Source organism: Pomacea canaliculata, linkage group LG9 (assembly GCF_003073045.1).
Source record: "Pomacea canaliculata isolate SZHN2017 linkage group LG9, ASM307304v1, whole genome shotgun sequence".
Taxonomy (NCBI): Eukaryota; Metazoa; Mollusca; class Gastropoda; order Architaenioglossa; family Ampullariidae; genus Pomacea; species Pomacea canaliculata.
In genome coordinates this window covers 3165892-3237980 of record NC_037598.1, presented here as the reverse complement: position 1 = coordinate 3237980, position 72089 = coordinate 3165892, and the positions used below count along the sequence as shown (strand labels likewise).

At 40.1% G+C, this 72089-nt stretch overlaps 2 protein-coding genes and 1 long non-coding RNA gene across 8 annotated transcripts; 2 read left to right on the top strand and 1 right to left on the bottom strand.

The window, feature by feature from the left end:
- The first annotated feature begins 20302 nt into the window (after positions 1-20302).
- On the top strand, positions 20303-32517 carry LOC112572086. 6 transcript variants are annotated; one of them, XR_003100944.1, is made up of 6 exons: positions 20312-20458; positions 21449-21584; positions 21787-21933; positions 22031-22121; positions 23772-23910; positions 27408-32517. It is a non-coding gene; the product is annotated as an uncharacterized LOC112572086 (long non-coding RNA). The 6 variants fall into 6 exon arrangements; XR_003100942.1 differs by having other exon boundaries at positions 20303-20458; positions 21449-21933; positions 22013-22121; XR_003100946.1 differs by lacking the exon at positions 21787-21933 and having other exon boundaries at positions 22006-22121.
- Positions 32518-39574: 7057 nt separating this feature from the next.
- On the bottom strand, positions 39575-43121 carry LOC112571735 (potassium voltage-gated channel subfamily A member 2-like). Its single transcript, XM_025250979.1, has one exon. It carries the CDS (start codon positions 41559-41561, stop codon positions 39957-39959), a length of 1605 nt encoding a protein of 534 aa, XP_025106764.1. The 5' UTR covers positions 41562-43121; the 3' UTR covers positions 39575-39956.
- A 700-nt stretch (positions 43122-43821) lies between these two features.
- Positions 43822-64473, top strand: LOC112571736 (inositol-pentakisphosphate 2-kinase-like). The gene is made up of 14 exons (XM_025250980.1): positions 43822-44067; positions 47439-47510; positions 48031-48129; positions 48514-48580; positions 51758-51894; positions 53525-53617; positions 54560-54618; positions 55118-55190; positions 55641-55732; positions 60230-60372; positions 60537-60675; positions 60926-61028; positions 62619-62692; positions 63189-64473. The coding sequence occupies exons 1-14, from the start codon at positions 43930-43932 to the stop codon at positions 63481-63483; spliced, it is 1584 nt and encodes a 527-aa protein (XP_025106765.1). The 5' UTR covers positions 43822-43929; the 3' UTR covers positions 63484-64473.
- The last annotated feature ends 7616 nt before the right edge of the window (positions 64474-72089 follow it).

Here is a 72089-nt window from a genome sequence, read left to right as displayed (position 1 = left end):
TCACTCACTCACTCACTCACTCAGACTTTTTTATTTGTCACTGTCAGATTTGAACACACCACCTTTCAGTCTTCAGACCTCGTCGTTAGCCACCAGGCTATACAGCCGTTAGCAAACAACGTGTCTAAACTTCGTGAAGAAGTCAAGTTCGCCGTTTACAACAATGAACATATCCGCTGAACCGAGACGCACACGCACCAGAAGCGGTGACGTCATCGACAACGAGGCTGCTGTTAACGAAGATGACTAGTGCACGACCGACCACAAACACCCTGCTACTGTCCCCCTAGGTACCTCCAACTGCCAGGAACACACACGTCATACTCAATGGAGTGAACAAGATCGGAGTGACAGACGGCAACAACCTACCCGATCCTCTCCCCTCCAGACATCATTGTACGCGTGGTCAGAGTTGCCTGCCCAGTCAATGGAGGAACATCGAAAATGGACTACAGTACCCTACAAAGAACACCAACAAGAAATAAGTGACAAGATGGCCGGCCTCCACAGTTCATGACAATTGCTATCCCATAATGTCAAGGATTTGTGTGGACGGCAAGACACAAGCAAGGCAAGGGAGAGAATAAGTTCCCACTGACCAGTGACTACGCGACACGAGGTGTCCGTGCTAACGGTCACCAGGACACAGCACGGGACTCACCGTGAAAATATTTCACATTTCAACTGCGACATCGACGGTTTGCTCGTGAAAACACGATCCTGGTTTGTACAAAGCATTAACGTGTTTGTTATTGTGTCTTACAGACATTGCTTGACGTCAGCAGTACACTGCAATGTTTTCTCTGACTTCCAACGATACTTCAGTCTGCTTCGACACTTACATCGCAAGGAAGAGCTGCCGGCCGATATCCTTGTTTTAGTAAAAATGTATTTAATAAGTTTTTGCATAGACTGCAGTGTACGGTTGACAATTTGATTTTTATTGCAATTTGACACCGAGTTTAACGAGACAAGTTCTGGACTTAAACCCACAGATGAAACGCAGGGTTCGGAGACAGACAGAGATCGATCCTCGGCCCAGAACCGGATCCGCTGGGTGGTATGGTTGCGGCAACTAGGAGGACAAAGAAGACTAAAAAAGATAAGTGGGTTTGTGTGTGTGTGTGTGTGTGCTGCTTCCACCATTTTGTAAGTCTAGAATCATGTTGAAGCACAGTTACATCTGGTCTTACAGGTCTACCCACAGAGACGTTAATATTCGAATACCACTTCTACCTACACAGCGTTCTCATGGCAACTACTATTTCTACCTACGCATCTGGTTTTGTAACATCATTTCTCATCTCCATCTCTTCCTAGAAGCACATTTTCCCGAGTTCCTCGACCATCTCACCGGAACATGGAGATGAAGCTGAGTTTGTAAGGTGGCCAGTGACAAATCACTGTCATGTGACCCAGTTTCATGCACACCAACGATGACTCGCACCAGTTCTGTCCATTTTTCACGGTTCCTCAAAGCCCTATGGGAGTTAATCACACCAGCGCTGTTCACACTTTCCATGTATCCTCTCCTGTATCTTTCCTCTTCTTCGGTCTCTCTTCTCCACTTTCCTTATTGTTTGGGCATCGTGGTGTTGATTCCCTCTCCGATTTAAAACAAATGATATCAAGATGGTTCGCCTCTTCGAAAGTTAGACGTTTGCGATTTCTTTGTGGCTGTCGAACCTTTGCAGTCAGATGTTCCGAAATGTTTGTAAAGGAGACATGCAGGACATATAAGTCACAGGGCAGAGACATTCATTTTGTCCTTTTCAGTTCGGAAAAGAATTACCTGCAGCTGATATAAATTGCATCAAGCCTTATGAAACTGATATAAAGCCTTGTGGTTACTACTTCATAGCAGCTCTCACTTCCACGTTCGCTTGGCCCAGTGACAAGAAAAAGCTCTTCTAGGAGCCTAGAGCCAGTAAACCACTCACAGTTAGCCCACTCAATGTATCATCATCGTTATTTCCTAAGATAGCAGTGTCATAATCCTCTTACCGGCAGAGGTATACACGAGTGAGCAGGTAGATAAGCCGCGCGTCGTGCCAAGCACTAAATCTCAGGTCACAAGAGTGGCAAGTGACAGAGGCTCAAGGGGAGATGCGGAGACAAAGAGGGGTCTGAGTTTACCGAGACCTCCAACTGACTGGCCTCGCTTGCCCCCGGAGAGACAGGCCACTGTGTGTGTGTGTGGGTGCGTGCGTGGATGAGAGAGAGAGAGGGTGTGTGTGTTCTAGCGAGTGAGCGTTCTCTCTCTCTTTCAAGTCTTACTGGAGGGGTGCACGCATGTGTGTGTAAGAAAGAGCAAGATCACATTAAAAGAAATCCGTGATGACGCCCAATAAATAAATAACTAAATCATTATTCACCTTTCGATTTGTAACCGCATACAATTCTAGAATGTGGAAAGGGATGGACTGCGGGTCAGCATTCATATGAAGACTGTTTTTCTACTCTCACCATCATGAAAAGTGATCACTTGGTAGGATTTTCGAAACAAGTGAGATCACATCAGAGTTTGAAAAATATCAGTCTCATCAAAATAACCGACCTGAGGTCACTTGTAGGCGGCCATCTGGATGCACATCAAACACATGAACAGATGGCTGGCTTTATGCTTACAAACACTACCTGATGGAACATTACATGTGGAAACACAGTGGCTAGTCAAGCAGCTAGTCTATCATGCCTTTGGCTTGAGTTTGTACTGAGCAACGCAAGCACTCGTAACCAAGCTAGCTATGTGCTAGCATAATGCTAGGCATGGCCAGGGTGAACAGATAAACATGAATAAATGAGCGAAGTAGTTTACTGGCATGGACTCCTGTAGCCTACTGGCCGAAGTGGCTCATCATGTCTAGAGTACGTCCCGTGGAAAGCGGAATCAAAGCTTTCCCTCCGCCACATTTACATCTGTAAGCTTTAAATAGCTCCTTATAAATCAGGTAGCCACTTTTATTTTTACTGAAAAGAATGAGCAGGATGGAGAGTGGGGGTGGGGTGGGGAAGCAGAATCCTATCCACAGGCCACAAACCAGTGACCATATGCAGTAACTTCCAGAACACGGAGTCTACCCTTATTCTAAGGGGTGACTAATACATTTACTTTTGCATTATCCTAACATAAAAAATTCCATTTAAAATGAAAGAAAAACTGGATAAAAAATAAAAATACGTTAAATGAACAATGTCAGTGACACTAACTCAGATGAAGTGATGATCCAGACATTTTAGAGTTGGCTAATATCGATGCAGTCTTGGCTTGCATCACATTAGAATGCTAAATTTTTATTGCCCGAGGGTAGTCACGTGACCGTGGTGACGGGCCTGGCGACCTACCCGGTCGTAAAATATGCGGCGTTCAATCGGAGCGCCAGTTGAGAACGTGAAGAAATGGGTGATTTACCAGTCGACACACCACGTGACCTATCAGACGCGCGCGCAGCAATCAGCGGAAGGGGGTAGGGGTTCGGTTACCAATTAGGTCGGGGAGTGCCGGCGATTAGCTGCCGAGCCTTGCACCTTGGCCCAGTGGCCGCGGGCGGACCGCAAGTCAAACAAGTGTGCCGCGCGAGGACCGCGCCAGTGCACGTGCGACGCGTGGCGACACGGTGCGCCTAATGAGGCGGTCAGCCTCGTGCCGCGAGGGGGCGCCCGTGCACCAGACCTGACGTCGGGCTGTTGTGCGGCGTCGAAAGTTGCAGCAGTTCGTCGAACGCCGCCGACCTCGGGTCCGAGTCCCCCGATGTACCACTCCCGTGCACCCACCCAGCCTCAAACATCCTCAATAGCCTCCCCTGGCAAAAGAGAAGTGGTGCGCGGGAAAATGACACGCCGGAAGTGGCATGAAAGTGATGGCGCCTTCACACACCACTTGGCAATCATTGACTAGGTTACCGCAGCTTATTCTTCCATTGTCGGAGGAAACCAGCGAGCAGTTTGCCCTCGCCCCCCGCTTCTGTCAGACTGTACAGCGGGACCCACATCTGTGCGCGCGCGTGCGAGAGAGAAAGAGAAAAAGAGAAAAGGATAATCTTTAAGGAGTGAATAAAACTTACATTTGAGAAACACTCCAAGAAAAGACAAACGTATAGTTCAGAATAAACGCAAAAATAAAAACGGTATCTTGAGAGAATGTCGATGCCAGATATCAGATATCAGATATAAATTATAGCAAATTGTATTGAAACAGATTTTTCAATGGTGTGAAGAGACACGCTGGGTCATTAGTGTCAAAGTGTCAAATGATACAGTAATTATTTAACACCTACATACAGCAAGGTACACGACAGTAAACCCAGACATTATTGTGACTGTCTGTGGTAAAGTTTGTTTTAAATATACATTATTTTTTCATAAAATAAGTAAACTATAAGCTAAACTATATCGTCCTCGTCATGTTGTCATTTTAAAATTTGGATTGACATGTAGATGTTAAATTGTTACATATTTTTAAAAAGTTGATTTTGTCAGAGCTTTCTAGCATCAATGTTGTTAAATTACAATAGATAAGTTGATGTGTTTGGCAAAAAATATGTCGGACTTCTCTATTATATTTTATGTGAGATATGTTTGCCACATTCCACAGCTGGTCCATGCACAAAAAACAATTCCAAATTTCCGAACCCACAGTCCGAACACTTTCACTGTCACAACACATCTTATGTTCCTTCCGACCATTCAATTCCCCTCCCCCTAAAAAAAATCTCCAGTTGAAAATGACACCAAGTCTCCACTTGAATATAACACAAAGTTTCCACTTCTAGGTAACACAAATATGTCCACTTGAAAGTAACACAAGTTTTCACTGACACCGATGCTCTTCTGAAGTTATTTCTAATTCAGCTCTGGTTGGTGAGCCGAGGCGGATACGATGAATAAGCGAAGATCAAACAACAAAAGTGAGAAAAAAAAACCCCACAAAAACCTGGAGAAAAAAAGTCTTTAGCTAAATGGCAAGTTCAAAACTTAACTAACATTCTTCAAACATTAAACACACGCTCACCGAACAATCAACAAAGATACACACTCACCTCAACAGATACAAATCTGGTCAGGATGTGCCCAGTCCAGTCAAGGCTAACTTCCGATTCTGTTCAGGACTTGTTAAATAACACAATTCTGTTCAGGACTTGTTAAATAACACAAATCTGGTCAGGATGTGCACAGTCCGGTCAGGACTACAACACCAAGTCGGTTCAAGACTTGTTGCAAACAAAACGTCCGGACACACTGATGACACCGAGGAGAGTGTTACTTCTCCCCGCCCCCGTCAAGGAAAAACTCACACAGCAACATCCCAAACACTCAAACACTCTTTCCTTTGTTCTTCGAACAAAACAACCTATCAACACCAGTTGATTAAAAAAAAACAACAACAAAAAAACAAAGCCCGGCCGGCCATCCCTGTGTGGCGCGCACTCAGACAGTAATTGCTGTCTTTCAACCTCCCCCTTCCAGTTACTTTTTCCCTGTCTCCTTCCTAGCTAAAAAAAAAAAAATTAAAAAATATAGCGCAGCAGGTTTGTGACATACCTCAATCTCATTTATTATTACTTTCTTTGTTTAAACGTCTGGTCAAACAGATTTCTCAAATCATGAAGTGGAGTCATATCTGGCGTCCTGTCGGTAGAGGTTGTTGCTACTAATCCACTGAAAGACTTTGCAACTTACATATCTTGTATTATTTTAATTTTAACATAATGATTATTTAAAATTGGAACTTTTGTAGTTAAAAATAATTTTTGTGCATCAACACTCTTGGCCAAACAGACAACAACAACAACAACAAAAAAAAAGGAAAAAAAGAAAACAATGTCTAAACTTTTGACATAAAGGCACGAGAGTGATTAGTGTTCATGGAGTGGTGAAATACTAATTAAGGATGAATGAAACGGTCAGCTGATATTCAGTCTGCATCAAACCTTTAAATGTCATGTCAACATCATCTTGTGTGATAATGTCTGTGGACTGCCACTTGTTTGGCAGTAACAAGTTGGTTATTTAACTAATAAGCTTTGTCCGTCAATGGAGAAGCAGCCAGAGACATTGGTGTGGAAGGAATGTGCCATGTCGCATTATGTAAAAAATACTGTCATGTTTGAAATGAGTGTAATGGCGAAGCCTGCAAGGAAAAATAACTTTGGTACACAGGAAATGGCCAAAAGCAGCTTTACATGTACGATCATCGAAACACAAATCATTTCCGGTCAGTAGGTCGCGCACGATTCTCGACTGGGTGTGGGAGCCCCTCACAGGGTGCAAACGTACCCACTCTTTGGTTTGAGATCATAAAGCATTCTTGTAGTGACGATCATATAATAAATCGTGCTCGAAAGGCAAGTTAATGGATGAGTTTCTCATGACAATGGCCAACATGCAAATTTCTCTGTTAGGATCAAGTTAATTATACATCTTCAGAGGTTTTCTCTCAGTGATTCTTTAATTGTGTGGAGGACAAGACCACTCTACCACGCCTAGCTGGATGTTCAGTCTACATTTAACTGACTGATGACATTTGTCACACAAGGAATCAAAAGAAGAGCATGAAGACCAAGGTTCGTAACCGCCAGGCTGGCAGCTTTCTTGTCCTCGGCAATATTACCAAACGGTTGTTGCTCGGCAAGAAACACATTTTTCACTCTTGACTGTAGAACAGCGCCTCCACCGTCCACAAGCGTTGAAGTGGAAACATAACAAGATTACTGTAAGCGTGGTAAATTTAATTGCTTCCGTCGTGCAGATTTTTGAGTAATCGTTTGGAACAAAACTGATTACATCCGGGGCTGCGATTCCGTCGTCCACTCCGTCTGCCTGAGGAGGCCATGTTGTGCTGCTGGACGAACATGTCGTGTGGTGGTAGAGAGAAAACAACACCCAAATGCCAAGTAGATGTACAAAGGCCGAAGTGACAAGCCGCGGCTCACAGGCTTATCCTAGTCACAATATCTGCTTCCTTGGAGTAATTCTTTTTTTAAAAGGAGTTGCACATTTTGATAATTTCAAACCTAAAATGTATTCCTGGCAATAAAACCGTCGTTTGGCCTCGTCGAGCATTTATGAAAATTCAAAACTGTTCAACAAAATGTCGTTCCACTGTCATTTATTTATAATTTTACAAATCTTCAAACTCTGCGTGTGACTGTAATTGTAAGAATGAGTAAGCTGTGTCTCACCTACAGTTTTCAGGAAGTTGCAGTGACCATTTAAATAGTCATCCTTTTTTTTTTACATTATGTAACAAAATTATTTGATCACACACATAATTACCTCAGAAAACCGAATAATAATAATAATTGTTGGCAATAATTATCTCTTCTAGCGCAGAAGAGCAAACAAGTGAGCGAGTGAATGAGCGATGATATGTAAAACCTTTCCGTGAAAGATGTAGGACTCGAGGTAATGTTGTATTGCTAACCTCTGAATGACAAGCATGACAGTCCTAACCCCATCGTCGTTTTTATCATCATCACCTTTCTGGTCATCCTACATTATTTTGTAATATATTATGTCCAGACTGTCAGAATTCTCTCGCTTAATCGTGACGTGACAACAACATCATCAACTTTCCCGTAACATGTAACAAGGATTTACTGTTATTTATTCAACAAGATTTTTTTAAAGTTAGCTTAAAAGTCAGTTTGTTACGTCTGACACGATAAATACCTTTATTGCAAACAAAATCAACTTACAGGGTGTAATACTTTCAGTATATTATTCCTTGCTAAGCTCGGGGCCCGAGCTCGGGTGAGTGCAAGACCAAGGTGGGTAGGCACCCAGCACATTTCAGCAACATGGCTGTCCTGACAGTTCCTATATTTCCGGATGGGTGACGTCACCGACGCAGGAGTCACGCGACGGGGAGTCTGCTAAGGGGGTAGGGTGGACAGGCAAGGGGGAAATGATTCACGACCAGCGGGACAACTTTGTCGTGCCTAGAATGTGAGTCGCCACCCAGACTCTTGCCTGTTCTGGGCATTAATGCAAAGTTACCTGTTGTCTAGCAAGCGAACACGCACGCACGCAGATCCTTACAAATGAATTTCCATCGCTACTTTTCTTGTTCAGAAAAGTCATGTCATGTAAATTTTTCATGGTTATGACAATATTTATTTACTGTGTGCTGCACTCGTCAACAAGAGTTATGCATTAAAGCAAGAGTTGTTGTTGTTGGGGTGGGGTGTGTTTGGGGGAAAGCGGGAGGAACAAACAGAGGAAAGAAAACTTCACTGTCTCAGACAGGCGGGAATCGAACACTGGTTCTGCGCGGTAATTAGGCTACTCTACACCGACTGGTAAGATATTCAGTGTCTGAGCGTTAGTCCCTGATAAACGCGTGCTCACGATGACTAACAATGAGACGCCTGCACCCTAACATTACCTCTAATACTCCACGGCAACCCCATCCTCCACAGTGGATCTCCATACGACTGGTGCGAGGCAGGGCAAAGATTACCAACAGACTTGCTTTGGCTTCATTGCACTTGGAATTTTGAGCTCAGAGGTTTGTAACTTGTGTCAGAAAGTTGTTGCTTCTCTCCTCGACTGTCATCAGGACTGCGAGTGCTTGAACTTCGTGCTGTCCACGAGTCGTCAGGACACATTTTTATCTCCTTCTGGCAGTCGTTGTTGCCCAGTACAAGTTCCATGTTGTAGCCAAAGCTGGCTAGTTTGACGAAGATCGGAGCTTCTTAGTTTTTCTACTAAGTTTTTAAGTTAAAAAAATTCTGCCAAGTTTACGGACTGCTTTCGTAAGCAGTGGCGTAGGAAGATGTTCGGCTTTGGGGGGGGGGGGGGCACACTCCCTGCTGACAGTGAACGGCGTTCGCACTCGCACATTACGTAAAAAAGGATGGGGGGGGGGGTAGAGCACGCACGTACACAGTGGTAGCATCACAACACGCTGCTTTATTGTTAAAAGGCAAAGCAGCATTAAATAAGAAAAAACAAATTAAAGAATGACTCCCCGGCTAACGCATTCACAAGAAATGTGATAAACGTTATAATCATATAAATCATATTAATCAAGGTTGGCAAGTCAGTGTGCCAAAAAAAATGCGTCTTCGGTGATTTCTATTAATGAAGTCCATTGCAATCTCGTCCAGATTAAACAGATCAACCCTCTCTTTAAATACATGCATAATGAGACAGTTATTCAAGCGCGTTTGTGTCATGGAACTTCTCAGGTATGTTTTTGTTCGTTTTAAGGCAGAAAAACTGCGTTCTGCAGTTGCCGTGGTAACTGGGATAGTAAGATACAGTTTCAAAAGCTTATCGATCTCGCTTAACATCTTTCTCACTAACCCTTCCGGCCAAGAGCAATCCCCCCGTCTCCCATGTTACCTACTGGTCAGCTCTTCCAGTACCTCTATTACAAAATACACTACCGAACATTTTACCTAAAGAAGAAAACACCAAACCCCCGTGACAGCAACGATCAACATTCCAGCTCTGCACATATACACCAGCGCGCACACACCTATGCACACATGCACAGGCCACGCAGTCACACTCGGTCACACACCGTGGGTGACAGCGAGTGGGTGGGGGATGTTTTATGTTGGTCAAACGAAAACCGCCAAAGAAAAGGCGTCGCATTATGGGGGAGGGGGGAGGGAGACGACACTCGATGTACCGATGTACTGTCCGGCTGCTTTCTTCGCTCAGGCTTCAACACAGCCTGCAATTAGCATGGCAAACAAGACCAACGGACTGTCCCCGATCTGATCGTCAGAGGTGTTAGAGCCTCCACTTGCCTCAGGGCCCGCTTTTGTGACGGTGATGACCGTCTCCTCTCTACGTTCCCCTACCTTTCTTCAGTTCTTTGCTCTTTGTGAGGAATTACGTCTCAAATATTGGGGGGGCAAAAGGATATTCCTGCCCCCCCCCCCTCTGTATTTTCCTTGGGGGGGCGGCTGCCCCCGCTGCCCCCCTGGTTCCTACGCCACTGCACTACCACAACAATAGGCTACTTTACAGCAGCCGTCGTGGCGGGAGGTTAGCAACTGTACGAGTGATTGATCCGTTTGTGGGCCTTGAGTGACTTTCCTCCCAACATGACCCAGCAATGGGCCCTCCTCATAAACTGAGTGCACACGCAGTCCACATACACAGGGGTAGTCTGCGTGCACTACAATACAGATATAGATACACAAGACTAGTGCGCGTGCACTACAATACAGATATAGATACACAAGACTAGTGCGTGTGCACTACAATACAGATATAGATACACAAGACTAGTGCGTGTGCACTACAATACAGATATAGATACACAAGACTCGTGCGTGTGCACTACAATACAGATATAGATACACAAGACTGGTGCGTGTGCACTACAATACAGATATAGATACACAAGACTAGTGCGTGTGCACTACAATACAGATATAGATACACAAGACTAGTGCGCGTGCACTACAATACAGATATAGATACACAAGACTAGTGCGTGTGCACTACAATACAGATATAGATACACAAGACTCGTGCGCGTGCACTACAATACAGATATAGATACACAAGACTAGTGCGCGTGCACTACAATACAGATATAGATACACAAGACTCGTGCGCGTGCACTACAATACAGATATAGATACACAAGACAGTGCGCGTGCACTACAATACAGATATAGATACACAAGACTCGTGCGCGTGCACTACAATACAGATATAGATACACAAGACTTGCGTGTGCACTACAATACAGATATAGATACACAAGACTAGTGCGTGTGCACTACAATACAGATATAGATACACAAGACTCGTGCGCGTGCACTACAATACAGATATAGATACACAAGACTGGTGCGTGTGCACTACAATACAGATATAGATACACAAGACTCGTGCGTGTGCACTACAATACAGATATAGATACACAAGACTCGTGCGTGTGCACTACAATACAGATATAGATACACAAGACTCGTGCGTGTGCACTACAATACAGATATAGATACACAAGACTAGTGCGCGTGCACTACAATACAGATATAGATACACAAGACTGGTGCGTGTGCACTACAATACAGATATAGATACACAAGACTCGTGCGTGTGCACTACAATACAGATATAGATACACAAGACTAGTGCGTGTGCACTACAATACAGATATAGATACACAAGACTAGTGCGCGTGCACTACAATACAGATATAGATACACAAGACTCGTGCGTGTGCACTACAATACAGATATAGATACACAAGACTAGTGCGTGTGCACTACAATACAGATATAGATACACAAGACTCGTGCGTGTGCACTACAATGCAGATGTACAGCTGATTAGCTGCACCACAAGTGGACAGCACACCACAGGTTGAGGTGGAAGGCCAGGTAATGTTGATGTGTGTCGTACCAACACCGGTCAAGCTGTCCGGCATTCCATCAACAGAATTAGCGCCCCTTACTTTAGCCAGTTCTTCGCCATGTTACTCTGTGTAAACATTTTATATTGCAAATACTATACAGTCAAACACTAGGGACAGTCAAAGACTAGGGACAGTCAAGCACTAGGGACAGTCAAAGACTCTGGACAGTCAATCACTATGGAGATTTAACACTATGGTCAGTCAAACACTAGGGACAGTCAAACACTATGGACAGTCAAATACTATGGAGATTTAACACTATGGACAGTCAAACACTATGGACAGTCAATCACTATGGACAGTCAAACACTATGGACAGTCAAATACTATGGAGATTTAACACTATGGACAGTCAAACACTATGGACAGTCAAAGACTCTGGACAGTCAAAGACTATGGACAGTCAATCACTATGGAGATTTAACACTATGGTCAGTCAAACACTATGGACAGTCAAACACTATGGACAGTCAAAGACTATAATGGACAGTCAAAGACTCTGGACAGTCAATCACTATGGACAATCAAAGACTATAATGGACAATCAAAGACTATAATGGACAATCAAAGACTCTGAACAGTCGAGAGTGCAGAAACAAGAGAGGAGACCGCCTGAAATGAAAGCTACCAACCATCCTGTCACTTTCTCGGGTATCCTTCTGTAGCTCATTCCTTGTCCTGTTCGCTCCTTTTTCGCTTCTGACTTATTTGGTCATGGAGTGTTTGACAAAACGTTTGATGGTTGAACACATAACAGATACCGAAAGGCAAAGCTGGAAACAAGGGAACAAAAGTTCGTGAAGGCAAGGAATGAGGAGAGACAAGCACCGTCAGCTTTAGAACGTCGGTATGGCAGCTGGACAAGGAGAGAACAGCCATTAACAGGTTTTCCATTTCAAATCACGTGTCACGACGTCATCGTAGTATCAGTTCTACGATCGCTTCTCGCTTCTCTTCAAACACCTTCAGTACTACCTGTAACTTGCAATTAAGGCCAAGGATAGTACGAAGTACACACCCACACACACACACAAACAAACACAAACACACACATCGTGTACTACTGACCATGCTGTTGCTGTCGTTAACTCCGGCTGATGACAGCCCAGCGGTGAAGAACAGAGACTGCACGGTCAAAGGTTACGTCTCCTGGGCGACGGAGAGAGAGATGTGAGTGCCGCACGTCCCTGTGGTACAGGAGTTGGGCCAAGGTTCGACCAGCCACCAGGCGGAGCCACTGCATCCCGTGAGCGCCAGTACCGCCTCATTCGCTAGGGGGCGCTCCTCACCACCAGCGCCGCCAGCCAAACGAAGACGTGCGCGGTGCCAGGGGAACAAACTCCGCGCGTGACGCCAAGCCAAGGATACACCTGGAGTGGGGAGTGAGGGTGGGGTGGTGGGGAACAACAACAACAACGACAACAACGCGCGATTGTGTATTTGTTGCAAAGTATGGCGTTGGTAGGTCTGAAGATATTAAGTTTGGCGACATCAACAGATGGAGAACTCACATCAAGCGTTTCTCAGACACTGAGCACTGCTCACTTCTCTCGCTGCCAGCTTCTAGTGACGTCACTAATGGCTGCGGCTGGTAGCTGATGGCCGAGGTCCTTACGCTTTATTTGTCATTTGTCATTGCTTAGTCTGCAGAGTTATCCGCGTGTAAGAAAGCTGGAACTGTAGTGATCTTGTAATCATGCGGAAACAGATGTCACGTGATATCACGTTCTGTCAACTGAAGACCGTTGACATCCTATTCTGTCAGTCGCAGAACGTTGCTCTATATACAAGCACTAAACCTTTTTAAAATCCAAATGCAGAATGTGCCTGGCTAATGAGTGAAGGTGTACACACGACACTAGTGAATGTTTGCTTAATGAGTACAGGTGTCTGCAGGTGTGTGCACAAAACGATTGAATGTTTCGCTAATGAGTGAAGGCATCTATCTGCACGATACAATTGAATATTTTGTATCAAGCAATTTGTCTGTCCTAGCTGGTGAAAGCAGACACCTACCGACACCTACAGGATAGTTGCCGCTGTCAGGGTGTCGACGGACATTTTTAGTGTGAGTGGTCTGACAACAGCGTAGGACAAGGCCAAGCTCCGACATTGTCCGTGAATGGTCAAGGAGAAGTCGCCGTCTGCCCTTTTGTTGCCTGCTGTTTGCTGAGTCCTCTGTCACCGTGATGGTCACGTGGTAACTGCCCACACGTCCTGTCTAACGGTACTCCTGCCAACACACATGCGACTTCACCTTCACCTTGTCCATCTACACAGAGAAAACCCTCGCAATATTCTTTGAAAGTTCAGCTGCCGTGGTCCGTGAACCGTCAACTGTCTTGATGTATGTCACATACAAATTGTGTGATTTATCATCTCATTGTCGTCTTTCTTATTTCGGGGTTAGTGAGGTCCTGGGGTCTTTCTTTTGGGTAAGTGAAGTGTTAGAGACCTCACCTGTCTTGGAATGAGGTGCTACAGGCCTGGCCCACCTTGGCTCAGTATTTGTGAGTGCAGTCCACGCGCAGACATTTTACTTTTTCCTGGGATGGTATGCATTCAACGAGCAAGGGAATTATTGTTGTTGTTGTTGTCTTTGTTGTTGTTGTTGTTGTTGTTGTTGTTGTTGTTGTTGTTGTTGTTGTTGTTGTTGTTGTGACGAGAGTTCTTAATTCTGTGTCCTTGCTATCAAATCCGTCTTTGTGTTAGTGTGGCTGAAACGAAAGATTAACCACAACAAGGGACTTGATCCGACTACATCCCCGAGAAGGAGCGTCCTACCCAACAGTCCGGGTGCGTGCACCGCACTGCGATCAGGACGTCACGTGGCGACCCTTCATTGTCAAACTGCTGTGAATACCCTCAGTCCCGAGAGGTGGCAACGGGAGGATGGCAATTCAGAGGATGTCGGTTACCTGCTGATGAGGTTTAGGCTTGGTCAAAGGACAGGCAATTAAGTCTCCCCCCTGTAGCCAGCAGTCAACTCAAGAATTAAATGATTTGTTCCTTTGTTCTTGCTTATGCTCTGCAACAGTAGAAATGTGATTGAAAGATTGAACTATGAAAGATGCCTTTCTCTGTGTGCGGATGGTCTTGACTTGTATGGAAGGAGCGTGACAAGTGACTGAATTCTTGGATTGTAGAAAGCTTTGTGAAGTTCATCTTTATAACAAATTTTCGAGAGAGTCCTCAGAGGAAAGACTGTCTTGTGAGAGAGAAAGAACATGCAAATGTCAGGTTGTGTGCGTGATTAAGGCAAGCCGCGTGTGACACTGTACTGTAGAGGTGACACAGAAACAGTGTACTCAGTATACATGTACACAGTACTTCAGTCAAACACAGTGTGACACTGTATTGTAGATACACTCAGTGTACACAGTACTCCACAGTCAAACACAGTGTGACACTGTATTGTAGAAACACTCAGTGTACACAGTACTTCAGTCATACACAGTGTGACACTGTATTGTAGAAACACTCAGTGTACACAGTACTTCAGTCAAACACAGTGTGACACTGTATTGTAGATACACTCAGTGTACACAGTACTTCAGTCAAACACAGTGTGACACTGTATTGTAGAAACACTCAGTGTACACAGTACTTCAGTCATACACAGTGTGACACTGTATTGTAGAAACACTCAGTGTACACAGTACTTCAGTCATACACAGTGTGACACTGTATTGTAGATACACTCAGTGTACACAGTACTTCAGTCAAACACAGTGTGACACTGTATTGTAGATACACTCAGTGTACACAGTACTTCAGTCAAACACAGTGTGACACTGTATTGTAGAAACACTCAGTGTACACAGTACTTCAGTCATACACAGTGTGACACTGTATTGTAGAAACACTCAGTGTACACAGTACTTCAGTCATACACAGTGTGACACTGTATTGTAGATAAGGCCGTCCAGAGCGAAATTGTTGTTATTGTCCGTTGTCTGAAATCGTTCCAACAGTCACTAAAGGAAAAAAGGCTCTCATCCCTCTCTCCCCTCAACCAACAGGACACTGCAGGATATTATACAACCACCTGTACCAGCATATTATGGACAGCCTTCTGTACCAATGCAATATATATGACAACCAGTAACAATATGATCTGTACAACCACCTGCAGCAGTATGATATACATGTATAGAACAGCAAGTACCAGTATAATCTGTACAACCATCTGCACCAATATATGTACAACCGCATATACCAGTATAATCTGTACAACAGCCAGTCTCTGATGCCGATATAACTATCCAGTTAGACCCAATAACCACAAGCCTCCTTGAATGCTTTGATATTTTACTTCCTGCCATCACAAATGTTGTAAATGTCAGCTTGTCATCAGGTGTTCTCCCATCTTTGTTTAAAAATGTCCTGGTGAAGCCACTTCTTAGGAAGTCCACGCCTGATGTCAATGAGTTGAACAGTTATCGCCCAGTTTCCAACTTTTTTTTTTCCAAGATCATAGAGAAAGGATACAACTCTGGGCCTACCTACAAGAGCACCAGCTCATCCCCCTGTTCAGTCAGCATAGAGACCTTTTCACAGAACTGAAACTACTTTTAAAGTGACCACCGACATATTATCTCTCCCTTGACAGTGGGCTCTAACTCTACTGGACCTGTCAGAGACATTTGACACCATGGACCACTCTCTGCTCCTTCATAGACTACACACCCTGTAGGGCAGCGGTTCTCAACCTGTGGGTCGCGACCCCCTGGGGGGTCGCGACGTGCCTACAAGGGGGTCGCGAAGGTGGTCATTTTTAAAAAAAAGTTTCTTATACTGGTATTAGTGAAATTAGTTTACATTGTGTAACCGAGTGGTGCGGGGGCTCAAACTCCAAATCTCTTCTTCCTATTCAAGTACACTGTCTCGGCATGCAGTGACTTCTCACTTCCAAAACTCAAAACACAATCTCCCTCTCAACAATTAAGCCTCCAATCTCCCTCCTCTCGCCTTTTGCCCTCTTTCTCCCCCAATCTCTCATCGCTGACTCCCCTATATTACACCACCATATTACAAACAACTGACAAGATGAATGCTTTCGTCCGAAAAATTTCGTTGTGGACGCAAAAGATACTCCAATAAAATATTTTTGATGTTTCCGTGCTTGTGTAAGTGCAAGGCTGACAACTTGAATCTTGATCAGGTGAAGAATGTAATTATTGCCCATCTAAACGGACTGCAAGAAAGGTTTCAGCATTATTCGCTGAAATTGATGTGACTAAATACGATTGGATTCGTAATCCATTTCTGGCTGATCCTAGCACAAGCGGGTTGTCCACGCAAGAAGAAGAGCAGCTCATCGACCTTTCGAGTGACCAATCCCTGAAAATGGTCTTCCAAACAACACCAGTGCCAACATTCTGGATTAGCATCAACGGTGAATATCCTCTCCTTTCTGAGAAAGCAGTGAAAGTTCTTCTGCCATTTTCAACTTCATATATGTGTGAGCAAGGATTTTCAGCATTGGCAGCACTGAAGTCGAAATACAGAAATCGTGTGGACGCAGAGGCTGAGCTGCGAATAGCAGTGGGTACGAACATCGCACACAGGTTCGCTTCTCTATGCAACAGCAAGCAGACTCAACCTTCTCATTAATCAAAGTGAGTGTCTAATAAAACTAATAAAATAATATTTATTAGCACCGCAGAATTTGCTTTAGTAAAATTTCATTAACAGTTATACTTCTTGCAGATACGAACTTTGTTCTTCCGTTGTTGAATTGCATTGATTTCCTCGACGCGGCGTTCGAGGTTAGCTAAAGCTGCCCCCCCCCCCCCCCCCCCGCTCTTCCACCGACCTAGCCGGCTAAGAGGGGTCGCGGACGTAACGGTGTTCGTCAGGGGGGTCGCCACATGTAAAAGGTTGAGAACCGCTGCTGTAGGGGATTCCTGGACCTGCACTAGCGGGGTTCAACTCCTGTCTCACTGACAGGACGCAGACTGTGTTTGTTGATGGTTAAACATCTCGCCCTGCTCCACTTTCTTGTGGTGTCCCTCAAGGCTCAGTACTCGGCACTGTTCTGTTTATTCTGTATGTGAAGTCACTTTCATCTTGCATCCAGTCTCACAACGTTTCTCATCAGTCACATGCTGATGACACGCAGCTATACAGCTCCATTCCACCGTCTGTCTCACTCTGCTACCAGCACCATAGAAGTCTGTATTCATGAAGTCTTTAGACGGTGACAAACTTCAACTAAACAATGAAACAATGGAAACCCTCCTGTATTCGAGAAGAAGAAATCCATCTTCACCCATTTGTCCACCAAGTCACATCAAGATGTCACACCAAGTCACACCTACATCACCTTTGCGTCCTCCATCAGGAACTTAGCATTCATTGTCACTACAGACATGACTCTTGCTAAATAAGTGACAGCTATCTGTCAGTCTGTCTATTATGATAGACAAGTTACAGCTGTCAGTCTATTACGGTAGACAAGCTACAGTTGTCTGTCATTCTATCTACACGCGCTACCAACACTCTTGTCTGTGCGCTTTACAAATTTTGCATTGTTTATTATTATAATCTGTCCAACTGCCTGTGTAGCGAGACAAATGTTCCAACCCAGAATCTCGTTCCAAGCGAGGTGTGCGTCTTGTTGTCAGGACAGAACCGAACTCTCAGCGACAGCCAATGGTCTGTGCATACTACACAATTAAATTTAACAGTTGAGAAATACAAGAAACTTTTAGGTTGAAATTATTACAGCTTTGCAAAGAGATGTAGATAGTGGACTATTTTCCTTTGATATCACTGCGCGAGTAGGTGTGTGATCGTCTGCTAAAGAGTAACTACAAGTCAAAGTGAAATAAAAATAACATGAAAAAGCTAAACACATACAATTCACGATTTATTTTTGGTTTTGATTTTAAAAAAATACTACGAAAATGTCTGCTAAATCATTCAGCAACACTAGTTTGACTAGAAGACCCAGCGTCTGCATTCCTCGCTTGGAATAAGATTCTGGGTTGGAACATTTGTCTGCACCAATATAATCGGTACAACCTTTTATACCAGTATATGTACAACCTTTTATACAGCATAATCTGTACAAGTAGTATAGTCTATCCATCCCCATGTACCACTATGATCTGTACAACCTTCAGTACCAGTATGATATATGTAACCTGAACCACAATAATTACAAGTTTTGATGTTTGTATCGCTCTTCTGGCTGAAGTTTTGCTGGACATATATTTCTGTACACTTAAAGGCCACAGGAAATGGCTTGCGTGTCACAGGTATTGACAGATATTTAATAGATAATGATAGATATTTGCTATGTACATCACAGCATCTTATGCGGAGCTGTTTATGACAGTTTAATAGCCGCAAATCCTGGGGCACAATCTAGTAAAATCTCAGCCACCATATTACTAAATAAAAATATCCGCTTGACAATACACAGCAGAAAACGAATTACACAAGGGTGTGCATGTACAACGGATTCAGGATTTCTTTAAAAGACATTGTCGTCATTATTCTCTAGTTTGAAAGTTCGTATGTAAATACGCAGATGTTTGGCTAATATGAAGCTGATATCACTGCTCGGGCATTCTTTTGGCCTGGGGCAGGTCGATTCAACTTTCGGTGTTGGGACATTGTATAGTCTATGTTCATCGCGGGGTCGTTTCGACTCAGGGTCTCCTTCCGCGCTCATTGTAGTCCCTATCAGCGCTCACCAGTCGATCGTGCTTAATGTGACCAGACGTTCCGCTTTAGGCGGGACAGTCCCCCTTTTGACCTCTTGTCCCGCCTGCTCATCGGGTGGGACGCCCAATGTCCCGCTTTCTGGCTTTCTAGCAAGTCTATCAAATGTCCTTGTTGTCTTTAAAAATCACATTTTTCGGCGTTCTTTGACGGTGACGACACCATCATCGGTACGTGTCCCGCTTTCGCCCCCGAAACGTCTGGTCACCTTAATCGTGCTTCATTACCAACCTTTGCAGAAGTCACGTGTTTATAAGCATATAGTTATATATCTTGTGACCGACTGTGTGTGGTTTATTGCGATTTTTTGCAGAAATCACGTTAAAATGTAAACACTCGTTTAAAAAAGTGTCTTTGACTATCACGGTGCATGGGACGTCCGGTGGTATAGTGATTAAAACACTCACTTTACTTGTCACCACTGCAGTGAGAAACTCAGGGTTCGTATCTCGTCTCGGGACGGTCTCTGTACGTGACACCTATCCGAAGGGCTAGGCGTCGGGGGTTTTCTCCGGGTACCCCTGTTTCCTCCAGGAAATCGCCTCAAGGTGGAAGCACTTTTCTTCTATACTAACCAACCAACTAGAGTACTAGACGGTACAGGATTGCTTTTATCTAGACCAGGGGTGGGCAATTAATTTTTCCAAGGGGCCGCATGAGAAATTGGGATGGTTTTAGGGGGCTGGACTAATATAGTTAACTCAGTTTTACCCAATACTGTATATATAGTATATATATATACTGGCGGGCGGGCCAGCGGGCGAGTAAAGCACGACAAAGGCAGTATAAACATGACCAATGAATAAGAAAACAGCAAAAAAAGCAATATTATGTTATTTTTAATTCAACATTTCAATACCTGAATTGAATTCATAAATGTTTAACGTCATTGTTCCTGGTAGTTCTTAGCTACGACCCCTCGATCTCAGTTACGACCTGATTTTGGTGGGTTTGAGGGAATTTAGTCACTATAATAGTACAATGCTTTCCCGTCAGATAACAGGTTGTATACGTTACTAGAAATTGTACTCTAGAGTCTGCGATGTGTCCATCGATTATTTTTGTTTTAAACAGTACAGTATGCAGAGAAATCTGTAAGAATAATAACTTGGATGATTTGGTTTCCGACGGCTCACACAAACCGTGAACAAACCGCCGCTCAGGGGAGATAATAATGAACTCTCCTTACTTCCGTTTTCCATAGTAGCTTCCCCTGCCCGGTAACTATGGCGGATTTGTAGGCGTTACAGGATGGTTGTAAACGGGGCTTCTTCTTTTTTTTTTTTTAATTACGCTTCAGTTCTCATAGCGTATTGAATCTTCTCCATAGATTAGGTGAGTTTAAATTTTGAATTTTTTTTCATTATCTTTAAGATAATCTTATGATAAAGTGAAATTCATAAAATTCCACAGCGCCATAGTGATCAAAGTTCGTGTTGCTATGTTTTAAAGTAGGGCTGTAGCTTTCTTTTCCCCCATAGGTAGACCTCACATCTTGTTACAAAAGTCGGATAATTTTCACTCACAGTTTTAAAGATTACGCTGTTTTAGGTGATTTACTTTGAGAAAAACGGTTAATACTGATCGATTTTTGATTTAAAATAACTTTTAGACACAATCATTTTGACATTGTCTTCTTGAGTAATGTTGGCACGCGTGACCACGTGTGATTTTAGATGCGTCCACTCTAAGTAAATGTTTACGTTATTATTTGAAGTTGAACAGTTATTTTCGCCCAGCAGAGACGTTGCTGGAGTTACACATATCACGTGCGTGATGGAAGATAATGTTAAATCGTACGTAAATCTCCAAATTTAGTGGTACACGCGAGGGCGACAGGCGTAGTGTCATTTTGCAGCGTGTTCAGTACATGTGGCGTGGGAGCGGCGCTATAGTATCAGGCCACTTACTGACGCTTTCTTTTAGCATACGGGCAGGCACAACAATGTCATTTACCCCAAAACAAAGAATGAAAGTTGGAATGTCACAGTGTGACCGGACTATGTTTACCACTGAAACAAAATACAGACTATAAATAATGAATTTACACAGAATAAAGAGCATATGTTATCGATGCAGCTTTTGGTTAGTGAATTATAGCTTCTGTGAATCTTAATATATCTTGTATTGTATTTTATTATGTAGTGCAAAGTGTAATGTATAAATTAATATTATGCCATGCAGTGTTGTGAAATATATTAACGTATAATCATACAAATATGTTGTGTCATACAGTCATACAAATATGCTGTTATACAATTATACTTTGATTCCTAGTAATACAAGTATGATACATGTGTATAGATTTTGTTCTTTTTGTTTTAGATTGCTCCAGCTGCCAGTCCTAGTTACCGGAGTGGTCAAGTGTCACTCTGCTTTTTCACATTCCTTGGCCAGCTACATTGTGGAATCTGCTTGTCAGTACCACTTATCCAACAGGGAGTTTTCCTTTAGGAAACTGGTTAGTTGCAGACACCAACTTGAATGATGACCTTGTAATGATGATGCCTTCTTGTTTCTGGTGTTTTCAGTTCTAATTTGCAAAGTCAGTGTGCAGACTTTTTTGAGTGAGGTACAGGGTCAGCTAATTTTTCTTTACTTGGTAATCTTTATCTTGATGTCTTGTTTGGAGCTGCCTAAAAAATCTTCCACTAATTTCCAAGATGTGTTGTACCTGAACGGCACCCCAGTGTCCAGCCTGTGATTGTGTTACTTTTATCATCTGAAAAACTGCAGCCATGCTGCTAACCATCACTCTGCACTGCATGTGGCTAACCATGTCGGCTGCTGTCTCTGGATGTGGGGACATGGTGAGTTGGATGAGTATGTTTCAGAAAATTGCGGTCTTGGTTAATGGTGTAATGTCATGTCACCTGTATCAGATTGCAGTATTGGTTATTGCTGTAGGGTGGGGACAACACCATTTGCCTGCCTCAAGTTTCATGACTTGGGTGCTGAAAAACTGGAGCAGAGTACAGGGACAGGAACACTGGCGCAGGTTTATGATGCATGTTTTTTCTTGGTTATGCCAACTGTTTTATATCCATTTTTTTTTTTATTACAAATTTTGAACAAGAGAACAAATTTCTTACTTTACGATTGCATTATCAATTATTACAAGCATGAAAGCATTTAAAGATAGGGTAAGTTACATTTAAATAATGTATCTATTTTTCTTGACAAATAATAAATTAGTTGTTGAATTCACTGTCATGAACTTGTTTTCTGTGTATAGTGGTGACTTGACGGGATCGTTATTTGGTGCCCTTTTTTAATTTACTGTTGTAACTTCTGGTCGTGACAATTTAGCTTTCTTACTTGATTATTAGCATTTTTGGTTTTATAGGTGTTTGTGTTGGTTGCTTTATATTTAGGGAAAAGGATGATCAGTGGATCTAGGCTTACATATTACCAGTGATGATTGAGATGATTAGCTCTGGTCTTAAAAATTCTTATCCTTATTGTCCAACATAAATTATTAGATACTGTACCAAGTGTTGCAGTGTCTCAGAAGTTTTTGTAGCCAATGCAGAATGAAGTTTCTCAAAGTTAAAAAAAAAATTACCTGTGGTCAATGATGTTGCAAGAATGATTGGTTAAACTGGCCATTGTATCCACTGAGTATGGCTTGGCAGCTGCATAGTATTGGGCGGAACTAATAACACAGCAAAATAGAAGCAAATGAGGTCTGAGTTTGTACATAACCATTAGTCACTACCCTTCATCCCACACAGGGAATTGAGGAGAGTAACTTGGCAACAAAACATTGACCCTAAGCACTGTGGACTTTGATATAGACATCCTGGCTGGAAATATCAAGGAGGCCAAGAAGTGCTAAGGAGGTAGAGGAAGAAGAAGCAGCCTTGGGTCACAAATTTTATCCTAGATCTCTGTGATCAAAGGAGGGCCTTGAGAAGTGAAAGAATAAGAAGCCCTGAAGTGGCTTCCAAATACAAAGCAACCCCAGAAGGTTTGCTATCAAGTACACCAAGAACCTAAAAGTGGAACAGAATAGACATCATTTCCATGATGACTATAGTTCATTAGTAAATCCTGTTAATTCTGGAACTAGAAATAAACAATACATATAATTTCCAAGCTGTCATTAGTGCTATAGTAGCATACTATGTGCAGAATAAACCAGCTTTACCCATCTTGACAGATTAGGGAATGCAATTTAAAATTTTGATCATCTGCCTTTGGGGCCTATTTATAAGGTAGCTGTCCTTCATTGCTTTTTAACTGTCATTTTGGCCTTTGCCTTTCTCTGTATCCAAGAGAGGATACGTGTTTACATGTCTGTATAACAAAAATGTGTGTGTGTTTGTATAATATGCCCTGTGCATTTACAGTTGTGTATACTCATTTTTGCTGACCTGCATATATTAACATATTTAATTTATTTAAATTTGATGCGTGCTTATGACTCTTTGTCAGATTTTATTAGCTCTTGCTAATATAAATGGCCAGTCTTTGTTTTATATAGGATTTTTATCTGAACAGGTGAATGTTTATTGATCCAGTCTTATGAATTTATCTGTAAGTGTCGCTGTCTGTGTAACTGGTAAATTCTGTTTGATATCATCTGTTGTTGTCAGTGTGGTTGGTAAATTCTGTTTGATAGCATCTATTGCTGTCTGTCCTGCAGACATCTGATGAAGTCAACAGAGCGTGTAGTGAGATAAAAGAAGAGTCACAGCGCACAAAATTAGAGATCCACCACGCAGACTTCAGCCTCTTTGACAATATCATGAACTCAATGGAGGAACTCAAGGCGCTACCAGGGGGTAGGTAGATGTGGCATCATTGCATCTCTTGGATGACTGATGAGGAATGCATATGTAAGTAGAAATGACGTCATTGCGCCTCTTGGGTGACTGATAAAGTGTGCATGTGTAGGTAGATACAGTTGAATCAGCAAAGGAGAAGCACACATATTATCTGGATAAGTGTTGCTTTGTCATGATGGATTCATTTAAAGTTCTGTTTGTTTTCAGTAATGTTAAAGACCAACCTGAACGGTTTGGGTTTTTTCCCCAGATATCAGTAGATATAGGCGATATAAAACTAACCTGTAAATTTCAGCCTCCAAAACCCATCCGTTAATTGTCTGCTATGATTTGCATCAACGAGCGCCGCTAACAGTGTACTACGTTTTGTTGGTACATCATTCACAACATGGTTGACTATTTCAGTGTGTGGTTTGATGTTTCCAAAGCACTCTTGGCAAGCGAATAGCTAGTATAAAGCAGTGTTGGGAAAATGCTAGCTGTCCTCGTGTACTACAAACATGCTTTATATTGAGGCAGTTATCTTGATTAAGAGGCAAGCTCAGACCTACATATATTGGGATATCTCAAAGTGATCACCTCCCTTTCAAGCATCTTGTACAGTATATTGCCAGAATGTTGTTATTTAAGAAAATATGTAACATTGTGTTTGTGTTTAGTCCTTGTTACTCCTCAAGGAGCATAGGGCCGCAACACCTCACTAACAGACCTGGTTTTGGGCAGCCCCCTTCTTTTGGCCCCATATTGTTCCATTGTCCTTTGCCTCGCTTTCTGCTGTTCTTTTCCAAGTCTTCTTTGGTCTCCCAACTCTCCTCTTCCCCTGAGGGTTCCAGTCTTGTGCCTGCTTGGCCATGGTGTTAGCTGGTTTGCACAGGGTGTGTCTTATCCAGCCCTATTTGCTATTTTTGATATCTTGGCTAGTGGCATTCTGGTTGGTTCTTTTCCTCAGGCTTCTGTTGGAGATCTTTTCAGGCCATCATAGATGCTTGCTTTACAGGCTGTTTCACTGACATCCTCCTGCATCATTCTAAAGTAAAGATTATTGTAGGACTGCACCAACGCTTCATATGCCTAGATTATTATTTACATGCTTATAAAATAGAGGTATTACAGAGCACAATGGTCTACTGACAGCAGATAATGCTATAGTGTACAAACTAGTGTAATAATGCTCATCAGATGGAGGCCCGGTGTAATATAACTTGAACAAATAATTTTTGAAAAGTGTTTCTGATATGTTTAGAGGAGGCAAATGAGTACAATTCAGGCTTGGACAAGTATCTGTGTGAAGCATGCTGGCAGGAGTGTCCAGCCTTTCATGCTGCTCATTTCTTTTCTTTTGCCATGCTGTATCTGACCTCAGATCAGAGTGTGCTGCACCAAGATGTGCAAGGACTACCGGTTGGCAATATCCTTGCCAAGGTCTTTGAGTGGCTTTCAGGCTATTTTTATCACAGTTTTTTGTTTTTTGCCCTCCAACTGTACACTTGCACAGCTTTCCATAGAACAGCTTTACATGCAGGCATATCAAATAAATTCACAGCCAAATTAGCTTGTGCAGTTTGTGCACAATGTAGATGTAGAATACAGGGCTTCTGTGTCTGGGATCTTATCCTTCCATCAGATGTGAAGCAGACAAACCAGGCAGTTCATAAGGAACTGGTAGAGCTGCCTGGCGTGTCTGGTGTAGATGTGGAAAATGCGGACACCTCAGGGCTTCTGTGGTGGGGATCTTATCTTTTCATCAGATGTGAAGCAGACAGGCGGGGCAGCTCATAAGAAACTGTTACATACTGTCAACAGACATCCACGCTAGATTGAAACACCAACAAACGAATGACTAGTGAATATAGTATTAGGGGGGAAAAAATCAAAAGTGCTTAGCTCTACATAAAAACACATAACAATAATCCCCCCTCTCTGCAGTAAGAGTCTTTGATTAAAAGTTTACATGACAAATCTGGTTCTAAAGCTTTTGCTGTCAGAAGCAAGATACACAGTTTTTCGCATTTGCCGCTCTTCTTGAAGTTAGGATGCCAGCCCATATCGAACACTGGAGGAGGACAGAGTAGAGTTTCAACCTAGTGGTGAGGTTCAGACTACTGTGTGCCCAAATGTTTTTGAAAACTCTGGTGATCTCATCAATATTTGTTGTGTTTGAGAGAGTGCTGCCCTGCAGCCCAGTTAGGTGAAGCATTCATTCGCTGCATTTGTTGGTAAGGCTTGCAGGGGACAGGCTTTGAGAGACTTTGATTTTTGTAGTTGTGATGATCAGATGGAAATTGTCAAATGCCTCTGACAAACATCTCAGACTGTCTTTCACTTTCTATTGGCATTAAAAGCACAATCATCAACAAAGTAGGTCCCTGATTGTATAAACCTTAATTCTGGTCGCTTTTAATAGCCTTAGTAGATTAAACCGTTTTCCATCTCTTCTTCATCCAATTGCCATCCCCACCCTCCCAAAAAAAGTCATGAAAGGCATCTGTCATTATGACAGAAAAGACCATGCTGCAATGGGGTGAGCAACCCTGCTTGACAGCTGGTAACAACAAAAGCTTTGGATTCCTCTTTGTTATTAAGGACTATGATCATCATATCATCTCGTCAGTAAACCTGCCAAATGAATCTAGGCACTCAGATTTCTTCATTTTCATCCAAAGGCCGTCCCTTTTGGTTGTGTCAAAGGCCTTAGTGAGATCCCATATCTGTTCTTGGCACTTTTCCTGGAGTTGCTAAGCAGCAATGATTGTCTCTGTGGTGCTGTGCATTGGCTTTTAGAGAGACTGTCATGCCTAAGATGCTGAAGGAAGCAGTTATGGAGGAATTGGGTCCAGTGTACACTTACATGTACTTAGATGCACACAAAAGAAAACCTCAGCTATTTGATTACAGTAGATATATGCAGACTATTGACAAAAACAAGAGCATTGGTGTTGTCAAAGGTTGTATAAAGATTTTCAGCAGTCATGCAGGCAACTTAGACCATAATTAAAATCATGGGCTGCAAACCTTTTCTCCTCAGCCCTCACCCAAACCAGTCCTGTTGTGCATTTCCACCACAGGTATATTCCTGGTCAGAGGATAGTGTGCGTAGCATGAGATATTCACCACAGATTTTTTTTGGGCCAGATGAAAATAATTGTGAAAATCTGTTAGGTGATTTTGTGTTTCTCAACTCTTTCTCTGGGTCAAATCCATTCTTTGCTGCTGTAGAGTAAAACGTCAGCTATTAACATACCTGTATAAAGGTGTCTGATGATATAACTATATGAAGCCAAGTAGTCATATGAGGTGCTAGCCTTTGTGTGAAACTGATAATAGATATATGGTGCCCAGAGGTGTTGTTTGTACCTGTTAACAGGGTGCTGATAATGACAGTGCCTCGTATTTAATAGCTGAAGGAATAGTTGATACGTGTTGAAGGGTGCAGTGGTTGGTAAGGTGTGTGCATGTGAAGATGCTGCTAATAGTGACATTACCTTGTATTTCAGAGTTGAAGGAATCATTGATCCTGCATGTTGAACGGCGCAGTCTGATGGTGGCGGGGGTTGTGGTTGCTATAGGAGCGGCCATAATGTTACTAGGATGCCTGTGGATACACTGGTGCCACACAGAGCATGGGGAATATGTCCCACTTACCCCTGCAAAAGAGGAGCATGAAAAAAAAAACAGCAGCAGCACCACCACCAGAAGCTCCGAGACCATTCTCACAAGGCAGGCACACACTTGGATAATGGTGTGAAGAAATTAACACATCGCAGAGTGCATGTGGTCACTAAAAGCCACTGACTGTGTCTTCATCTCCTTTCCTACTGTTGGGGGAAAAGTCAAGGAACTCTTACCTGTTGGCTTTTGTATTATAAAAATCTTTATAAAACCACAGTAGTTTGTCTCTACTCCTTGCTAAAGACCAGTCCACCGGGAGAACTGACCTGGAAAGGAATTGTATCCATGGGATCTTAACTATGCAATACATTGTCCATTTTTGTCCTTAGTTGTGTGAATAGCTAGTTTTTTGGCAGATTGTAGCGTTTGGGGGGTGGGAGAGGAGCGTTTGTTTTGTTGTTTTTTTTTTTTTTGCTCTCATATTTGTAGCTGAAAACCATCTCTCAGAAAATGTATTTGATTACAAAATTCGCTCAGGTGTGGTCCAAGTTTGGCCTCTCTAAAGCTGCTTTTGCTGGGCTGTAACATGGAGCCAGAAACAAATAATCAAACCTTTAGGTTATATGCCCTTGTATGACTAAAGGAACACACTTTTTTCTAGCTCACAGCTACCTTAAAAGTTAATTTTATCTTTGTCCCATAGCTGTTTTACTATTGAGTCTGTGGCTGTGTAGCTAGTGTGCTAGTAGCCACAAATTTATATCGGTGCTGGTCAGCAGACCATGACATGAGTACTCGAGTATTGTCTGATACCTCCTTGCCTGATCCAGTCCTTTAATATGTTTCCAGATAGTTATTTAAAGGACTGGGTTTCCCATTCATGTGATCTCATGATTTTCTTGTTATTCCCCATTACATTCCATACAATTTTACACCTGGCCCTACCACTCCCACCTCTAACCTCAACCTTGTGCTGTTATTCTCTTCTCTTGTTTGTCTTGATGACCTCAGCTGAGTGTTCATAATTTATGTGGATCTGTACTAAGTCTGTTTGGTTAGCACACTTTCTTAATTTTTGGCATATGCTGTGTCCACTCTTTCATCAGCATGTATGTAGCATATGTAGTGTCCACTCTTTGGGCATGGACATAACCCATCCATGTCTGTTTTTGTTGCTTGATAGTGGCAAGCTGTGTTTCCTGGGCACCCACCTTACTGGCAACTGCTTTATGTACAAAATTGTTCATTTTGTGGTCTTTGTAAAGCACTCTCATTAAGCATACGGTTTCAAATGCTTTGGTGAGCAATGTCTGTTTCACAAGTGTTATGGAGCTGCTGAAGGACTTGTACAGCTTGCATTGGACACTAAAACAACTAGGATTGAGGTGAACATCCTCCACACAGCCTTCATCTCTGAAGTTGTAGCACTCAGGTACTTGAAGCTTTGCACCTTTTTGAGCTCAACTCCACGAAGATCTCCACCTTGCCATGCCCAGTGGCATTAACAATGACATCTCTTGTCCACCCCATATGCATTCGTGCTGCTTGCAACCTTGTTTGTGAGGCTCTGTAACTTGCTGTTGTTTCCTGTTATCGGGTCGTTGTCAACTGTAAAGCATGTGCTACGTTGTGGCCTCCTGCCAATGGACACTGAGGTCTGATGGTCAGGAGTGTATCGTGCATGATATTCTCCTGATGTCTGCCATCATGGATAATAACTCTCCCATCATGATTGTTGAGGAATACTGAGCTCATCATAAAAACATATTTGTCTCATAGATGTTAAAAAGCACCAGACAAATGGCAGCCTTGGCAGATATCTACCATTAAGGGGGAGAACTCTCCCATCATGACTGTTGAGTATTGAGCTCATCACATGACACAATATTCTCATCTTTCTTCTTGAAACCTGGTGTTGAAAGCTGTTGAATTCTTGTAATACTTCTGTCAAAGATCTTTTACATGTGACTCATTCTTGTCATCAACTTTATCTTTCACTCAGCTGCTTATACAGCACAGGAACTTCCATGATGATTAAACATGCGAACCAGTTCCTTGCCACATTTTCAATGCAGAGCTTGTGTTAATGATCTGCAAGAATTACTGGTTGGATGTAAAGGTCTTTTTTTTTTTTTTTTTTTTTTTCTTTGAAGGCAGTAGTCATTTACTGGTTGTCACAGGGACGTACCAGCAGTTGGCAGTCTTCAGCCTTGTTTCTTGTCCAGGCCCTTCTTTCACCATGCATTCTCTTTAACCTGCACTGGTATGCATGAGAGACTGATGGGGTGCATCGGTCCAGTGAGTGATTTTTCTTCTACATCTTATTTTATTGTGACTTTTTATATGTGATATGCTAACATTAGTCTATTTTCATTTGACCTTTTAAATAAGTGCAGTTAACATAAAAACATTTTGCATTACATTGTTTGTTAATATTGTGAGAACTCTCTCGCAGGTTGTGATCAATTATGAAAATATTAGTGATGATCATATACATTATTCTCTAAAAAAAACCTTAATGGATGGATATAACTTGCAGGTATGTTTGTGTGTGTGGGAAATTCATGACAAGGATACCAGTGTTACAATGAAGATAAAAAGTGTTTTTGCCTTAGGTTGCATATAACCCTGGAGAATAGAGATTATGAGGCTAGTGTGAAATATATGTATGAAAATGTTGTGTGTAGGTGGATAGAGATTATGAGGCTAGAGAGAAGTACGTTTTAAAATGTCATTTGTGGGTGGGATGGTGGTGCCTGTATATTTATTTCACTCATTTGTTTAGAATGAAACCTGAAATGCTGGTATATGTTTACGATTACCTCAAGGTATTGAAGACAAAGTTTAAGCCAAATGTATCTCAACTGGTTGAGTGAGGAATAAATTTTCAACAAGACAAAGTCATTTTAAAACGTGAAATATATGTACAACAATAAAACTGTCGTTAAAGTTTTTTTTTTAAAAAAGGCAATAAAACTGGCATCTTTTTACGTTGCTTTAAATGGGTATGTACAACAATAAAGCTGTCCTAAAATTTTTTTTAAAAAAAACAAGGCAATAAATTTTGCTTATTTTCACATTGTTTGAACTTTTTACAGTTCTATGTTTCTTCCTGGAACACCAAGTAAGCATGGTTTTTTTAGACTATAAGTAATCGATGGAACTGTAAAGAGTTTTAAAAAAGTTACATCATATCATATCACCATGATTTATTTTCTTTATATCGCACGATTATAAGGGCCTCTAAGACCAATTCTGAGCAACGATCCATGCATTATTCATTGTCAGCACATCATAAAAGCAACTGATCCATCAAAATGTGCTGGAGCAGGCACTTTATCTTGATGCTTCTTGCCAGTGGGCCACAATATTAACATTGTGATATTCACTATATCAAACAAACCCATGGGTAGCAAGTGACATAAGCTGCTGAAAACTAAATGGAACCTCTCTGTCAGAAAACTCAACTGAATTCTCTCTCTCAAGGGCAGTGTGACGCACCTGTCATCAATACAGTAAAGGCTGTCCTGGGTTCAGCTCTTATTTTGGGCACGGTGTTCTTTCTCATCAGAAAATTAAGGTGACTTCTACCTCTGTCAGATGCCAAACTATTTCAAGTGGGTGTCTGCTTTATGTGGATGGCCTGCTGCTCTTGACTTTGTTGCGTCCTGATTTAAAAAGGGACTTACTCAAGATATGTTTTGCCTGCAGGTCTGTTTTTATTATCATGATGCAAAGGGCTTTAGTGTTTATTTGGCAGTCACTTAGTTTGATTTTGAAAGTGTAACATGTGTAGCAGTCATTAATGAATGTGGATTGAGTTTACTCCTTAGCCAGTGTGATGTCTCAGCTGAGAGGATGTGTTTTACTGACCGTAGTTTTAGTATTCCTGTTGCAGAAGGCCCTCACCTATTTAACCACTGATCATATTTTTACTTGTCCTTCGTACGTGTTCACTTTTTTTGAAACAAACTTTATTGAATATTTATTTCATGCAAAACTTTCTAGGTTTTGAATCTTTTACGGTGAAAAGCTATATGCCAGTACAATTTAGAGAAGTGCTGTGAAATAGCTCCTTTACGACATTGCAAATAAAATCTACACCCACCTTTTTGAACAGAGCAAACAAACAAAAAATGTAAAAGGCCTAGTTCTGTAGTGTTATTTGCTTGGTTCAATGATAAGCATCATTTTGTTGGATTTACTGATGCTTAGTTACAAACAAAAAAATGATGATGGATTGTGTTGACAGATGATGCCATGGAGCTGAATGGCAAAAAATGCTTCACATCTGTAATCTTAGCTACATAAAGAAAATGCTTTCACTTTGGTTACTACATAAAATTTGCATTGTGAATACAGAACATTTATCTTTAACAAGGATGTATCACCTTCATTTCCCATTGTTTACCTGCTTCTAGAAAAGATTTTCGCCCAATCCACTGTCATTGTGTAGGATTTATGAATGACAGTGTGTGTACACCATTATTGGTCTTGTGGTCAATAAAAATTATGTCAGACTATAATGATGCATTATGCACCTTGTTACCATGCATTCAGTACAGCACTGCATTTAAAAATCATAAATTTTGATATGGTGCTGCAAAATATTCCAGGTTTATTTACAAAATAACTATCCATGACATTTTCCTTGTGTAACCTTCACTATATTTGCTTTAATTATGGAAGTTAAAAAGAGAGTGAATTATTTTCATTTTTAAGGGAGAGAAAGGTTAATTTATGTCATTTAGGTATATTAACAAAAGAACCATGCTCTTAGACACCTATTTCAGTCATGCTGTTTATGCTGTAAATAGATTCATCTGAGGTGGACATAACTTTTGGGTAATTTGCTCTTAGCACTGTACTTGTATACTCACTGAATTCAAGAAATGTTAGAATTGTCACGGATATAAATGATTGATGATACAAAACAATATCAGTTGACTTGTATCTCACATTAATGCAAAGATCAAAATAAAACTAACAAATGCATAGTTTTTGGTGTGTGCATGGATGAGATGTATATTTGCTTGTATATTGCTATGAATATATAATTGTGGACATTTTATTATCACTATAGTAAGCAATGCATAATGTAGCGATGTGTTTGTTCCCTATCCAACAACAAATCACACAATTTTTCAGATCATGACCAAATTTTGCAGAAGTATTCCTTTTGTTTTGTCGAAGGACATAGACTATGTGTGGTCAGTAGCAGTTTCACAAGAATTGCAGATACATATGGATTATAGTAATTATAAATATATGTGATTTATATAGCGCAGAATCGTGCTCATACAGGAGAATGCACTAAGCGTTCGATCCAAACAAGGTTAATGAGTAGTATACGAAGAAACAGAAAGATGGGCAACAAAGTACAAAAGACAGTGAAGACATCGACGTAATAGATAATCAACAAAGGTATTTTGGCAGGAAAGACTAATCAAACATAAAAGAAGAGAGGAAGAACAGATTAGTAATGGACTTATGGACCAGTTCATGCAATGGAACATTCTGCAGAAGTTTACAACACAAATTTAAATGTATCCACACATTAAGAAAAGGGATGAGAAGTAGGGTGGACAAGGTGAGGGGTCAAGAGGCCCACTGTCTAGTGAACTAGGGCCAGTGGATTGTAAATGGTTCACGGTGTCTAAAGAATGACACATGACAGGCAAAACCCACCCTTTTGTCATCTTCTATTGTCATACAAAGAATTCAATTCAATACAACTTTATTCATCCACAAGGGCAATTAGAGGTATGATGACACGCCAGCACACTAGAGGGAAGAATTATGTGAGAGATGAAAGGGAATAGATTCTGGCGACATAAACACACACATGTGCACACACCCACTCATATAGTAACACAGCAACAGGAGGTTCAGTGGGCACCCCGCACAAGGTCACCTCAGACGGACACATCATCACAGCTAGTGGAATTTAAAAAGTGGATGGCTCGCGGAATGAACGAGTTACGGTAACGGTTCGTTCGACTTAACGGTACAGCGTATCTGCGACCAGACCGCAGGAGTGAGAACTCACTCGCCAACACATGACCAGGAATAGTTAGGATACGAGATGCCGTCCTAATGATTTGCTGTTTATTTAAGATGGCTAAATCCCTCTGCTTGGTTCCAGTGATTTTAGAACAGATCTTAACAAGGGAGACAAGGCTGCTCCTGTTCCCTACGGAGAGGTTGTGAAACCAAGAAGTGAAAGAAAAGGTGATGAGACTCTCAATGAAGGACTGATAGAACCGAGTGAGAATGACTGGGCTGACAGAGAAAGACCGAAGCTTCCGTAGCAGGTATAAGCGTTGCTGGCTCCGCCTGAGGATCATGTCAGTGTTCACATCCCATCACAAGAGATGGAAAACACATGAGAATATACAAGGGGAGAGCAGTGATCTTGTTTGTTGAGAATTCATCTTCAAAGGTGTTAAAGATTTATATTTCGATAGGACTGGTGGGTAGTGTGAATGAGAGTTTTCCAGTCATGAGTCCAAGTAAGCCTTGAACTGGTGAACTAATAATATAGACAAGCGCAACATTTTGAACAAGATAGAAAAAAGTCAAAGATTATTACTAATTTCTATATATATAAGTTTTGTATCTGTGTGAGAAGCTTATACCATTATTGGTATGATGGGCAACTCGTGCCATTGTCATCAGAGGTAATGGTCATGTCACTGTTGTTTGTCAGGGGCAATCCATACTGTTATTGCTGTCATGGGCAATGCTCGTGCTGTTGTCTCTGTCAGTAGTGACAGTCATACCATCGTTGCTGTCTGTGCAATGCGTCACACTTGGTGTCAGGGGCCGCCGTTGCTGTTAGGGGCTCTTGTTGCTGTCATTGGAAATGCTGCTGCTAACAACAACAGCGAGCATAAGGTGGTGGTAGCATGTGTAGGCTGTACAAAGGCCTGACACCTGAGAGAATTGACACATTGACCTGCTGCATTTTTTTAGTGTTTGATGTTTCATAACTTGACCCACAAATGTGTATTGTGTCTGAGGTGATAATGTATAGAAGGTAAAGGTCGTCTCCTAACCTGTTTTTGTGTCGTTGGTGGGGTGAATGTTAGAAACCCCTTTTTTTCCTCAGGGTCAGCTTTGTGTGAGGGCACTTCCGGTTTCCTCTTCCTCACTGCCTTCCCTTCCCCAGCTCTCTATGGAGTCAGGTGCCCATTCCCGACAGCTAGGTGGACTGGGGGAAGTTTTCTGCACCATACAGGTATCAAACCAGTCCCTGACCTTTGGGACACCGGTGCTCTACCCACTCCCCATTGTATTGAAACAACTCTTTGAATGAGAATGAAATACCATAAGTATGTAGAAATATAGAACTGAGCAATTTAGCTATTTGCTGGACGTCATTATAGTGTGTTTAAGATAGAGATTCAAATGAGAAGATTTGCGCCGCTGTCTGACGAAGATCCGCTCAGGGGTCGGTCCTTCTTCCCCTTTCTCTTTGAGGAGAGAAGTGAGGACAGTGGTCAAACAGTCTTTTCGTTAGTTCTCGTCTCCAGCGAGGTTTTCTCTCCTTAGACTCTGCAACGAAAGCAACATCTCTAGCTCAAACCCAGTCCGCAAACCTATTTAAGTGATAAGTCCGAAAACCCTTGTAATGTAAACTACCGTGACTACCACTACCAAAGTACCATTAACCCTCCCGTCACGTGTTCTTTAGTTCGTGACTGAAGAATAAGAGTGTGAACGTGACTTTTTCTGAAGTGAGTTGCTGTACCTTGTACTGATCGAGGCCGTGTTCATGAAGGAGACAAGACGCTGTGATATTACCAGGGCAACAACCTACCCTCCAGGTATTCGCTATAAGATTGCGGCCTCGCAAAAAAAAAAAAAAAAAAAAGCAGCCTGCGCTGGGAGGAAATAAGGACTACGACATAGCTGACATTACACAAAGGAATTTATAGAAGTGTGTAAGTGCCATCAGGACACAGTGTTTGTGTCTGTGACTTGCTCAGGTTCGCAACGTAACCACATTATTGTTGTTTTCTTCAAACAAGGAGACAACCCAGCCTGCATGGGCTTTGGGTGTTTGAACGGCCCCGATAGGGAAGTGAGACTTTGGGATGGGAAGCGTGTAATTCGATCCTAAATTGACGCGTCCATCGCGCATTTTTTCTTCAGCCGCTCTCGATTTGGTAGCCACGTGATCGTGTCGCATCCTTCCACCCGCTCTTTCCCTCCCCCCTCTTTTCCCCCCACGTGTACCTGCGGGTTAATCAGAGGTCACATCGGCCGGTTCAGCTTTGACCGGCGCGCAGACATTTTGAACTGTACGTCCATCTTCAAGTGAAACACCGCCGATTTCTGAAGTAAGTCTTAATAAAGTTAAGTGAAAGATGCCATTAAAACAACTGTACTTTATAACAGTGGATAGTCATGAATAATTTATGATCATATATAAGTATTGTAGTGCTTTTTGTGAAATGTTTCACGTGTTGTACCCGGCAGGTCTCACACATACTACATCCGCTAACAACTCGCTTTTACATGACGCTGTCTTCTATATGTGCTGTAGATAATTTAAATGGTTTAACCATATCCTTCTTGTTGTAAATAATCAAATTGTTTAATCGTATCTCTTGCCTACTAATTGCACGTATTTACTAATTACAGAAACGAAATGTTGAGCGCGAATACGATTGGCAGAAGCAAGAGGACAGTGCATGATGGGTTCAAATCAACTAGTCAAGAGGTAAAGCACACTGCACACACACACAATCTCTCGTATCATTGATGATTAACTTCGAAGTTGAAATCTATGACATGAACTCATTGAGTCATGCTTGAAATTCGTCGTCTGCTTTCTCAATAACAGTGGTGCGGTGATTACCAAACGTTTGTGTCCGTCTTGGTGCATTCTAGGGGAAAGCAACGAGACAATCACATTGCTTTCTGAACAACTAAAATTTTGGAAAATTAATGCAAAGCAAAAGAAAGAATTTTATTTTTGTACTTATACACTTTGAAATTAAAACAAAATGTATGAAATCCAATGCTATGCAATGAACTTTGTCAAAGTCTGTCATTTTTCTAACAATCACTTATCTGATCACATATATTTTCTTAGTCTTTAAAATGCTGCATGCCATTTTTTCAGTTTATTTTACATGATTTACAAAAAGAACTAATTATAACAATCTTTAATTGCAGATCACACTGACTAGGTCTGGCTCAGTGAATTTTACCAGTAAGTTTATTTTGTCTCCCTCTATGATTTCATGAGGATCACTATACAAGCACAGGTTTTGTGTTTTTTAGTGGTCTACATGCACATCCTTATTATATCCATCTAAACATTTTCTGTTAATTAAAAAAATTGTCAATAGACTTACATCCATAGTTTTGTTTTGTCATTACTTTAAGACTAAAAGTAACATTTTGATTTCAAATACATTTTTGAACAGAGTTCTCAGCAAAGTTGATGAGCAGAGCAAAGCACTACAGAATGTAGTTCACAAACTGAATCAGGTCACCTGCTTCTTCAAAATATGGGAAAGAGGAGCTGATGAAGAAATGAATTAGAACAAAAGTGGTATGTCATTTAATATAATGTGTTAGTACTAGACACCCTTTTTTAAATGTTACCTTTAGCTTTAGCTAATATATCAGTTAATATGTATGTTATGCTTACAGTCTTGATAAACCATTTAACAAACAGGCAGGCATAGCATCAGCTTACAGGTTAACTCTCCTGACAAGAATGTGTGGTCAGTGTAATATTTGCATTAAAAATAATACACATTTTATGAAGTACAAAATAATGTAGTATTTTATATGCATAGATTTTATTTATAAAATAATTCTGTCACTTGCTTTTCATGGTGTCAAAATGAGCAGTCTGTGTGTCTATTAACTATGACCACTAAAATGTTCTACTTTTATAAAGAACAGCTTTGATTAAACTCTTAATTAACTTGGTGATTTGAGTCACTTAATGCCATTATTTTCTCTGAAGTCCCACTAGGGTTATTTAAGAGAGCTGGGTCTGGTTTGTAGCTATATTCATCATGCAACATTGATCCCTCATCAGTGGAGTAGGTTCAGCATTATATCTTAAACTTATCCAATCCAGTGAATTAATTTATTTCGCATTTGTATTGTAGTATTTTACATGGTGGAAACAACTAAAGATTTTTTTTAACAGGTTCAGCACCTCTCGTGCACGGAGAATTTTAAAACGGCTGCTTTCTTCAGAGTTGGCTCAGTGGAAAAAAGGGGAAAAGTTTCCAGTCACTTCAGCTGAGAAGTATATTAATTGGTGTGTAGTTTTTGTTTGGTTTTGATTTCTTTGAGGTGTACGTCAATATGAACTTAAAAGGACAAGTTTCCGAACAATTTAAAAAAAAATAGTGAATCTAAGTATTATTTTCTCTACATTTACAAATTTATTATTGTGTACAATAGCATTTAAGTCTACCTTACAATTTCTATTTGTGCACAGCTGCAGTCCAAGAGACATGGATTGAGGAATGATTCGAAGGGTGATGCCATCTAATGGTGAGTGGAATTACAAAATGAGTTTGTCAAGTTAAAATTATTAATGTGAGCATTGTTTTATTCTTCGTGGATTTATTCAGTAGGCCTATTTACTTTACTTTTTGTACTAAAGATTAATTGGTTACTTTCAGATATTATCCAAAACTTCTTATACACACAAATGGCCATCAAGACATTACGTTTAAAAATTTTTATTCCGCTCTTGTTCAAGTTCTTGTAATCTCACTAGTAATTAGTAGATTTATGAAAGCTTTAACTCTTTCTTTACAAAAGGCTAAAGGCGGTCAAACCCCTGTACGCATGAATTTACCCTTTTTCAAAAATTATTAAAAATAACTAAACAAGATAGAACAGAAATTTAAATTGATTATGACAGATCAAAATGTGTAGAAGTGGAACAATTTACCGTAATCTTGCTCGTGAACTCACTTTTATGATAATCCAACCAAAATTAGGTATATTATGTGAAGTTTGGAAATTTTTTTTTTTTACACATTTCAAACAAAAAATTCGGGAGCAGATGAAAACCCTTTTTACACCATTCGTGGTCAAATTCTCCTTCATCTGAAGCAGGAATATCCTCTGGGATGTTCTTTCTTTTGTTATTCGACGTTTCAGATGCATGATGTTCGCAATGTGTACATCGAAAAGGACAGGTAGTGTAGAATATCGCGAGACTTTCGTTCAAACGTACGTCCTTCGTCATGTAAGGGAGATAATTGTGTTCATAAAGGCCTAAACTATCTTATTTATTAATTTTTTCTTTTAAACCACGAGCTGTAAAGGCCTAAAAAAATTACAACAATGCATAAGCCCAATGTAAATACTGCGTAACAAGTGAGCAGGGCAAATCGGCCACCCGTGTTGAGTGCATAAAGAAAGAGTTAAGCTTTCATCTATGTGAGAGGTTAGTTCTACTTACACAGCAAAATCAAAATATGTAAATGCATTGTAACTTTTTTCTTTTCTTCTACAGGATTCCACACTCATGGATCGATTTTTGGTGTCATATTTTCTATCTTTTATGTAAATTGTTTGACTTTATGTTATAAATAATTATTTCAAAAATAACTTTCATGGGGTAAAAAATTATGACTGCAATTTTTATGTAAAATTGGATGAATGCTTATGTTCAAAAACAATTTTAATGCTTTAAATAATGTAAACTGTTAAAATAGTTTTTTTTGGTGTAAATAATAAAATTGTTTAATGATATCTCTTGCCTACTATTTATGCGTTGTGAGGAAACGAGATTTTGAAAAGCTGTTGAATGTTTTCTTCATGGTGTGCAAGCCTGTGTATCAGTGTAAGTAAAAGTGAGAAAGGGTGAGGAATGCAGCAAGAGGGGAGTGGAGTTGGGAGTTTGATGGAAAACACGACTTCTCATGGCGATCGGTGGTATGCAATGGTTTTTTCGTGGGAAGTGGGTGGGTCTTTCGTGGGAAACATGGCAACCCGGGAATTCCCTACGAGGTCCCCTTAGGGTCCAGCTTCCAAAACCCGAGAGGGACCCAACTTTCTTCCCGAAGAGGTCCCATGAGGGACCCAAGAGTTCTTGCAGGCTGGGAATACTTCTACTTGATACGAGGCAGGTCAGCTGACACTCGCTTACACCCCAGTCTTGGGATGGAACATCTCTGGAAACGAGATTACCAACAATCACGGAAGGAAATTACAACCGGTGTTTGACGTCATTGCAGACACCTAATCGGTCAACTGTTGTCCTGGGCTTCAAGTTTCCTGTCACCATCTTCAACGGGCTGGCTCTACACGCTGTGCTCATGTCTGCACATATACCTAGCATTACTACAAATAGTACAAGAAGAGAGTCATAGCAAACATTATTGGACACCATAGTTGCTAAAGTAAAACTATCAGAAGCCACACTACCCAGACTTTTCCTAAAACTCGCGAGTACCTGCATAGTGACAGTAGTAGTTGTTGAAGTTTGCGACGATGACAGGCACGGGCAGGGCGATGGCCAGCACACCAGACAGCGCGCAGAAGCTGCCCAGTATTTTTCCCAGCGGTCCCACAGGTACAAAGTCGCCGTAGCCTACGGTTGTCATGGTGACGATGGCCCACCAGAAGGCGTCAGGAATGGACGAGAACTGTGAGTGACGCTCGTCCTTCTCCGCGTAATACACACCAGCAGAGTAGATGAGAGTCGCGATGCCCAGAAAGATGGCAAACATGAAAAGTTCACGCAGGGATGTTCTGAAGGTCATGCCCAGGATCTTGAGGCCTTGTGAATGTTTGGACAACTTGAGGATGCGCACGACACGCAGCACGCGCAACGCAGACAGGAAAGAGCTTCCATGTGAGTTCTGACACGCGCCGGTTACCATAGTGACAAATACGAAGACGAAGTAGGGGAAGATGGTCGCCACGTCGATCCAGGTGACGGCTGAAATTAGAAAGTGTAGCTTCGAGGGGCTGGTGACGAACCTGAGGGCGAATTCCAGCACAAACCACAAGATGCAGCAGGATTCTGTCAGAAACAGGGGGTCGCCCAAGTTGGGCACTTGTTGCGTCCCGTTAGCGCCTGTGATCCTGACACAACCACTCTCCTGAAAAGCAGGCAGGGTCTCGATGCAGAAGGTGATAGTAGACATGACGATAAATAGGACAGAAAGCACAGCAATAACTCTGGCAACGAGCGAAGAGTCAGGGTACTCCAGTGCAGTCCAGATCTTGCACAAGATGGGGTTTATTGGCAACACAGGCGGCGACTCAACAATGTAGCCCTCTCTTCTCTTGAAAGCGTCGACGACTGCATCTCCCAGTTCATAGAACTGCAGCTCGTTGAGAAAAATGTCCACCGGAACCTCCACCGGTCTCGTGAGGCGGCCGCCCGACTGGTAGAAGTACAGGACAGCCTGGAAGGACGGACGATGCCGATCAAAGAAAAATTCTTGTCGCTCTTCGTCCCAGTATCGCCGCCTTTTCTCGGGGTCGCCTAGCAACGTGTTGGGCAGCCGGTCCAGCGTGCGCAGCTGGGTTTCGAATCGGAGACCGCTGATGTTGATGGTGATACGTTGGCAGCCCTCGCGCTGGCAGTCGTGCTGCACACCTAGCACTTGGGACGAGTATCTAGACCTAAGGCTCGTCAACCCTGACGAAAGCTTCTTGTCCACTTTCCTGTCCACCTTCTCGTCTACCAACAGTGGCTCCTCAGCCTCAGACACTCCGACCGCACTGCTAGTGTCGTTGACGCTGTGACGGTTGCAGCTGGCGACACTGTTGCGAGGTAACGCTGGGAGGCTGGAGGAGTCGTCGAGATCTTTGAGGCAGATGTCATTGGACGGGAGGTGATGGTAGTGTCTCGAGCTGACCTCGGGGTCAGGAATCAGTTCTTCGTTGTCAGCTACATTACCGATCAGTAGGCGATGTCGTCTTGGCCGGGAGGTCAAAGAGTCAGGGGAAAAATGATCGGGCTTTAGATAGAAATTAAGTGAGTGGGGATAGGTACTCTTGTTTTCGTAAAGCTGAGAGAGAAAATTCATGCTGGCAGTGAGAAAATTGCCTTATATAGGCAAGAACTCGTCACGTGAGTATGGTTTTCCATACATTATGATATAATGTCTTAATGAGACAAAACAATAAGACGCAGTTTGTCTGGCCCATGTGTTACCTGTAACCGACACAAAGGTAGGATGGCGTCCTCTCCATCCCCGACAGCGTCGCACAAGTGATGCTACAGCGACTCTATCTTGAAGAGTGGTTGTGAAGGAACGAGGTCCGTAGGCTCACTAGGAGAGGTTTATAGAGGTACACTCTTGCTATGCGTGTGGTCTACGTCACGTGTGCATGCTGCTGCACACAGCAAAATGAAACCCTCGCGTGATGAGGCCTTCTTTACCTGCATGTCGTGTCCCTGGTGGCCAGCGAGGCACTGGCAGTCTGTCCGCCTCGTCTGCTGTTGTGGGACGGTGTGGAAACTGGTGAGGCAAAGGTAGGACCTCAGTTTTCTGAGCTGTCCTGCTCATGCTTATTTCAATGCAGTCTTGTTGTTTGAGGGTGGAAGTATGACCTCATGGGGTGAATGGTGAGCGGCAAGTTTGTAAAAGGTGACGGTTGGGTCTGTCAATGGCAGTTGTGCATAAAAGGCAGACGATTCATTCAGTTCTAGTTTCCAGCCACACTCAAAAATAACGTTTTGATGTCTGGTGCAGCACTTTGTGAGACACGTGGGCTTCGCTTGTTACGGTCTCTTTGTACCTGTCCTATGAAGGAGATGGCCGGCTGCCAGGTATACTCTTTTCACATTCACACCCAGAGTCACGAGAAATGATCCTGTAAATATAAGGTGGTAGTGTCTGTAGCGCCCCTTCACGATAATTGTGCAAATGTCATATACGCCACGACATTCAGACATGAAAGTTAGTGTAATCACCTGTCGAATTCTTCCCTCATTTGATTTTGTCTTGATTGCACACCTTTCATTGCAAGAACAATACGCTTATTCCGAGTAAAGGTCTAATGGAGTACAACTTTTTTCCGAGTGCACATATATTTTATTGCGCAGGCTATAGTTTACTATATGGGCATTGTATGTTTATGTCTCTTAAATTCAGATGATTATAAGTTATAACAGTCATTTGGAGCACTCACATGCTAATCCGATGATTATAATTATATATTAAATCTTCCTGTCTGAAACTAGTAATTTTGTAAAATTGAGAACTCAGTAATCTTGTTTCCGAAGTTATAAAGCGACATCCAGATCCTGCGGGTACGGCTTCGATCGGTGGTAAAACAGTACATGGTGGATGTTGACATCGCTTTATAACTATGGAAACCAAGCAACCAAAAACTTTCCTGCCAAATCAAACAACTTGTGTGTAGTATATATACTATTTGGCATAAGAAAATTTAAATATAATTATGTTTATCGGCGTGCTACATATAACTATGTCAGAATCGCTATAGTTTACAGAAACCTTTTTAAAAATCGCACTAGGTCTGGGGTTGTGGGCAGTCCCAAATTAAAGACCAATCGGAATGCGTTGTTGACGTTTTTTCAGATATCAACAGATACAGGCGATATAAACCTAACCTGTAAATTTCAGCCTCCAAAAACCCATCCGTTAATTAATTATTTGCAAGCAAAATATGCGATTTGCACCTGCGATCAACGAGCGCCGCTAAGAGTGTACTACGTCACGCTGGTACACCATTCACAACATTGCAGCCGTCAAAACTAAGGTGACCAGACTTTTCGGGGGCGAAAGCGGGACACGTTCCGATGATAGTGTCGTCACCGTCAAAGAACGCCGAAAAAAAGTGATTTTTAAAGACAAGCGGGACATTTGATGGACTTGCCAGAAAGCCAGAAAGCGGGACATTGGGCGTTCCGCCCGATGAGCAGGCGGGACACGAGGTCAAAAGCGGGACTGTCCCGCCTAAAGAGGAACGTCTGGTCACCTTAGAGTCAAAACCAATCATTCTCTCTTTGTGAGGGACTGTTCCAGTTATTCGGACGTTGAAAGTATTTCTCTGCTGAAGTAACAGTTGTTCACAACCACGAGAAATGCAGACTGTCAGCGTCCGAATAATCCGAACGGTCATTCATTCTCTCTCTCTCTCTGATTGGTGTTGACTGCAGGCAATGTTGTGAATGGTGTACCAACGTGACGTAAGAGACTGCTAGCGTGACGTAGTATACTTTTAGCGTGACGTAGTACATTGCTATCAGTGCTCGTTGATTGCAGGTTTTAGTTGCAGATTGAAGCGGATAATTAATTAACGGATGGGTTTTGGCAGCTGAAATTTACAGGTTAGATATCGCCTTTATCTACTGATATCTGAAAAAAAGTAAACCGTTCAGGTTGGTCTTTAAATGCTTGCACGACTCCCTTGATTCGTCCTGCAATGACTGCTCCCTGCTCTCCTGGCTGGAGGTACGTTTGTGAAGGAAGGAATGGAAGGAAAGCAGACAATGTGAACATTACCATGGAGTGGCGCTATCGTGGTGAGGGAAATTGCTCCTTGGTTGTGGCCGATCCTTTGGTAAGTATCCGAGTACATTTTCTCTTAGCATCTGTAATGATTGAGTTATTTGGTGCCAAAGGTTTATCGAGTTGACGAGAAATGTAAAAGACTACTCCGACTTGTTTATTTTTCGCAGTTTCGTGTAATTGCTTATAGGTGAAATCGAAAAGTTCAAGCAGCTTTTTTTCTTCGTCTACTGTCTGTCTAGTGCCGCTGAAAGAAAACACGTTGCTGGTATATATCTTGTATGAAGCAAGAAGTATTGCTCACCGCTCGGCTGACTGACTCGTCTATTCGGAGATAATTTTCTTCTGTTTATATTTTGTACTTTTTCCAGTTCAGAGTCTAGTAATAAAAAGAAAAATCTTCTGACTGTCGGAACCAGAGCGTTCAGAGAAATCAGCGAGTTTATATAACACGATTCTCCAGGAAAAGCACACTTAACTGTGTAAAAAAGTTTTTTTTTTAAAAGAAAACTAGATTTAAATCACCTCATATGTACACTTGAATAACTATGCACACATGTGCATGTTTGTGCTGCTTGTTTGTCCTGATTATTGAACAGCACACTCATGTTTGTGCCTAGTTATTTAAGGGTACATATGAGGCAAAGTTTGTAGAGAAATCTAAAACTTCTGTTCAAAATGCAAACATTCCTTGACACTGTCACAGTAAACTTCTATATAATTATGATTACACTTCATATTTTTACGAGACTGTACATGTTTATCAAAGAATGACAAAAGACATGATGATACAGTCCTCTTCCATCTGTCTTGACAGCACGTACAATGACTCACTCTTGCTGGAGAATGACATAAGTTGTAGCAGACTGTGTATTCCACACCAAAGGGTAGTATGTACCTACAGTATTAACCACATTCCACAGTCCTCAAAGCAAACAAGTCGGAAGACTCTAAATACCACATTCAACAGATAGTCCATATGTTCCTCATATATGGCAGGTCCCTAGACATTGCTTGTGCACATTGACTTAAGAAACACTATATAATTGATATACTATAATTGTAAAATTCAAAAGATGAAGTGACACAATTGATATTTTGAGTAAGACACATGAAAACTTCAAGTCAGTTGGAGCTTTAATATCAGCTAATCTCCCATTTTTGCTTTATGGCAGATATTGCTACAAGAGATGCTGCGATAAGATTTAGCTTAGGTGTTACAAAATGTGTTACAAATCTCTACTAATGTAAGTTGAATGTATAGGTTTAAAGCAACCAGCTTAATAGAAAACTGCGACTGTGGGTAAAAGAACTATTTATAACTGAATTTTAAAAAAATTCAATAATCTTAGGCATGCTTGAGGAGGGACTGCAATGTGACACAGCAGCAAAGAGTATCGTGTAATGTTTGGCATGTGCATTAGAGGACTTTCCTTAAGTCGTGTAATGTTTGACACTGTTAATAGAAGACTTTCCATTAGTCTTACTTCAGAGAGGCAGCATGTGCTTTTTCATGTCAACACAAGAGATAATGTACATACATGTGGTATACATATGATTGTTCTTTGCATAGAAAGAGAACAATGAAAACAAGTTTCATTAATAGTAAGGTTTACACTGCTTCCTGTAGAATCCTAGTTAAGTAGAAAAGTTTGTATTTTGTTTGTAAGAATGTACCTTGTTTTATAGAAGGAATGATTTAACAAGCAGACAAAACACAATGCATATTTATTGGTGTCATAATTTGTGTAAAGTGGAAAAGAAGATATCAAGATGGCTGGGGTTGGTCACCTTTGATATATATAATCAGATACTTGGTGGGTTTCCTCTACTGTCGCTGCTTATAACATGAGAGGGTGAGATGTAGGTCACAGCACAGAAGATCTATAAAGTGACAGGCAACTGGTTCTGGTCTGCATGATATATTACCACACAGACAATGCCTGTCTCCTTTACTGACTGTTCTGAAATGTGTTACACAGGTGCATGTAGTAGGCGTAGTCTTAGGTGGTTTCAATAACCTACCTCTAAATAACTACAGTGACAAAGATAAAATCGCCCCAAGAAAAAGTTCTTTATTTTTTCCCCTGTATCCCCATATGCATTATATTGAATGTGATGTTCATTATAATATAAACTTTTTGTCCACTGTTTAAAGTTTCTGCCCACTATGATGTAAACTTTTTGTCCACTGTGATGTAAGCTTTCTGTACACTGTGGAAAATGACCTGTTATTATTATGCAATGACCATGAGTGCAGTGTACTGAACTCTTGTTTGACCATTAAGTTTTTTCTTTTTCTGATTTTCTTTTCATAAATCTTTGTTATAAAAGGTATGCAAATATTTAAAAAAAATTAACTTAAAATATTTTTTTCTAATTAACCATCTCAGAATTAGGGCTTGGCGTCTATTGTTGATCTGCATGGGGTTTAAGGTCTACTTTTTATCTCTCATGGCACTTAGTGTCCACTTTTAATTTCTCATGGGACCTACTACTGATCTCTGAATTTGCTGCATAGCCCTCTTGTGTTCTGAATTGTTATTATATGCTGCTCCAGTTTCCTTCTAATCTCCATAGACCACCAGTTTCGAGGGTCTCTCCTGCCACATCTGTACCATCTTGCTACTTCTTTTGCTGCTTCTTTTGGGTCCGTTTAAGGAGTGACATTATAATACAGTGCCATTAGAACACAGTATCATTACAGTACAATGTCATGAAAACACAATTTCACTACAATACAGTGCCATTAGAACACAGTGTCATTACAATACACTGTCAGTCTCACCTCCACTCCACACAATTCTCCCTAATATAAAACTTTTTCGTTCTCTCCTCTCTCTCTCTCTTACACATGCACAGACATTCTAGTCATCACAAATTCATGTTAACCTCTTACTTAGGTTCAGAAGTCTTATTGCTGCTGGAATAAAGGAGCATCTAAAAAAGTCAGTTCTGCATTTAGTGGAGATGAATTTGAAGCTGAAGGTGCCTCTGAAAAGAAGGCAGAGGGTATTTCAGATTGGGTGTAACCTGCCTGACCTTGGTGACCGGTCTCTGCTTTCATTTTATATCAACCAACTGATGACTCGTATTAAAGACCTGTTCAAGTGGTGACACATGTCATGTGTAAAAGACTCCTTTCATACCATTCGTTAATGCCTGAGAAGTTCTCATAAAACCCCCAAATTTTTGTAGCTGGTAAAACATGATGAAAATGACAAGAACTAAATAGTAATGGTTTCTTGAATAGTCGAGGAGCTATAAAGAAGACAAATTCGTAGCTTGCTGCCACTATAATTTTCATTATAATCATGAATAGAACTTGTATATGCAGGTTGATCCTAAAACAGATTTCTTTATTAAATGTCACTTTAATTTAAATCAAAGATACTCATCTCATGTGTTAGTATTGTTCTACAGAGTAAAAGAGTGTATCGCCTTCTGAAGCAGAACTACACTCGCAAATTCCAGGAAGGTGTTGTAGACTCTGAGGTAGGCCTGCATTCTTATGCTTATTAGTTTTGTACTGAAGCAAAGACCACTGTCCTACTGCATTGTGTAGGAGACAAGTAATGTTACATAAGACACAAATCTTTTGGCACTTGAAACTGTTGGGGAGAAGAATGTTACATGCTGACAGTATTGCATTCCATGATATTGATGCCTAACATTGACTCAGGGTTTTTTAGCAGTTGTTTATGCATCAGAAACTCTTAAAGTGATTGTCCGTATCCATCATCAACTTTGTGCATATGTAAGGTTATATTAAGTAATAATTTGTTTTAGTTATTAAATGTAAAGCCTTTGGCAAGGAAACCCATGTTTTGATTTTCTCTAATCATGTTTGATTATTTGCATGCTATCATTTATTAGTTACTGTCTGTTTTGTGCTGAAAATATTTTGGTCTTGCAATATTTCATCAATACATTGTTTATAAAGCATTTCTGTGTTGTATGTCTCAGTAATTTAAAGTTAGATGGCTGCAAGTCAGTATATATTTGTCTGTCTCAGAGCAAAGCACAAGCTGTACATGAGGACTTGGCACAGGTGGTCAGTTATGTCCGCTGGGTGATGCAGCCACTTTTGTCACCAGACTATGTGACGGTTCCTGTATGTTTTGTTACCAGGCTATGTATTAGGTCTTGCTACTAGATTACATAGCAGTTCATGTAAGCTTTGTTTCAGACTAAGTAAAAGTCTGGTTGCCAGAGTATACAAGAATTCATATAGGGTTTGTCACCAGATGTTATCTGCTTGACTAATACATGACCTAGATTTTCCACGATTTCAAGATATAGTCATGGTGACAAGACAGATTGGAAGTGTAATTTACAGAAGTTGGAGGTAAAATTGCATGTCAGCACCTGGCACTGCTTGTGATGCTTGCAGCTGCTTTGATGTCAAATTGTTTTTCTTACAAACTTATCATGGTTCTGGACTATTTCTCTGAAGCAAGCCTAGCATATAGGTCAGTCTGTATTTCCTCCCCTTTAGAAATTGACTAAGGTGGAGCAGGATTTCATCAGAGAAGTGGTTCGTCAAGTCAGCAAACAACGGCCAGGTAAGTAGACATCATGGTGATGCATTATCCTCAACTCTCGTGTTTAATAACATGCATGTACTGTTGTGTATGCTTTAGCACTGGATAAACAGGTATGTATGATCAAAGAACAAGTGCTGTACAGTCTGTGTTTTGTCCAGAAGAATAGGTTTGGGATTTATCTATTGGCTGAAAAATGTGCATGTTGGATACGACCACTGGAAAGTGTGATGATAAAAGTGCTTTGTTTAAAGCACGTTAAAATGATAACAAACCTGACCAAACACAGAGACTGTAATGCTAGCATTTGTGAGGGATGATATTAAAGATTATCAGCTAAAGCTATATTGTGACATCACAGCCGTACTAGATTCTGATGCAGTTATTGTTGTGGACATCAGCAAGCGAAACTGAGGAAATGTCATAATAGCCATGATTAATAATATGATAGAACCTTCCAATTAAGACTTGCTAACATCCACTACAGTAAGATCATAGCTGATAGTGGTCTTAAAAGATCTGAAACTAATAACTAAAATTTATGTTCATTTATGAAAATGTTAAAAATAAAGATCTTAAAACCCTTTTGTTAATTGGAAACAGATGACTCTTGTTTGAGTTTTTAAAATTGCAAATTAAGTAATCTGTGTTGTTGATACTTTCATTCTCAAACGTATCTTTTCAATCTCAGATTGAATTCACATAATGTGCTCCACACTACTTAAATTGCTCACCAGCATGAATCTTTCTGATTGCTTATCAGACAGCCACAGCAGATGAAACTATTAGATTGTGTTCCTGCATGTTCTGCCCAAGGTTTCGGATTCTTTTGTCAGAAAGATTTGTAGGGGATTCTTCATTACAGATTACATTTTGAGTTTGAGTTTCTCCCATATCTGGAGAATTTGTAATCGCAATTGTGGTCTCACCTTGATCATGCTTGGCTCTTACTAGGACAGTTATTTTTTATTGTTGCTTTTGCTCAGTCATGCTTACAAAATCTGTCATTACTGATCTTTGTTGAAGATTTAAAGAGAAACTTAACTCTCCAGATAAGAGCAGTTGTTCAATACATATGTACGATGGTGGACAGAGAGATAACAACCTTCCTCTTTTAAAATGCGCTCTATGTATCTTCAGTCCAGGCTAAATTAATGTTCTAGAGGTGACACCTGTCTGCAAATACATTTGATGTAAACCTCCGAGCTAAAGAATAAATAGTGACAGCTTTTTTCAATGATTCAAGAAAGAAATTGAGTTTTTGTGACAGTGTTAGATATGTTTTCTCAATATGAATTGCCAAGCAGCAGTGTTTGTTTAGTAGGATGGTGACTAAACTGGGGTTGCGTGACCCAATGAACAATCTCTTTCAAAATATACTTAATTTATTTTATGTTATTTCTGCTGAAAGTTGTAATATAGGGCAAACAGTCAATCCAGAAGCAGTCTACTTTTAAAATGCACATATTTTTTTCAGCATGCAACTTCTACAAAATGTCATAATAGAACACCAAATGTTGGTCAAAAGTTGCATAGCAAAGTGAAGAAAAAATAAAAATTTTATGATGCAGAACAAGCAGAGATAGAGTCCCAGCAGAACAGAATATTGTTCTGCTGCTAATATGCATTCTGCTAAAACTCTTTCTTTTGAGGTTACATTTGCTTCTCTTAGCTGCTGATTTCTCTGGTTTTGTCTATAATTCCAACTTGTAATGGACCTCCGTTACACCGGCTGTAATAGTTTATTCCTGTTAACAAAACACAGTTAATAAAACAGATACCAAAGCACAGCTTAAGTTTCTCTGGACCTATCAAAGTAACAAAATTTGCTTGCAGAATTTACTGAAATATTTGCATAAAAGCTCGTGCACTTTTACAATGCTTTGGACAATAAAACGCTTATATTTTTGGGACTTATAAAAGATTTCCATCAAGAATTTGATGAGAATATAATAAGTTATTTAAAAATCCACATAGACCTGTAACAACACAACTTATTTTTAAATTACGATTATATACAGAACACCCTTTGTTGTCTTCTCAAAACACTGTATTAGCTAAGGAATTTTTCTTGCATAGTTACAGAGTCTATTTCTGTAAAGTATTTGATTATCCCAGATCTCTGGCAAGTTTTAATTGACAGTGGCATGTTTGCTTAAAACCTGACAAGTGTGGTAGCTTTGTTGACTCGCTGCAACTTTTTGACCTAAGATGGTGAAAAGTAATGCCAAGTTTACTCAAAGCACCTGGGAAATATACCTGTAGATGATGCCCTGTTAGAAAAACAATATGAGATAGCTAATCATAGAGAAAAGCACTACACGTAAAATATTGATCAAGTAACATTTGTGGGCAGGGGTTCATTGAATTTTCTGTTTTTCCAATGGGAATTCTAAAAGTTTGATACTGTTTGGTCAAGTTGTGATAGAGGCTGGCTAAGATGCCAGTTGAAGGCCGATTGTTTGGTAACACCAACAGGTAGCGCTGATTGGCGCGCAGGTTTGTTTCAGATCCAGGGGGGATGGAGGTGACCACGAGAAAAGGAAGGAGTGGCTTCCAGCCCCAACATAGTGGCACAGCCAGCGGGCCGTCCTATACGGTCGGGTGCCCAAGGCACATTACCCCTCCCGGCACCTTGTTACAAAATTATTGATACTATTATCATTTGGTCTTCCGTTTTATTTGGCTCTTTACAATGTTGCCCACTTTAATGGCAACATTTAATGGTCAGAGCCAGCCTTATATTTTAGAAATATGATGCACAGGCAAGTCAGTCTGTAGGCCTTTATTATGTCCATACTTTGTGGGAAAGTGCTTCCACCTGTAAGCAAGTTTGCAAACATGAGGTCAGTAGTAGGATGTTGCCTTATATTTCGGTAGCCTGGTGATACATGGACTCTAGGTCTGCACAATGTCAATATCAACCTTCCAAGGTTAGCCTGTAAGTTATCCCGTATTTCTCACTGTCACTCAGGAAAATTGCTCCAAACAAATCCTCTTTGCTTCCTATGTTAATTTAAAAAAAATGTAAATTGTCCTTGAAAAGCTTTCTTGATTCAACCCTTTTCCCAAGAGCAATGGATGTTGACATGTAAAAAGTAAATAGTTGACATATAAAAAGTAAATAGCTGAGAAATGTAGGAATATTGATGATTGGGATATGTAAATGAAAGACCTGGTGACTTTTTTATGCTGCAGTAAGGAGAATGAAGAAACCAGGTGACAGAGTGGATGAGGAGGTTCAGTGGGCCTTGATTTTGCCGGACTTCTGCTTTGTGCATCTGCCTCATGGACGCTTGAGTGGTGCTCACAGCACCATCAGCATAGAAATCAAAGTGAGTTCCTCAAAGTTTATTAATATTACTAATATCAAAGTGTTGTGTTTACTTTTTTTGATTGATAAACAACACACACATACACATACCCATTCACCCAAGACAACAGACGTGTGCACATACACAAACACATGCACACACCATACAGGCATGCACACAGACACAGACAGAAGGGCTGGGGTGGAGGGTAAATGAAACTGGTGAACTAGCAACTTGGAAGAGAAGCATGCTCCAAACATCTCTTGATGCCCTAAATAGCCAGATGGCTGTTACTTTTAATATATATCTTTAGCAGAAAAAAAACATATAACAGTGGTCACCTCTAGGACCTCTTATATGCTGGTCAGTTCTTTGTGCAGTTTGTACTTCTAATGAGTTGATTTCCAGGATTAAGGAGCTGCATGTTGATATACCTACTGTCAGCTTGCAGCTGATGGCTAATACAGTTATCACAGGATCTTCTGCTGATGCTCAAAAACTGCAAGAAATATGCCTGGCAATGTTGGCTAAATGCTAGACATACAGAGACTAAAGAGGGCATAAACATCAAGATAACCAATTGAATCTATAAATTGTATTATAATCTGTGACCATTTTTAACAACTGTGTATTTATTTGCAGCCTAGTCAACATTTGGACACAAAACAACATTCATGTTGACTTTTTAAAAAGTGAAACTACTGCTCAGTTTATATAGTTGAAGTTGTGTAAAGGAAGACATTTTATAATTTCTATTAAACACCTTAATTAAACATCAAGGTTGGATGTAAAGAATTGCTAATTTTCAACATTTCTTTTCTTATGTTCTTAACTTGTTTTTGTTATGGGTTGTGCATGTCAAAAACTTTATATTGACATGTGATACATCCTTAAAATCTGATTAAGTCCTTTTTATATGTATCTAAACATCTTAATGTTAGCTTGATTTGTAAAAAAAAATAGTAGTTTTATTAATTACAATGTTTTTACAATCATTTTTCAAAATGTTAACATAGTGCTTCACAAAAAAAATCATAAAAATAACTACATTGCTTCTTCTTACCTCCAAAATGTATATCTTTCCTTTAGTTAACATATAAATTAAATTAAAATATTTTAAAATTTAGAAATAAAATTTAATCTCAACAGGAAAAAAGCTATAAGCCTTTATAAATTGTTTGGGTTCAATCTTGGATCATTTCTATGGCAACTGATTACATGGCATGTAAAAACAACATCTTTTAAAACTTTTAAAACCAAATGATATCAGAACAGCAGAGATGTCATGTATATCTTTGATTTTTTTATTTTTGAGCTGTGTCTTGCCTTAAGGATACATTTTTAAATAAATTTGCATAACTTTTCGAACAGCATACTTTTTAAGCTACAAACGTACAAAAAAGTGTTTCATGTTATGATCTATTCAGCAGATTGCTACTTATCCCACTTTTCTGTTACACTACATTTTACTGAATTATACTAATTTTTTTATTTTATTTTTCCATTTGTAGACAGGAAGCACTGATACAATTTTTGAGAATTTTGTTTATTATTTGTCTAATGCAAAATATTCAATTTATTGCACATAAAGCCTTGAATGCAGTTTGCATATAAATGAATGTACAGAAATCAAATTTCATTGCATGTTTAGCCGAAGAAATCCTTCATCACAACATATCCTAAGAGAGGAACTACTGGGGAGCAGCCAGGTGTGTGCAAGTTTTGCATGCACCAGCACCTCAAGGTCAGAAACCTTTAGTAGGCTTGTTGTCATCATAGCAGTTTTGCTGGATGATGTAGCAGAGCTGATGTTAAGAGTGTGTTTTTAAATAACCGAACATTTTCAATGTCAAGTACTGCAGGCCTAGTTTTCCATTGCTATTCTTTGTAGTGAATTGTTTTTTTTTTTATTATTATTACCAGGATAGTGGTAAATTATATTTTATTTGTCATAGGTGATATCAACTAACTTTAATTTATGTCCTATTTTTCATATCTATTTATCCCAGAGGGCAAGTAGGGGCACCTCAGTATGAAAGGACAAAACAATGCCAGAACAGATTCATATTTGCCAGACTCATACATTCATTGTTCAGTTAGCTGCATTTATTTGCAACACTAACATTCAGAAGTCACACACTTGAAACTCGTCGTGGGGGTTGGGGTTAGTGGTTGAATGGGAGTTGTGTTTTATGATGTTTCATTTGTCAGTTTCTTTAGTCATAAACTGCATCAATAGTGTAGTAGTAGGTATTATCTTTACTTAATTACTGCTTGAATTAGAAACTTCTCATAGAGATAAATGATTTCTGCAATTGTGAAAGTATTTTATGTAGCTACATTTGTAGGTGAACAACTGAAGTTACTCAGTAACTGCTGACTAGTTTGATAGTGATGTATGCTAACTATTTCTGATTATTTTTGTGTATGTGTCTCTACAGTAAAAAAAAAAATCCTATAATATGCTATAATATCTGGTAACAGTTCATGGCATATAATACTCAATAATACCCTGTAACAGTCTATGGCAGGTGACATTCTATATTACTCTATACTACTCTATAAGTCTGTAGCATATAATACCATGTAATACTCTGTAATATCCTATAACAGTCTGTAATATATCAAAACCCAATAAAATTTAATGTCCTTTAATGCCAATGATAGCACATGCTCTGTTACACAGCGACAGTCAGGACAGTGGCCAGAAACCAGCAACTACTGTCCTCTGGATTTATTTTCAGGGTGAGTCATAGATTTCTGCATTAGAAATCTTAAATTTATGTATGGTTTTGATGCTGAGCGTGCATGTTAATAAATATCTGATCTATGCAGTCATCATCAGTGTATTACTGATGTTTGTATTTAATGAATACAAAGTGTGTTGCTAATCATTGAAAAGAATACGGTTCACCAATTAATTCGTCCTGATAACAGAACAATTATGTTTAAATGATGTGATTGAAAGTTTATATAAATGAAATTGCTTTCTTCTGTGAGCATACAGAATTTGGAAGGATTCTCTATCATACAGATATTATGCACTCTTGAGAAATATATATCTTGTAGTCATTGATGACTATTAATTGATCAGCTGAGAAATAAAATATGTAGTGATTGATGACTACTGATCTGCTGTTCCACTAGGCTTGATTAGAGACAATTTGTACTAGCTGTGATTACAGACACGTACTAGCTGTGTACATTATGTTGTGTGTCATGCTTTTTTTTGTGGTGTCAACAGAAATAAACAACGCATGAAGCATGCCTTGCAGTCTCTTATTAAAACACCTCAAAACAACCTCAAAATATGGAAAGTGAGTAGAGCATATAGAGCATATGGTAATTTTTAAACAGATGTTCAAGAGAGACTATGTATTTTAAAGCTGGAAAGACACAGTAGTGTGTTTGTCTTAAGATGATGATAGTCGGTTGAAACACACCAGTCACAATGCAATCTGCGTCCAAGTGCAGTTAAAGGACAAAGAAGAGCATAGCTTGCAAACAATGCAGGAGGGGAAAAACCCAGAAGAATGAAACAGATTGTCTACAAGCAATGCAGAGCTGAAAGACTTGCAGACATGTCCTCTCACATAGTCCACGTCTTTGATAAGCCTTAAGTATGCGACTTTATCCACATTTGTGGACATGCAGTACTGGCTGTGTTTAGGTCCACAGTTTAATATTATGTTTCTGGATTTTTGAAGACTTAAAAATGCTAACTTTTGTTTGTTAGGTAGACTATATCAACAGATATTTTGTTTTAGGATGGAGAAGATGTGTATAGTGCAGAGAAAAGGCTGGACTTAGCAGACATCTTGCAACGCTGGTTTAATGACCCAACACTCAAAAAGAGCAGGTATGTTCGCTGGTCTGATCTTGCATTGATGATTCATCACATTGGCTGGTCTAATCTATCACAGATCTCACAGCTTATTACATGCATTAACTTGTATGCAAAATAAGTACCATTAATAGGTTGAGACTTCATTGGTGTCTGAAGCAAGCTTTGCAGACCAGGTAAATCATGTTAGGCAGTAAAATAACATTTTGAGTTGCACACATATATTTACAATTGTTTTATTGATTAGATTCCATTTCATGTTTCTGGATGGTAATACAGTAAAATCTCGCTACTATGCCACTCTCGGTATTATGGCACTTTTGCTCTGTCCCGACTATAAATTCAATGTAAAATAAATTTACTATGCCACCCCCTACTCTCGCTTCTATGCCACTATTGTGTGACTGTTAAAAGGCATAAGTTGTGAAATTCCGCGCAGTGCTCGATTGTTACATGTGTATGATAGTGTGGGACATGGCAGTTAGGTGGGATGGAACATAGCACACACACAGGGAGGGTGGAGGCTGGCGATAGGGGGTGGTGATCGCTGGCCGAGTGACAGCCACGTGACAGGGAGAGCGGGAGGGGGTCGACTAGCGACAGGATGCAGGTGCGTGGATGTGGTTAGGAGGGGTGGAGGATGAAGAGGTGAGGGGAGAATGAGAGGAGACAGCTAGAGCCAGCCGATGATTCTTGAGAGCTTTGGACTGACGGGTAACTTGAACCCTCGCTACTATGCCACTCTCGCTACTATGCCACTTTTGCTCGGTCCCGGTAGGTGGCATAGTAGCGAGATTTGACTGTATACAACTGAAATGCTTGCTGAAACAAAGTTATTGCTAACCATTCAAGATACTGTTGTATGTCACGTACAGCCATGCACACTAGATTAAAACACCTACAAAAATGTGAATTTTAGACAAAAAAATAACAACCAGAGGGCTTAAATCTACATAAAAACATAATAATAATTCCCCATCTCCACAGTAAAAGTTCGTGTGACATCCGCTTCTGAAGTTTCCACGGTCAGAAACATGATGCACAGTCTTTTGATGTTGCCACTCCTCTTGAACTTAGATCAGATTCAGTGTGCCAGCCCACATCGAGCACAAGAAGATAGAATTAAAGGGAAAAACAAAAACCTGGACAGAAAAATGCACTACTTAAAAATCTGATCATTATTTAAAGAAATTATATTACCATTCTTATCCAAAACTGACATACAAAAAATTTAAAACATTCAAACCAAGGCAGACTCACCTCAACAGGTTTTACATTAAAATTGTACATCTTTTATTAATCTGGTCAGGACTTCATAATTTAAGTCTGGTCAGGACTTAAATACAGCGCTGGAGGAAATGGCCTGACAACAAAAATTGCTCTCTTTCCTGGCACTGTTAATCTTCAACATTTATAGGAGTGAAACCTCTCAATGACGCTGTTACGTAAAAAAGTGGCCGCCATGAGACGCTCACACCCACACTTGTGACCATGCACACACTCAAGCAAAAAAACTCGCCCGTCTGCCCACGCTTTCTCATTCAACAACATATATAGACAACAGGTTTGTGATGTAATGAATCATACTTACTACTCCAGAGAGTTTTAGGGATTTCTGATATTTTTTGCTGTAGAATAATAAAATAAATAGCAAGAAAAATTTATTAAGTTCAATGAAAATTTAGACTTTTGTTGATGATTTTATTTGAACGTTTATTTAAACTGTTCCTTTTTTGTCAAAATTAATTTAAGAAAATGACAGGAACTCTTTTACCTGTCACCTACCATTTTATGTTATTTTTACTTCTTATGTTGGCTTTTATTGTTTAGGATATTGCTAATTTATATAGCATGGATTCTTTTGGTTCCTAAACATTTGAATGTTTAATTACTTTTTCTCACTGTTATATAGCCTTAGTTGCTGGCATGGCTTAAAACACAACCAACCAACCCCCAAAAAATTTGTGATAAAGATAAGTAAAATTTCAAAAGCCACTTACAGTGAAAATCTATAGATCAGGAAGCCAATGCTCCTCAATAATTATAGACATTTTATGTCTTAACAAAACTGCCCAATGTTGTGACTGTAGTACTAACCTATCATCAGATATTTGTCCAGAAAATGGCATTGTGGGAAAATCAAGTTTTTGTTTTCCAGTGCTGCTAATGTATGGATAGATTATTCAGGACAGTAATTATTAGCATTTTATTTTTGTTGGATATCATACAGTGTAATATCAACCAAACCTGGCATCTATCATACACAAATATAGTGTTTTATGTTTATGCTGGATGTCACACAGTGTAGTATCAACCAAATCTAGCATCTCACAAGTATAGAGGTTATCGTTTATTTCTAGTAATTGTGTGAAAAATTGCCTTTGGAAATCAAATTAGCAACTTTGAACAATTTATTTTATCACACACGCACATGAAAAAAAAAAGAAGAGAAAATGCCTGTGTATGTTAATTAAATTTCCACCCCCAAAATAGAACAAGTTTCAATCTGCTTATTTTGAACTGCTAAGTTTTTATAACATAATTGAAGACTTTCAACTGTCTTTTAGAGTTGTCACAATCAGTGATACATTATTATGTGCAATGAATTAAAAGCTGCACTTGGACATCTTTGGTATGTGATTATAATTTTTCCTTTCAGTTATTTTATTTAGCTGTGCATTGGTCTTATTTTGTTCTTTTACTCACATTTGGCAAAATTTCACTTAATTACATGGTCACTGAGTGTGATAGGAGAACATTTTCAGCTATGTTCCCTGAAAATCCTTGTTGCTAAGGGTGTCAACTAATCAGATCATTCTGTTTCATATTTTAAACTAGAAAATTCCAAAATATGCCATTGTGCAAAAAAGGTAAATCAGAAAATGTAATAATAGTGTAGCGGGAGCGCTTGTGTAGGACAGTGTGTACCGCTGACAGTTCTTGTTCCCCCTACCCCACATCCCTTTCCACCCCACGCTTGGTCGCGCGAGATGGACAACAACAGCGGGTGACGTAGTACCCAAACTGTCCGGTTCAAATAGCGGGCAAAAAGCAGTGCTCGCACCTGTTTTTCCGGCCCCGGAACTGGTCCTGCTTGATATGGCAGTAGAGCTTTGAGACTGAGTTAGCGAGAAGTACCTTAGTGCAGCAACGCATCTGGTCTGCTGGAATAGCAGCACATGTACCTACGTGAGCGTGTTAGTGCCAACGAATGCTAGTGCATCGTACCTGTGTTCTCGTCATGTAAGTGAAGTGACTGTATACCACTAGCACGAGTGAGGTTTGTGTTGTCCATGTAGTCATGACACAGCAGCAGAGAGAGAACAGATGAAGATCCGTGGAGTTGATGCACCAAAGAAAAGACACTTTAGTGTGAGATAATAAAGCAGGGTCTTTTGTGGACTCCAAGGTCGGCTGAGTTCGGATGGTGGTTAGGATAGGTAAAAAAGAATGTGAGATAAAAGATTAGACGACGCACCCAGCTAACAAAAGCTAGAATTTTTAGTGGAAAATTCTTCTAGGGAACTTCCATCCAATTCCCTGGAACAACAAAGAGGAACGGACTGATTTGGCGCTAAGGTAAAGGTGTTTGTCCTTTTAGTAGCAAGGATCAGTCAGTCCAGCTACAATAGCTTAGGTACTATTTATAATTTATGTACTTCATTGAAAGAGGGATGGGTTTCTGGTAGTGTGTTGGTAAAACACATTTGTCTCCACTGCAGTAAGAATTATAAGATCTTATTTCCATATGCTCTCTGCATAAGACACCTGTTTGAAGGGCTGGCCCTTTGAGAGGGGGAAGGTTGGGTACTCCTCCTTCCTTCCCCTTCCACAGTGTAAAATGGACTCCAGGTGGAAACACTTTGCTAACAAGCCATCAAATTTACGGAATGAGGGGAGAAAAGGTGCACCTTGCAGATGTTAAAACAGTTACTTGTCACCACTACAATAAGAATGAAATGTTCTTTGTTCAAATCTCACGTCAGGACACTCTGTATACCATTCACATTCTCCTTATAGTGCAAGATCACCTATATGTAGAAGCACTTGCCTACTGAACAAATCAACCAGCTAACCAAACCAAAGTGAGAATGCCAGTTCCAACAATATGCAATGTTTGATCAATTTGCAAGTAACCAAGATTCAAACAGAACTTCAAAAACATTTTCAGTATTGTCGTGAGGTTTGGTAAGCATAAAAAAATTAATTTAGTTACCATCAAAATGCATATTTTTTTAGAATCTGCCGTCACCTTTTGTTCAATCATGGCATCCCAGAACCACTATTTTCTGCAGCCACCTCTGCCTGTGGCCATTCCTCTCCATTGTGGCCTCCATTGCTGACAGAAACTAAGCTAAACACTAAGAAGCAAACGGCACCACATATGCATATTTCACCTTTATGCGCTTGTACAAACACTCTCAAGAGGAGAAAAAAATCCTGCCTGTTTAGGCAGATCACAGCTCACCATTATTTTGCGATGCTTAAGACCTTCATGTTGCCATGCTTCAGGGCCATCAGCTGTTTTCTAGACCTAGTCATTGAAATCCTCATGATGTCAGTATCTCCTGATGATCCTCAGCCTCACTCTGACCTGACAAGGTCACCCACACTACAGCGCTGTCAAAGCAGCTCCTTCACCTTCACCACTGGCAGTAAGTGTCTTATTTCTTACTCAGTGATATCACACATCCAAATGCCAATGCTAAGAAAATTGTGGTGCCCCTTCATTAATATGCCAATGTTTACTGTCATTTTGTCAGTGAATTTAGTTCTGTAAATATTCCACATCATGTTGATATTGACTGTGCTGATACAGATGTGTGCCAGTGGCTACCAGAAGGCAGTGTGTTGGAGCGTGTGTATGCTGCTCAGCTCCTTGATGATCTAGAGGTGATGAATGTCTTCCCTCTGTACCAGAGGCTGCAAGAGCAGCTTGCTGCAAATCCGCAACTCAAGTATGTGCATGCTTGATTTGTCTGTGTGTGTGTGTGAATGTATGTATGCTTGCATTTACATCAGTTTTATATATATAGAAATATATTAATGCATCTATATATCTATTAACACATATTTATGTGTGATGTTTTAAAAAATTAATCATCTTAATCCCAATGCTATCCTTTTGAGATTTGCTTCATCAACATTGCTGGAATACATTACCAGATGTAATTGTGTTGGGTTGGTATCTCTATTGATTCATTACAGAAGGGAGTGGGGATTCGATGGACACTTTCCACAAGACTGGCTGCTGGACAGTGAAGCATTTAGAAATCTTGATCCATCTTCCATAGAGTGGGTGGTGCAGAAGGTGAGAAGGGGTCTTCAGAAAAAGGGCTGAAATCAGCGACAGTAGGTGCATTATGAATTAGAGATGTTGATTTTTTCTGAGGAAGAGTTTGAACCACCAGGATGGTCCTGACATTGAATAACATGCTCATCATAATGATACCTGCATATCTGAAATGGATTAGCCATCCTTCTCAAAGGTAGTTACACGGTCAGGTGTTGCTCAGTGATGGAATATGTCCTTAAGTGATTTTGTCATTTTGTGAACATCATGGAGTGTACACAAGCACAGGGTTTATTATCGTTGTCAAGTTAGTACTTGGTGTGTATACTCGATACGTTAACTGTTAGTTCTTTTGAAGTCTTTTACATGCAGTACATTGAGCTCATATTCAGTTATTATTATGTACTGTATATAATTCTGTATATACCTTCTTCATAAACTCCAGAAAATACAGAAATCCGCTGCACATCTAGTGCTTAGAGCTAGGAAACCAGACCATGCCACTCCTGTCCTTTGTTTTCTGTATTTCATCCAGTACAAACTGTGTTGTATTTTAATTTCTTTGCTGGCTCCTGTCCTGATTATTTCTCTCCGCTTCCCTTGTGTCCCAGGCAGACAACTCTGCTCCTTTTCTGACATGGACTCCTGACTATTTCTGTCACCAGACCAACAACATATGGCAAGAGGGTGTTTAGTTACTGTGCAGCAAAGCAATGTAACTCTCTTCCCCTCCATATTCACCACCTAGCTTGTATTGAATCCTTCAAATCTGCACTGAAAATGTACCTCCTCCTCCTTATGTCATAATTCAATGTCATCTTCAACCAGTTAGCAAAAGGGAGATCCCCTCAATCAATGATGACAGATTATAGATCTAAATATAATTGTTTGTTGTTCAATCGTTACATCAAGGCATCCAAACAAAAATGTTGAACAGGACTGAAGCATTACATTGTGTAAACAATTATTTACAAAGCACTATCTGGACGCATGACAATTGTAGAAGTGAATAGTACAAACCACAGACCATTAAGGAAGTGGCAGGATATGGAGACCCTTCCCCTCTTTTCCACTTGTCTTCCTTTGCAAAATCATGATAGGCTTATTTGGTTTCTCTTTGATTTTTTGGTTAGTTTATTCCTTGTTGCTCCTTTGAGGAGCATAGGGCCGCAACAACACCTCACCAGCGGACCTGGTTTTGGGCAGCCCCCTTCAGTTGGGCCCATGTGGTTCTGATGTCCTTTGTCTCGCTCTCTACTGTTCTTTTCAAAGTCTGCTTTGGTCTCCCAAATCTCCTCTTCCCATGAGGGTTCCAGTCAAGTGGCTGCCTGGCCATGGTATCAGCTGGTTTGTGCAGGGTGTGTCCTATCCACCCCATTAGCGCAGGGTGTGTCCTATCCAGCCACATTTGTCCGTTTTGATGTCCTGGCTAGTGGCATTCTGCTTCGTTCTTTTCTTTTTAAGGCTTTTTTTTAAATTGAATATGGGGTGAGCAAGATGATGGTATGTTAATTTGAATGGCGGGAACTATATAACATTGATAGTGTTAACTGGAAACATTGCTTTTGTTCATTTGTTTATTAACATGATGCTGATGTGATTTTCCAGGTCAAAAGGTTTTTAGTATCCAAAACCCTACAGGACTGTTCTATAATGGTAGCCATCTTGCCATTAGACTCGCTGTGAGTAGCGATGTGTGTTGTTTATGTATGAGGGAATAGCAGTGGGTGTTGTTTATGTGCAAGTAGCAGTGTGGTGTTTATGTGAGGGAATAACAGTGGGTGTTGTGTGAGTAGCAGTGTTTTGTTTGTGTGTGAATAGCAATGTATGTTGTATATGTGTGAGGGAGTAAGTTTTTATTGTTTATGTCAATGAGTAGCTGCATATATTGTGGAGTGTGGAGGAAAAAAATCTTCAGTTTTGTTGGACAAGGGAATCATATAATGAACAATAGACCACATATTTGTGGACACTTTAACTGGCCCTTGCTAAGATTACAGCTTGTAAGGATTGTAGAGCCATCATGTTGACTGTATCCTCTTTGCATTATTTGTGCTCAAATTTTAGGCTAAAATAGTTAACCCCAAATGCTAGTTGAAATGTGTTAAATAAACACTAAAGTTTATGACGCGTGTGATGAAAGTTATTCACATTTTGCTCTTTTCCTGCTAATCTCAGAGATCTCCAAAAACAGAATGGTCCTGGTGAAAATCATTATGGAAACAACCGACTACAGTTTGACCAGCAGTGGTACAAGGTATCTGTTGCCCTAGTTGACCTTGACCCCAAGCCTCTAGACAAGATTCCAGTCTACCATAAACAGGCTTCAGCCATTCTGGCATCCTTTCATGACACTTGCATGGAGACAGCCACAGTTCCTGCCGCTGAACCACTGCATGTACCTGTACGTCAGCTGCCAGTTCTGAGTGCACTCCCTTGCCTAGCCATGCATCCCAGGGTGCCAGAGGTGTAGGAAAGGTCAAGGTGTCCTGACCACCATCTGCATTTTAGGTTTGGTAGAATATGGCACAGTAGGAGGGTTAGGTGTTTTTGTATCTGGCATGTTAAGGGGTTACAATATGTCCTAGGATCTGTCACGGTGATGAGATAACAAATCCTGCAAGGTTAAGTCACAATAGTGGGGTTACAAGGCGTATTAAAGTCTGCACAGATATAGGAGTTACAAAGCATGTTAGGATATGGTGGAGTAATAGGGAATATAAAGTTTGTTAGGATCAGGTGCAATGATGGAGTGACAAAGGCCTTATGAGGACATTTGTCCCCAGATTTCTGTACTAGAAATGATCTTGTGACACACTTGCAAGGACCCTGTTTGGATGCTTGTGTTGTTGAGAAGGTTCTTTTGTGCATTTACACAAAGGAATTCTTTTTGGCTTTTTCCTGAAGCTAAACACTGTATATAGGTGTAGAGAGTGGCTAGGTGACCATGATGCAGTTGGTGTCTCATCACCTTGGTCTCTGGAGACTCTGCAATTACATTGTGTAATGTTACACTTTGTGACTAAACTTATGTATGAAAGACTGCTTTGATAAAGTGTGTTATTTACAATAGTTGTGTCTTCTGTAGTCTCAAAAATGTACTCAAAATGAATGAGTATGCTAAGTCACATGGGTACAACACTATGCTTGCAAGTCAAGGGCTGGGGAGAGATTTTTGATGCAGGCATTCAGAATAGTAATCCAAAATATGAGTTACTGTTAGTTAACGTTATAGCAAAACTGTTCAAAAAAGTGAATGAGCTTTGGAAAGAATGCTTGTGAAAATGAGTTGAGGATAATATTTATCTGACAAAGTCAGTTATCATCAGGACCATATTTACCTGAAAAAATGACAATATAACATGTTCAGCATTGCATGATGTGTTCAGCATTACATTTTATTCTTCATTGCCTAAAACCACATCGTTTACCTGTCAGAATACCATAGTGCTAGATTATACCAGGTGTGTAGCAAATATCATCTGGCATGTTTGATGCACGCATTGACTTGTGATATACGGCATCATGATGATGTATGCAGAAACTTTCAACCAATTCTACACTGTGGAAGACCTGTGCGGGCATGGCAACATTTAGCAAGGTGCTAGTCCTCTTGTGGATGATATATCAGCATGACAAATGCTTCACTGAGTCATGTTTTTCTTATTTGATGATGTGCTGTTCATATCCTTGACTGGATTGGTCTTTGATGTATTGCTCAGTATTTGACACATAAACAGGGACCCTTTTAGTTTTAAGCGGAACAAAGATCAGCCACAATAATAGCTGTATTATTTGTCAAAAAGTCTTTTAAATGATCAAATAATTTACACTTACATTGGTATCTTTTGTTTGTGTCAGAATGTTGGCAAAGATTGCTTGTCTTTCTCTTCCCAAGTTGTGTTCAGTTTGATAACAGTTCTCTGTTGTCAGCACTCATTTTTCCCTCTGTATATATGACATGCAAGTAAATCCACATGAACTGTGATAAGCCCAGAGACAGGACGTTTAATATTGGAAGATAGCCAAAATGCCTAGGGTTTATACAAAGCCATTAAACTGGCTCCTACCTTTTAATTGTGTAATAGATACTTCTATAGCTACAGTGTTCAGCTGTGTACACTCTGGTCAACAGCCAAAGGTAGCATGTTATCAGGGTTGATGGTTTTGGCTAAGAGCACAATGTCATGCTAGTTTTATATAAACATCAGACATCTTTTATACTAAATTTATCACTGTGGTTGTCACCTGCATTCAGTCTATTAGTATTTGGATTAAAATATAGATATATACTTCATCCACATTTAGTAATTTGTGGTTTCGTTGTATGGTTTGTTTGTGTCAGTATTTAATGGGTCGAGATTGTATTGTGTGCACCTGTTTCATTGTGAAGCTTGTGTCAGTATTTAATGGGTTCATCATGTGAACCTGTTATTCACCTGTTTCATTCACTGAAATATTTGCTACAGCTGTTTTTGGTTTGCAGCTCTAATCTTTTTTACAAGTCTGGGCTTACATGATCAGCTGGTCAGTAAAGGTAGAGAAGAAATAGTGGCATTGATTTTCAAATTTGAAATGACTGTTCTAATATGTGAAATATGCTAGGGTCAAGAAAGGATTTTAGCTGAGTGAAAAAGACTTGCTTTTCATGGTACGGCAGACTATAATTGGTTCTCTCAAAAATTTATTTCAAATGTTAACAGAAGCATGAACAAGTTTAGGTTACTAGTGATGCTATCTGCATTTTAATCCTGTACAAATGTTGCCTTGTTGCCCACATCATTTTGCTGATAAGTCATAATATTCTAAGTATTTTTCTTGAAAGAGAAAGTTTCAGTGAAGATTTAGATCTGTAAGTAGATGAGGTATATGCTGGCATGCCAACATTAGTAGATACAGCAGATGCTGGTGTCTTTGTTGAGGGAAGTTTATTAATGCTGAATTAGTCATTTTATATTAAATGTTGACACTTGGCTGCATGATTAGAAGTAGTGCTGTTCTGGTTACATTTTGATAAGATGAATTTGGATCTGATGCTAGTCTAAAGCATATCATTAAACAACACAAACCTATTTTAATCATTTTTTATGGAAACTGTATTTTATATTTCATTTATGTGAATGCAAGTCTTCATTTAGGCAATGAGAACTGCAGCTCAAACATGTTACTACCCTTCAGGAGTGTATGCTCTAAAGGAGGGCTTTGAAGAGAGAAAGGAAAAGCAAATTCAAAGCAGGCTCCAAATACAAGAAAGGGGAATTGTGCCATCAGGAAATAGATGAAGGCAGCTAGGACCAAGGACCAATGCCAGACCAGACCATGGATGAAGGAATGGCAAGGGGTGACACAAAGATTGACCACCTACTACGGAACCTCATGAAAATAGGTCAACACAAGACCTCAGTCATTGAAGACATCTATGGCTACTTTCTCACAGAAAACAGTGCGGTACTCAATATATGGAATGAATAGTGCAAAGAACTGCACAACTTCCAGTTGATTGCAAACCACTAATTGCAAATCACTTTCTCATAATATGTGAAATTTTAGAACACAAACCTAAGATAGCTTTGTTTGATAAAAATATCTGAAATCTTTTGCCTTTTTTTTTTTTGTGGACAGCTTTAGTATAAGTAGGATGTTTTTTTTCTACTCTTAAATATTTGATTTCTCTAGTGAGTCAAATGTTCACCTCCTACTTCTTAATGCCAATTATTGATGATGTCTTTTGAAGTCACATTGATTTGTTTTCTACAGAGTGATTGGAGTGGGTAGATCAAATGCTCTACATGTGCCACTGTTGATAGTGACTTTTTTAGTAGAATCAGGAAATTGAAACTATTTTCTTTCCTGCAAGGTACCTTATGAGGTAACTTGTTTGGACAGTTATGAAGAAGTGGAATTTAATGTCCAACAGTTTAGAATCAAACAGGCTATCATTCAGACCATTACATTTAAAAGAATTGGATTGTATGAGCATCAGTCGTATTTTCAATGTTTTTTTTTTTTTGTTGAAGATTTCACTTTTTGAATTGAACATAGCTTTACGGTGTGAGCATCAGTAGTGCTATCTGCTTTCTGGAGATTTAACTTTTTGAATAGGTCATAGTCTTATTTGGACACTATTTCCAACTTAATTTACAATACATCTTTATCGTCTACATCTGTTCACAACAGAGAGAATTTCCTTGGTTGGGAGCTCTCATAAACAATAAACTAAACAGAATACAGTCACACCTCACACACCCATACAGTTACACTCTTAACTTAACCCTTTCCCCCAACAATGATAATCAGAGGCATGCACACACATATACATGCACACATCCCTGGTGTATAGATCACGTAGTGGTCTTGTGGAAAGCCAATGATTTTGCTGGCAATTTTGACCACTCTCATCAAACAAGCCTTATCTTTGATGGATAGAATGCCAAAGCACATTATATTAAATGTGACACTGTCTCATTGCTAATGAGCTAAGATGTATGGACACGTGGATGTTTTTTTCTATCAAGGACCAATTCTTTAGTTTTAAGGACGCTGAGCACCAGAAAGCTTTCTTCAAACCACAGATATATTTTCTTGTGCTGAAGATAATACTTTGTGGGCTTAGCAACCAACGCAATATTATCTGCAAACTTAATCAACAATAGCGCACAGTTGGAAAGATCTGTCCAGATTTCACTGGTGTACACATCCCAGCCATGCTTTATTGTGTGCTTTCTACCTTCAGTTTTGTCTCCACCTTGTTTTTATATTCAATCTTTGCCTGCCTTTGCTATTCTTTGTTCAGATCTTTTTACCTTCCCAATATCACCCTGGATAAATGCATGATTCTTAGCAACAAGGCAAGCTTTAAGGTCTTTGCTAATCCATGGCTTATTGTTTGCAAACAGTTTGATCAGTTTTGGTTCCACAATGCAATCTTCAGTTTATACAATACTGGTAGATGTCAAGGATAACTCTTCTGCTATTGAAGTAACCACTTATACAGAATATATAGACAAATGTAGATTCTTTAGCACAACCTATTATGGATGTTTATGTTTTGTTATGCTGTTGGTCATTTGTTACCATGATGAAGTCTTTGTTACTGACAGAATTAAGCATGAGCAACCAAGGAACTAATCAACCCCTTACTGTTTGTACATTTGAAACACTGAAACATTAATACTATTGTACAGGTATATAGTTAGCATTAGCAGCATTATTGTTTAGATCCTTACTTGGCATCAATAGGGACCTAAGGTCCTCATGTGAGTGTTTCTCTCTCTTTCTCTCACATACTCTGCAGTGTCACTGTTTCCTGCAGACATGAGCGGTCTGGTGGCGCAACGGTTAGCGCCTGTCACCAATACAGTGAAGGTTGGCTGCCCAGAGTTCATTTCTCGTCTCGGGCACGCTGTTCTTTCTCTGCACGTGGCATCTGTTTAAAGGGCTGGCTGCCTTGCCGTAATATAGCCTCAGTTTCTGGCACAGCGTAAAACACCATTTCCCCCCCCCCTCTTTCCTGCAGACATGTCTGACACACTGCAGTGTCAGTTTCCTGCTGACATGTCACATTTTTATCCCTTGTAGTGCTGATCCTTTGTGTGGGAAGGGAGCTAGAGAAGAGATTAAGGAAAACTTTTTTTTAATATCTTCATCATTGTATCAGCGGTGGTCAAATTATTTTAAATCTCTTATTGTTAATTTTCACAATGTCGGTAATTTTGTGCAGAATATTTTATATGTCAAACACGCATTTCACAAGTCTGTGCTGTACTCTATGCCACCTTTGTGTTTTGCACCATGGCTTGTGACATTTTGTGCCAACATTCAAATATGTGATGATCTTTCTTTTGTTAAGATTTCTACTTTATTAATTTTGCATTTCAGCTTGCTTTTTAAAATTGTGTGATTTTGTCCAGTTGTCTGGTAATTATACTGCTTTTTTTCTAATTAATTACATTTTTTAAAAATCAAAAACATTGGAATGAGTGAGATACCAGGTGTTATTCTCTCTTGCAATTTAAAAACAGCTACAAGAAATAAAAGCAACCATCCAAGCTAAAAAACAAATCTTTGGATAGAAAACGTGTCATATGGTGGTCAAGTGAGGAGCTTCCTACATAACATGTGTTGTGACTGTTTGTCCACAGTCATTTATAATGCTCATTTCCCTTTTTTTAAATGTCTAGTGTCATTGAAACTAACCTGGAAGGCGTGAGTGCACCCTGACAGTCAATTTTGTCATTTTTGGCATCGTGGATGAAGATTTGGAATGGTCATCATCATCTCTTTGTCTTCCTCCTGTATTCAAAATCTTCCAGTTGTTTTCAAATCCGAGGCTGAATTATGGTCAGAATGCAAGCAGTTTTCAATGCCTGAGGCTGAGTTATGGTCATAATACAAGTATTTTTCAAAGCCACATCCAATGGCTAGCAGAGCTCAGGGAGCTGTTATCAAGACACAGGGAGAAGACTTGAAACTGCACACCATTCACTCCTAATACTAGTCATTAGTAAAACTTGTCTCAGAGAAAAAAATACATGAACATTGTAATGTCTAGTTTGAGGGACGAACCTGCAATAACTAATGGTCAAAATACAACTACTATAACAACTACATGTGTAGTTGATTTTGAAAGGGGAGTAATGCTGCTGACATTGTACAACTATCTGCAAAGGAGGATTTACATTCACCTGAGACATTTATTAATCAGCATTATAAGTTTTTGATTTTAAAATATTTACTGTGGCTTATGATGTAGTAGTGAGTTGACTTCTACATTATACAGACACCTGCATGATGGTGATGTCAAGAGTTTCTACAGTGTTCACATATGCATGGGTTGAAAGGTATGCAGATGTGAGACAACTATATCTGAAATGAAAAATGAAAGATAAGCAACAATTCAGGTGTATGACTTTTTATATAGATATGAAATGAAATATATTCATTCATAGGATCAGTGTAAGCACCACAAATGGGATAATGTGCCTGGATCTGATCTTACATTACTAGAAGCAACATACTGTGGATCTAGTATTGTGGCAGTAGGGGCAATATCTACTCATAATGTGCTGGTTTATGATGAAGCAATATAACTGTACTTATTTGTGATAAGGGTGGCAATAGTCTGCTTATATTTGTGTGTGTGCATGTGTGAGTGGATTATAAGGTTCAGGACTGTTTGTTGTGGTGAGACTAGTCAGAGTCAATCATCTCTCTGTATATATAGCACTTAGAGCATAAAGACAGCCGTTGCACCATTTATGTTTCCTTACACCAAAGAGTTTGTTATTTTTTCTTGTCAAACAGTATTGTTTCAATTACAAAGCATCTTACTACCTAAAGTGACAGAACCTACTTTATGTTTGTCATCCCTTGCAGCTACCCAAACAATTTGTAGCTAAAGCAAAAGTCAGCTGTTTTTCAGAAGAGGGACAGGAATTATTTATCCTTTCAATGCATTTGTTTGGCTGTGTGTACTTCTGAAGCAAATGGGTCCAGTAAATCACTTATGATGACATTAGCAATTGAGTATTTGCCATCTTATTCAGATCTTTTGTACATTTCCTAATCAAGAAGCGGCACAATCACATTAAAAATGCATATCTTCCTCGCCCATACAATCATCAGTTTTTCCTACAGATAAATGCTTGTCACAATCAGTATGGTGCTTTGCTTGTCTTACTGTACCAAACCACAATTCTTTGATTGCTTAGTGTGGTGGTCAGTTCTCCATGACAAGACTGCAGTATTTTTAAAAGGCTTATGATTTTACAATCATGTCATTATTTTACAGCTATGTGTTACATCAGCATGTGTGTGAGAGAGAGAGAGCGTGCTTGGGGCTTGTGGGCTAGCAAAGCACTGTACTAATAATTCTACCTGGAACTTGAGAATTATATATTTATATTACTAACTGTTATAATTAGTGAATGTCAGTATACTCTTAATAACCTGTGACCAGCTATTTTATCTGGTTAAATTTCGAAAAAAATATTGTGTATGTTTGCACTAATAGTCTGTTATTCTTTTGGGCAGCAGCTGGAGTGTGAAAGATATTCAAGCCAACTCAGATCTATGTATTGAAAAAGTGAAGCTAAAATACAATTTAATTTCATTTACATGTTCTGCTATATGCATAGCAGGGATAGTTGAAAATGTGTTGCTAATATTTGCACTTCTTTTTTACTTGACAAAATAGTATCTTCGGAGAAGAAAGGTATATGAAATAGGCTTTTGCCAAAAAAAAAAAAACCAAACAAAAAAACCAAACAAAAACAGCAGCAGTTTGCTTTTCCATTGTTGATAGCAAACAAAATGTGCATGCATCAAAGGTAATTTGTAACCAGACTGATCCACTCCATATCACTAAAAATCACTGCAAATGGGCCAACAGTTAATTGTGGCTTCTAAAAATCTCTGTTGTTAATCATTCCATTTGTCTTTGAAAAAGATGTAAGTTCCAAGGAGAAATTCTTGTAAAATTGTGTTTAGTTAGGTATGCTATGATTAGGTATGCTTCTTGTTGTCAAGAGACTGGTGTGCACTAAGCTCATTAATGCACTCATTCAGACATTTGCATTTTCTTGTCTTCCACAAGAAGACAAACACACCTATCTCCTGCTGGTTCTGTCGACTTTAACACACACATGACAGACTACACTTCTACAACACAACAGACGAATGTTTGGTCTGAAATTGATGAATGTCAGATATTGCCATCAAATCACCTGTTTGTTGTTCGTCGGCACCACCTGCATATTAGATACCAGTTTTGTTTGTACACTTGCAAAGATCTTAAATACACATCCATATGCACATTTGATTCTCACTTGTTAATCACTTACAGACTTTGCAGCAGTTACAGGATCTGGATATATGTCAGATAGTACACCTAGGCCTACACACTATAGAGTATGCGGCCCTATGCTCCTCGAGGAGTAACAAGGACTAACTTGTGTACGATATTCTGTGACAAATAACTTCAGGACAAGCAGTATGAGACTAATAAGACTAATATGATCAAAAGTCTGTCAGATTTACAACTGTCAATTAGTATGAAGATAAAATTTGTTTTTTTCACAG

Bases quoted from the DNA above. Each gene is read 5' to 3' on its own strand.
- LOC112571736 (XM_025250980.1), top strand. From the start codon at position 43,930: ATGACTGCTCCCTGCTCTCCTGGCTGGAGGTACGTTTGTGAAGGAAGG. The intron at 48,581-51,757 runs GTAAGTAGACAT...TTTATGCTGCAG, and splicing joins AGTCAGCAAACAACGGCCAG to TAAGGAGAATGAAGAAACCA. The intron at 60,676-60,925 runs GTATGTGCATGC...GATTCATTACAG, and splicing joins GCTGCAAATCCGCAACTCAA to AAGGGAGTGGGGATTCGATG.
- LOC112571735 (XM_025250979.1), bottom strand. From the start codon at position 41,561: ATGAATTTTCTCTCTCAGCTTTACGAAAACAAGAGTACCTATCCCCAC.